Raw genomic sequence first — 72089 nt, forward strand, 5'->3', positions numbered from 1 at the left:
ATAGCATTCACCAAAAAAAAAAAAAGGGAAAATCTTTCATATGTTTGGATTATTTGATAGCATTCAAATTCCTAGTTCCTCCATTTGATATTTCTCTTCTGTAATGACCCAAAATGCTAACTTGCAAATTTCTATAAAATTAATGTTTTATCTCTCGATAGTTATCTCGAGTTATTTATTTCTGATCAATTGATAAAGTATGTTTGGAAATTTTTGAACTATTCAAAAACTAAAGCTATTTACTTGAAGAATATTTATAAAATAATTAATTTTTATTGGTGTGGTCAATGACTAAGTCCATAATTTCCTTAATATCATATTCAACTTGGCCTATTTATTAAAACAAGTAATAGGGTTTATCAGTTTAATACTTAATTGTTTTAAGAAAAGAGCATCGTCGGATATGCCTACATTAATAGAGTATTATGATATGACATAATTAGATTGAGTCCGGAGTCTAAAAGGTACAAAATATTAACAAAAATTTTAAAACGGTATATAAAATTTTATTTTAACCAGAAGGATAAAATCATTGCACCAACAACGACTTACCCCACCGGAAAAAGAAAAATCGATGCCTCTGCATTGATTTTGCAAAATCTTTTTTTTTTAAAATAAAAAATAAAATCGCTGCCCCAACAGCGATTTATAGATTTTTTTTTTTGCAAAATCGCTGCCCCAGCAGCGATTTCAAAATAAAAAATTAAAAAAAAAAAAGAAATCGCTGCTAGGAGAAGCGATTTCTTCACAATTTTTTTTAAAAAAAAAAAATTAAGAAATCGCTGCAGGGGCAGCGATTTCAAAAAAAGTTAATTTTTTTTGAAGAAATCGCTGCCCCTGCAGCGATTTTTTTTTTTTTTTGAAGAAATCGCTGTTGGGAATTTTTTTTTTATAAGCAGCAGTTTAATTTTTTTAAAGAAAAAAATAGATTTTGCAAAATCGTTGCCTCTACAGCGATTTTGCTTTTTCTGGTGGGGTAAGTCCCTATTTGTGCAGCGATTTTACCCTTTTGGTTAATATTAAATTTAATATACCATTTTGAAATTTTTGCTAATATTTTGTACCTTTAGGCTCCGAACTCGACTATAATTAGATTATTATTATTTTATTGAATTGTGTGATAAATTTATAAATTATATATATATTGGTGCCACGTTCTCTGACATAAGCGAGGAACTGTAAAATGGAGTTGTGGGTTATATATTATATGGAAATTGTTAGGTAATCATTACATAATGAATTAGAAAGGAAAATTTGGAAGTACGTTCTTTTGAAAGTTTCAGGAGACGATTGTTAGGCCATTATTGGCTAATGATGGATAAGGTTTGAGGTTATTGGTTAGAGTAAGGATGGCTTGAGAGGATATTGACGATTTTAAGGTGTGTGAATTGAGTTTGGGTAATTGTTGGTTTCCAGCGAATTGATACCCTTATTTATTTGTAACTTTGAGTTTTATTTCAGATTTTTTTTTCTATAATTAAGATAAATTAAGTTTTTGATATATTGTGATAGATAATTAAGTATTAGATATAAATATTATGTGAATATTATTTATTATATATATAATATTTGAGGAATTTGAACTAAATCCTAGACTTAAAATTCAAAAATATGAGAGTTGACATATTAATTGACATCAAGATTAGGAACTTGATTATATATTTGAATGAGTTTTTGGGTCTAAGCTGCACATAACATATGTGTGCTGTTAGTTTTGAATCTTATGGTGATTACATATTTAAATAGATTGCATTTATTTAGAAGTCCAACGAAAGGGCAAGGCTCAAGTTCCGGAATGATTGTTCCACTATTTGAGGCAGGTGGATTTCTAAATTCTTATAAAGTGTATGAAATTTATGTATTTCCTTGTGTTATGTGTTTGGGAGTAATGAGACTTCTTGCCCACCTTGATCAATTCTAATGATGAAAAGGGTAATAAAAGGTAATATGGTTAATTATTTGTGTGTGATGTGTTGAGAATGGTACGAGTACCGATGTAATGAAGGGAAAGTTTTATTACTATAGTAGGTGGATTGTAATATGAGAATGCCAAAGTATATGGACATTAGCTGATATATCATTGAATTGAATTCCTTGTGTGATTGTGTTTCTTATTTAAACCCATATATTTGTAATAATTGAGGTGGTTATGTATTATGTTGATATTTTATTGATTGAGATTCATCATCATCCCATTTATTGAAATAATATTGTGTACATGCATTGACATAAGATTGAGTATAAGTTAGACACGTGGAGACCGTTCATGCTGGGATGGTGAGGTGTTAAGATTATAATTTGGACATGTGGAGACCGTCCGTACGAAAATTATTTGATCATATGAGAGTGTGTTGAGATCGTTTGCACAAACACGTGGAGATCGTCTGTGTCGGTATATAGACCTCGCGAGTCCCCCATGGGTCATGAACTCTCGATGTATTTCCGAGGAGTATCATGCATATACGGATGAGAGAGTACTTGGTATTCTAAGGCATTTCATTTCATGGTATCATATTGCATTGCATCACATGGCCTCCTTCATTGTTGATGATTTTGTGTTAAGTACATACTCTTTATATAAGGAGAGAATTATAAAGTCCTAAGTTAACTATACTTATAATCCTACAACAATAAATATTATATAACAACAACAACAACAACAACAACAACATAAAAAACAACAAAAACAAAACAACAATAACAATAACAACAGGAACAACAACAACAACAATAACAATAAAAATTTACACAATATTCTTATGTTAAATTTCTACGTAACGTATATAAATATGATTTTTTTTCTAAAAAGAAAAATATAAGTTTATAATTTTTTTAAACAATGAATTCTACTTTTAAAAATTAGAATACTTACAAAATTATGCTGATAAAAAAACATATAAATAATAAATACATAATATAAAAAGTTAGAATAAAATATCATGAAAAAGTAAAGATTCAGAATGAGAAGGAATAGAAACATAAATAATAATAAAATAAAAAAGTAGAAAATATTAGAATAAAAAAATTAGTTTTTCTAAAAAATAATATAAATAAAAAAATAAAAACGAATAATAGAAATACAAATAAAACAAAGCGAAGAATTTTAAAAAGTTCATATAATTACATGTTATGACACCTAATTCATAACCCTCACTTAGGAATTGAGGAATATAATTACTACCCTTCAATTGCACTCAATTCTTCTTTTGTCAAGTAATCACTTGATCTAGCGAACACGTTAAAGAGTATAATTACAATCAATTACATATGACTTTTCAAACAAGTCCTTTAGGCCTATTTGGTAAGTCACGTTGTTAATTGGATATAATGTAATTGAGTATAATTACATTGTCTGACATGCTTGATTGACCATGTAATTACTTGGCCAACATGTAGCTTGGTGTAATTGAAAGGAGGTAATTCCACTCCTCAATTCATAGGGGTGAGTTTGAATTGTAGTTAAAATACATAATGTAATTACAAGTTCATTACTTCTTAATTTCTTCTTCTTTTTTTTTTATTATTCTAATATTTTCTATAAAATATTTTTTAATGTATATTAATTATATTTCATTTCTTTCTCATTAACAAACTTTACATCATATGATTCCATGTAATTTTTTATTTTTTGATCATTTTTAAAATTATTTTTTATTCTTTTTACCTCAAAATAAATACATAAATGAGTAAAAACATCACACTAAAGTAGGAAATTACTTGCTCAATTGTAGCCCAAAACGTGCAGCCCAAAAAATCATTTAAAACTCAGTCCACTAACATCAGGTCTCCTCTATCATATCTCATCTTAAAATCAAATCTTTTTTAAAAAAAATACACCCACTTTTCAAATTTAAGGCGATAATACAGAATCATTTTTTGAATTGCTACTTTTATTGACATCATTTATTTTCATTCCGATTCAAATACACATTATGATTTTGTTGAGAATGTTTCTTTACTTATTCAATCAAAAAAAATTATCGTTATATATAATATAAAACTATTTCTTTTATCTCCTTTATTTATTTTTATTTGTATATTATTCTCTCTTATTTGTTTTTAAGGTTTCATATTCATAACTTATACAATTAGACTTCTACTTTTAATAATATCATTAATTCATTCAATTTTAAAATTTTATAACCCTCAATTATTAAATTACAATATTTAAGATATTTTACGATATTTTTCAAATTACATATCTATTAGTTCATAGTATTTTGTATCATGGAACTCCAACTCAAGATTATTCATTTCAATGCTAATCTTGATATTATTATTATAGGATTATCTTAATCTTTTAGCATAAGTTGATGAAGAAGACTCTCTGACTTTTGATTAGTTTGTCAAAAGGGGTGCCGGAAAAGAGTTTAAAAATTTTGCACTAATTTAGTATTTCTATTTTCATGTATTTTCTTGTGATTATGGTGAGTTCTCTCTATGTAACTCAAGATTATTCTTTTTATTATATTGTTGTCACGCTCCAAAACCGAGCCGCGACTGGCACCCACACTTACCCTCCTATGTGAGCGAACCAACCAATCTAAACCTTAACATTTCAATGTAATATCAACATAAAGTAATGCGGAAGACTTAAACTCATTAATAAAAACCAATTCAATAACTATTATTTCCCAAAATCTGGAAGTCATCATCACAAGAACATCTACTTCAAGTTACTAAATCTAAGAGTTTCTAAGAAGCTAAAAAAAAATACATAAAAGCTAGTCCATGCCGGAACTTCAAGGCATCAAGACATGAAGAGGAAGATCCAGTCCAAGCTAGAAGCATTAGCTCACCCTGATATCCGGAGTAATGAAGACTGGCTAGAATTACTGTTGAGTCGAAGATGACGGCACGTTTGTTGCACTCCACAAATAAACAAGAAGAAAACATAAAAGTAGGGGTCAGTACAAAACACGGGTACTGAGTAGATATCATCGGCCAACTCAAAATAGAGATTAATATATATACCAAGTAATATCATAAAATCAACTATGATACTCAACAAGTAGCAACAGCAAGTACTATATCATTAACAATTACCGTCAATGCACACATGAGGACTCAAGCCTCAATACCATACTCATTTGGGAATTATGTTCATTAGATTGAGTATATTAACATCTTTCAAGATTCATTATCTTTATTTCTCTTGTGTCGGCACGTGACACTCTGCTCCCTCATATTCATTAATCCTCTTGTGTCGGTACGTGACACTCCGATCCCTTACTACTATGTGTCGGAACGTGACACTCCGATCCCCTAAATCTACGTGTCGGTTCGTGACATCCGATCTCCTAAATCTACGTGTCGGTTCGTGACACCTGATCCCCTAATTCTACGTATCGGTTCGTGACACTCGATCCCCTAATTCTACGTGTCGGTTCATGACACCCGATCCCCTAAATCTACGTGTCGGTTCGTGACACCCGATCCCCTAATACTATGTGTCGGTTCGTGACACCCGATCCCCTAATCTCCTTCAATCAATTCATCAAGCCTTCTTTCTTACTAAGGCATCATCAATCCCATTATTTTAGTTCATCACGCCTTCTTTTATACCAAGGCCTCATTATTAACAAAGAGATTAGGATTTTGCAAGATTTGGGATTCAATAACTTCATCATGCTTATATAATCATAATTATATAATTACATTCATGCAAGCATACAATTAAACACATAGCAGGGTTTACAATATTATCAATACATATCATTCTCTATTAAGAGTTTACTACGAATATCGTAAGAGAAACCATAACCTACCTCCACCGAAGACTAGTGATCAAGCAAGCAAATTTTCTCAAGATCTTGGCTATCCTCTTCGTTTTCTCCCTCTCTCGATCGTTTCTCTCTTTCTCCTCTGTTCTTTCTATTCTTTTCTTATTCAAACCCACTTTCTTTTACCCTAATTAACATGTAATTAAGTGTAAAAGATGTCAATAATAACTCACAATTTAACTCAAGGTTACCTCTTTTATCCCCCAAGAAATTGAGTTATTAATATAAACCCACGAAATATGTAATTATAGCAGGAATAGTCCAAAAACGTCCCTTAAAACATTAAAAGAAATCCGACCCAGACTGGGATTTCGCAGTCTGTGACGGCCCATCGCGCCTGCGACGGTCCGTCCTGCTGCCCCGTCACAGAGTTCACAGACTGAATTTCTCTAAAGAGTCTGTGACGGTCCGTCACACCTGTGATGGTCCGTCCTGCCATTCCGTTACGAAGTTCAGAGAGTCGATTTTCAGTACCCAATTTCAGATTTTCTAAGTATTTTGAAACGAGACCCTGCGATGGTTCGTCGTGCCCATGACGGTCCATCGTGGGGTCCGTCGCCTTAGCCTGTTTTTCCAGAAATAAAATCTGCTGTTCAAAACAACTAAACAGGTCGTTACAATAGATACCAATTTACCCATCGTTCGTCCCCAAACGATCATAAGAAGGAAAACAAGGGCGAAAAGGAGTACCTGAATCTGTAAATAGATGTGGGTATCTTTCTCGCATATCTTCCTCCTTCTCCCAAGTGGCTTCTTCAACGGGTCGATTCTTCCATTGAACTTTGATGGATGCAATCTCCCTTGATCTCAACTTTCGAATTTCTCTATCTAGAATGGCAACAGGTTCCTCCTCATAAGACAAGTCTCATCAAGCAAAACTGAATCCCAACGGATAATGTAGTTTCCATCCCCATGGTATCTTTTCAACATCGACACATGGAACACCGGATGCACTCCGGACAGCCCTGGAGGCAAGGCTAACTCATAAACCACCTCCCCTACTCGCTTAAGTACTTCAAATGGACCAATATACCTTGGGCTAAGTTTACCTCGCTTACCAAACCGCATCACCCCTTTCATGGGTGAAACTTTCAGCAAGACTTGTTCACCCTCCATGAACTCCAAGTCCCTAACCTTTCGATCTGCATACTCTTTCTGTCTACTTTGAGCCGCTAACAGCTTTTCTTGAATAGATTTCACTTTATCTAACGATTCTCTCAGAAGGTCAGTACCCCAAGGTCTAACCTCAAATGCATCAAACCAACCAATGGGGGACCTACATCTCCTACCATACAATGCTTCAAATGGAGCCATATCAATGCTTTAGTGATAGCTATTATTGTATGAAAACTCCGCTAAGGGTAAGAAGTTATCCCAATGGCCACCAAATTCTATCACACACGCACGAAACATATCCTCCAACACTTGAATCGTTCGCTCAGACTAACCATCGGTCTGAGGATGGAACGCGGTACTAAGGTCTAGCCTAGTACCCAATTCCGCATGCAATGTTTTTCAAAACTTAGAAGTAAACTGCGTTCCTCTATCTGATATGATGGATAGTGGAACCCCATGCAATCGAACGATTTCTGAGATATAGATCTTGGCTAACTTCTCGGCATTGTAAGTCACCTTAACCGGAATAAAATGAGCGGACTTAGTTAACCTATCAACAATCACCCAAATAGAGTCGTACTTACCCATCGTCTTCGGAAGACCAACCACGAAGTCCATTGCGATTCTCTCCCATTTCCATTTCGGAATGGGTATTCTCTGAAGTGTTCCTCTGGGCCTTTGGTGTTCATACTTTACTTGTTGACAGTTTGGACATTTGGCAATAAAATCAACAATATCACGCTTCATTCTACTCCACCAAAAGTGTTACTTTAGGTCACGATACATCTTGGTTGCACCAGGATGTATAGAATACCTTGAACTATGAGCCTCTGTCAGAATAGTGTTGATCAAATCATCGACGCGGGGTACGCATACCCTTCCCTTGATCCTCAAAACACCTTCCTCATCGATTTGTGCTTCCTTAGCCTCTCCTCGCAATACCTTATCTTGGATTCTGCGCAGTTTCTCATCATCAAAATGTCTTCCCTTAATCTTGTCAAGAAAGGAAGATCTTGCCTCCACACAAGCCAACAATCCTCCCTTCTCATTTACTTCTAATCTCATCAAGTCGTTAGCTAGAGTCTGAACCTCTCTAGCCAATGGGCGTCTAGAAGCTTGCAAGTGAGCTAGACTTCCCATGCTTCCCGCCTTTCTACTTAAAGCATCCGCTACAACATTCGCCTTCCCCGGATGATACAAAATAGTGATGTCGTAGTCCTTCAGCAGTTCCATCCATCTCCTCTGTCTCAAGTTCAAATCTTTCTGAGTAAAGACATACTGTAGGCTACGATGATCCGTATAGACCTCACACTTAACCCCATATAAATAGTGTCTCCATTGCTTTAATGCAAACACTACCGCGGCCAATTCCAAATCATGAGTTGGATAGTTACGTTCATGCACTTTTAATTGTCTTGAAGCATAAACAATCACATTCTTCTCTTGCATTAGTACTGCACCCAAACCCGAATAGGATGCATCACAATAGACAATGAAATTCTTACCTTCCACTGGCAAGGTGAGAATTGGTGCAGTAGTCAACAGAGTTTTGAGCTTCTGAAAGATTTCCTCACACTCATCCGACCATACAAATGGAACATTTTGCTTAGTCAAGTTCGTCAGTTGGGAGGCAATAGAAGAGAATCCCTTGACAAATCGGCGGTAGTAGCTAGCTAACCCAACAAAGCTCCTTATTTCTAACACATTAGTAGGTCTTACCCAATTCCTCACTGTCTCAATCTTAGAAGGATCCACCATCACTCCATCCTTAGAAACCACGTGCCCCAAGAAGGACACTGCATCTAGCCAAAACTCACACTTAGAGAACTTGGCATAAAACTTTTTCTCCCTCAACATTTCCAATACCATTCTCAAATGCTCCTCTTGTTCCTCCTTACTTTTAGAGTATATCAGTATATCATCAATAAATACGATCACAAAGAGATCCAAATATGGCTTAAAAATCTCGTTCATCAAGCTCATGAACGCGGCAGGGGCATTTGTAAGACCAAAGGACATCACTACAAATTCGTAATGCCCGTACCTGGTTCTAAAATCAGTCTTTGGCACATCCGTTGCCCGTATCTTCAATTGATGATAACCGGATCTCAAGTCAATCATAGAGAAGACACAAGCACCTTGTAACTGATCGAACGAGTCATCAATGCGAGGAAGAGGATACTTGTTCTTTATGGTTACCTTGTTCAACTGTCGGTAGTCTATGCACATCCGAAAACTCCCATCCTTCTTCTTCACAAATAAAACCGGAGCACCCCAAGGAGATGCACTTGGTCTAATGAAACCTTTGTTCAACAACTCTTGAAGTTGGGCTTTTAACTCTCTTAACTCCGCGGGAGCCATTCTATAAGGGGGTATAGAAATGGGGCGAGTACCTGGTTCAAGATCAATATAGAAGTCAATATCCCTATCTGGTGGCATACCAGGAAGATCTGCAGGGAATACATCCAAAAACTCATGAACTATCGAGACCGACTCAATCGAAGGTACTTGGGTAGTGTTATCCTTGAGATGTGCCAAGAAAGCTAAACACCCTTTACTAACCATTTTCTTAGCACAAAAAAAGGAGATGATACGCACCGGATTGGAAGTGTAGTCACCCTCCCACACTAACGGATTTTTCCCAGGCTTGGCTAACGTCACCGTTTTAGCATTACAATTCAAGATCGCAAATTGCGGAGAAAGCCAAGTCATACCCAGAATTACATCAAAATCAACCATTTCTAAGATAACCAAATCTACATAAGTGTTGCTCCCCACAAAGTTCACCAAACAAGACCTATATACCTTTTCAACTACCAAAGACTCACCCACCGGAGTACAAACACGAATAGGCATATCAAGTAATTCACAATGTAAATTTAGACCATTAGCAAATGCAAAAGATACATATGAAAATGTAGAGCCAGGGTCAAACAATACAAAAGTCATGCAATCACAAACCAAAAGATTACCTGTGATGACAGCATCTGATGTCTCCGCTTCTGACCGCCCAGGGAAAGCGTAACAATGGGCCCTCTCGTTTGTTTGTCTGTTGCCCCTACCATGTTGTGATGTAGTGGCTCCAGTTTGCCCATCACCCCGGCCGTTTTGGTGACCACCATTACCTCGACCACCACGTCCTCCAGAATAACGGCCTCTTCCATGACCACCTCTACCTCTAGCTATTGGGGGTCTATAACTCTGTTTTGGACAATTCCTCCTAATATGTCCAGTCTCCCCACATCCATAACACTCTCTGGAGTCAAGCATAGGTCTCTCATAGAAGTGTTGACCGGTCTGAGGTGGACCCCCAACTACAGTCTGTAGTGAAGACTGAATGGGTCGAACTGAGTAACCTCCGAAACCCTGTCCTCTAGAGTAAGAACCATTAAACTCACCTCCCTTTCGAAACCTCTTTGATGTCGATGCCAGGGTGAATTCATCTGGCTTCACTCCTTCCACCTCTACCACGAAATCTACCACTTCTTGGAAGGATTTTGCCGTAGCCGCTACCTGTAAGGATGAAATCCGCAACTCTGACCTCAACCCCTTCACAAAACGACAAATCCGCTCTTGTGGACTGAAACAAAGTTGAGTGGCATATCTGGATAGTGCACGAAACTTAGCCTCATATGCATTGACCGACATCCTACCTTGCTCTAGTCTCAAGAACTCATCCCTTTTCCTATCCCTCAAAGTCCGGGGGATATACTTCTCCATAAACAAGCTAGAGAATGAGGCCCAAGTCATGGGTGGTGCCTCTGTTGGTTGACACTCAACATGTGACCGCCACCACATTTTGGCGTTCCCTTGAAACTGATAACTCACGAACTCAACATCAAACCGTTCTACTATACCCATCTTGTGTAGTAGCTCATGACAGTCAACCAGAAAATCGTAAGCATCCTCAGATTCAGCACCCTTGAAGACTGGAGGTTTCAATTTCAAGAACTTACTGAAAAGTTCATGCTGATCATTTGTCATTATAGGCCCAGTAGTTAGACGTGGAAACGTGCCTATGTCCAATGAGGCATCCATACGAGGAGCCATAGTGGCTCCATGTTGTACCTCTGAAACCGGAGGTGTTTGTGCAGAAAACACTGGAGGGGCCTGACCCTGATCAGACAACCCACTAAGATAAGCGAGAACCTGATTGATCATCTCGGGGGTAGGTTGGGGTGGCAATTCCTCATTTTGAACTTGTTCATTATCCCCTTCCTCACCCTCTCTTACCACTTCCTCAGTCGGTGGAGGAGTCACCGCCCTAGTATCAGACGGGCTAGGTGCTCGTCCTCTTCCTCTAGAGGACGTATTCCCACGACCTCTACCACGGCCTCTTGCCGTTACTCTTCCTCGAGCTACAGCCCCAGTGGCTGGCTCAGACACTTCTTGTCTTGCCGATGTTGATGTTGGCGCGGTTGTTGCTCTAGTTCTAACCATCTGTGAAATAGAGTGAAGATGGTCAGATACCAATTTGTATCACCTAGATACCAATTGGACCCAAGTAATAGCACGAAAGAAAGAAAAAAAGAATGGGATTTTCCTAAAGTCTTATAGACTCTCAAAGAAAAGTAAAGGCATCCCCCTACCGTTCCTTAAGACTCTACTAGACTAGTTCTTGTGTGATGAGACCAACGAACCTAATGCTCTGATACCAAGTTTGTCATGACCCAAAAATGAGCCGCGACTGGCACCCACACTTACCCTCCTATGTGAGCGAACCAACCAATCTAAACCTTAACATTTGAATATAATATCAACAGAAAGTAATGCGGAAGACTTAAACTCATTAATAAAATCAATAACTATTATTATCCCCAAAATCTGGAAGTCATCATCATAAGAACATCTACTTCAAATTACTAATCTAAGAGTATTCTAAAAAGCTAAAACAAGTACAAGGCATCAAGACATGAAGAGGAAGATCCAGTCCAAGCTAGAAGCATAAGCTCACCCTGATATCCGGAGTAATGGAAACTGGCTAGAGTTACTGTTGAGTCGAAGATGACGGCACGTTTGCTGTACTCCACAAATAAACAAGAAGAAAACATAAAAGTAGGGGTCAGTACAAAACACGGGTACTGAGTAGATATCATCGGCTAACTCAAAATAGAAATCAATATATACCAAGTAATATCATAAAATCAACTATCATACTCAACATGTAGCAACAACAAGCACTATATCATTAACAATTACCGTCAAGTTCACACATGAGGACTCAAGCCTCAATACCATACTCATTTGGGAATCACGTTCATTAGATTGAATATATTAACATCTTTCAAGGTTCATTATCTTTATTTCTCTTGTGTCAGTACGTGACACTCTGCTCCCTCATATTCATTAATCCTCTTGTGTCGGTACGTGACACTCCGATCCCCTAAATCTACCTGTCGGTTCGTGACACCCCATCCCCTAAATCTACGTTTCGGTTCGTGACACCCGATCCCCTAATTCTACGTGTCAGTTCGTGACACCTGATCCCCTAATTCTACGTGTCGGTTCCTGACACCCGATCCCCTAAATCTATGTGTTGGTTCATGACACCCGATCCCCTAATACTATGTGTCGGTTCGTAACACCCGATCCCCTAAATCTATGTGTCATTTCATGACACCCAATCCCCTAATACTATGTGTCGGTTCGTGACACCCGATCCCCTAATCTCCTTCTATCAATTCATCAAGCCTTCTTTCTTACTAAGGCATCATCAATTCCATTATTTTAGTTCATCACGCCTTCTTTTATACCAAGGCCTCATCATTAACAAAGAGATTAGGATTTTGCAAGATTTGGGATTCAATAACTTCATCATGCTTATATAATCATAATTATATAATTACATTCATGCAAGCATACAATTAAGCACATAGCAGGGTTTACAATATTATCAATACATATCATTCGCTATTAAGAGTTTACTACGAATATCGTAAGAGAAACCATAACCTACCTCCACCGAAGACTAGTGATCAAGCAAGCAAATTTTCTCAAGATCTTGGCTATCCTCTTCGTTTTCTCCGTCTCTCGATCGTTTTTCTCTTTCTCCTCTGTTCTTTCTATTCTTTTCTTATTCAAACCCTCTTTCTTTTACCCTAATTAACATGTAATTAAGTGTAAAAAATGACAATAATAACCCACAATTTAACTCAAGGTTACCTCTTTTATCCCCCAAGAAATTGAGTTATTAATATAAACCCATGAAATATGTAATTATAGCAGGAATAGTCCAAAAACGTCCCTTAAAACATTTAAAGAAATCTGACCCAGACTGGGATTTCGCAGTCTGTAATGGCCCGTCCCGCCTGCGACGGTCCGTCCTGCTGCCCCGTCACAGAGTTCAGAGACTCAATTTCTCTGAAGAGTTTGTGACGGTCCGTCACACCTGTGATGGTCCGTCCTGCCATTCCATTACGAAGTTCAGAGAGTCGATTTTCAGTACCCAATTTCAGATTTTCTAAGTGTTTTGAAACAAGACCCTGCGACGGTCCGTCGTGCCCATGATGGTCCGTCGTGGGGTCCGTCGCCTCAGTCTGTTTTTCCAGAAATAAAATCTGCTGTTCAAAACGACTAAACAGGTCGTTACAATTGTTAATCTTTATGTTAATATTAATATTATAGGATCAAATTTATCTTTTGGCATAACTCGATGAAGGAGGCTCTTGGATGTTAATTAGTTTGTCAAAAGGGGTATCGAATAAGAGTAACAAAAATTGTGTACAAATTCTGTATTATTATTTGTTGGGTTTTAAAGGTGTGAACAAGAAATGAAGGGTTGTGACTCGCCAGAATGTTTGTGACAATGACAAAGGGTTGTGACCTTTATGAAAGGATGTGTTCTTTCTAAAGGATTGTAATCGTTTGGAAGGTTGTGCCTTTTTGCAAAGTGTTGTCACCTTTCTGAAAGGTTGTATTCTTTTCAAAATATTTTGACCTTTACCCTTTGTCGACTATAAATTGAGAGAATTTCTCTCATTTTACTATATTAAATATTTCCTTTCTTTTGCATACATTTCTTATAAAACAAAATGATCGATCGTTTCTGTGAGTGTGATTTGTTGTTGCCATTTTGAGTTTGTTTAAATTATCAAAATTTGAGGTAGCTCTACCTCTTTAATGTTTAATTCGTTTTGTCTAGGGAGGAATTATCTACAACCTTGGGTACTTGAGGGGATTAAATTTCGTAAGGACACACAGTCGGATTTGAGGACTCGAATAGATCTTTGTGTTTTTCTTTCATCTTTTATTATTTCTAGTTTGCTAATCTAAATACAGGAGGGTTAGTGTGGGTGTGAATCACGACCGTCTGGGTCACACTTTCCTGCCTTAGCTTAAGTTGCAATCGTCTAGTCAGTTTGTGAATTTCCGCAACCCCTTCATGTAACGACCCGCTAGAAGTAGAACTATTTTGACTCCTTCAGAAAATTTTAAAAGTATATCTTAAACTATTCGATAATTATGAGTATCTAGGTGATAAAATTTTGTTAAATGAGTATTATAGTTGAATAGTTAGTGAGTCACATCCATAATTTATAGTTACCACTTGGCCTATGTATGAAATTAACTAAGTAAAAAGGGTTTAATAATTTCTGAATCATTACTCAAAAACAACAGAAAAATAAAAAGAAACTCCACAAAAAAATTTAGGTCAAAGAGCACATGGACTGATATAGGGGTGCGATTGTTTTCTAGTAAGCACTTCAAAATTTCTCAAATTATATATGTAATAGTGTGATGCACCGGTAGCAGTAGTAGTAGTATAGTATTTCACTTCTAATAGAAGTTAGTTTGATTTTCTGTTGTGTTACTATTATTGGGATGGGTTGGTTAAAGTAGACGGAACAAAACTTAATGGATTAAACAATGATGTTGAATGATTAACCAAAACTTTTAAGAATAATTAAGGTGATCGATTTCCTTGGGATGAGGAGGCAGAGGCGTTGATTTATTTTAGTTTTGGAAGAATTAGAAAGTGGAATAAATACGAAAAGTAATAACGTTTTTGGGTTTTAAATAGGAACAAAAATGTTTGTCCATTAAGAGTAATATTTGAACAATGATTATGTGTAATCATTGGACAATTATACTTATTGGTTAATATCAAAAATAATTAATTGTTGGTTAGGATAATAAAATATTTCCTGGGGTATTGGAATGGTGGGGGACAAGAATCTTAGTCAATCATTCCAACGAATGACATTTAGTAGATACTTTTTAGAAAATTAGAAAAATTTTGTGTACAGAATGGATTTTAAGAAAAAAATAAGTTACGTTGCAGACTTGTTGTGCGTTGCCTTGTGTTTGTTAATTGGTGGAATTAATTCTTATTTTATTTATTTATCAAATGAAGATATTAGTTTTTGATATATTGATATATGTGATTAATTCTTAGGTGTATATTATATGATTTAACATTAAATTTTAGGGTATTTGGAGAGATAATATTCAATTATTGGCTTGGAATTTGGCAAATATGATAATTTTGACATATAAATTATATCAAGATTTGGATCTTGATTAGAGATATGAGTGAGTTTTAGGGTCTATGATAGACTTATAATAATTTAAATGTCTACAAACTCGCCTACTTATGAATGTTGCATCATTGGTAAATTGTGAACGTTTCGAATCTTTGCAAAAAGGGAAGGAACAATATTAAGAATTCATGGCACGAGTTCGACACTTAGGGTATGTTAAGCATTTTTAGACTTCGTTAAAGACATTTTTATAATTAAAGATTAAAATCAAAATAAACAAAGGGTAAGAGCGAAAAATTGGGTTATTGTACCAATGTTGTGACGGGCATTGGTACGAGTACCGGATATCTCAAGGGAAAGTTTATTACTATCGAATGCGGGTTGAAACCCGAGAATGCAAAGCATATGGACATTAGCTGATTTATTATTAACTTGAATTCTTTGTGTGATTGTGTTTTTCTTTATTACACCCCTGTAGTTGTGATAATTGTGGTGGTTACGTATTATGCTAATATTATTTGATTGAGATGCATCATCATCCCCTTTATTAAAATAATATTGTATACATGCACTGATATGAAATTGAGTAATATGTTGGGCGCTTGGAGATCATCCGTGCTGGGAATGGTGGGATCTTAAGATTATAATTTGGATACATGGAGACCGTCCGTACGGAAATTGTTTGATATTATGATAGTGCATTGAGATCGTCCGCACATACACATGGAGATAGTCCTTTTCAGTATATGGACCTCCCGAGTACCCCATGGGTCATGACCTCCCGATGTATTTAGCGGAATATCATGTATATACGGTTGAGAGAGTATTGGATATTCAGAGACATATTATTTTTTCATGGTATCATATTGCATTGCATTTCATGACATCCTTCATTTTTATGATTATGTGTTTTTATTGGTGGTTGGAAAGTTCTTGATATTTGATTACCTCTATTTGATGAAATTTGACTGGCAATATAGACTTGTATAAGAAAAGAACTGAATTTCTTGTATAAACTCCCGTCACTACTTCTTTTTTGTCGATCAATGAGATATACTAAGTATACGTGATTTCGTACTCAGACTACACATGTTGCACTCTTTTATGGTGCAGATTCTTTCCGTGTATGAGCACCTCTAGTGGAGATTTTCGAGTCCGACCTTGGAGTATCTTGGAGTTGTATTGAGCTTTTAGGATATTTTGTAGAGGGGTTTTATTCCATTGCATCCTCATTAACTAGATTGACCCAAAAGGAGGTGACTTTACAGTGGTCTGACGAGTGTGAGGTTAGTTTCCAAAAACTCAGGATTTTATTGACTACTGCTACGATTTTGACCCTACCCGTGGAAGTAAAGGGTTTTGTTGTATATTTTTATGCTTCTCGGATTGGTCTTGGTTGTGTATTCATAAAGAAGGGAAAGGTGATAGATTATGCTTCGTGATAGTTGAAGGTTCATGAGAAAAACTATCTCATTTATGATTTAAAGTTGGCAGCTGTTGTGTTTGCGTTGAAAATTTAAAGGCATTATCTTTATGGAGTGCATTCTGAGGTGTTCACGGATAATGGTAGTATCCAGTATATATTCAATCAGAGGGATCTCAATTTGAGGCAGAAAAGATGGTAGGAGTTGCTCGAGGACTACGATATGACTATTCTTTATCATCCGGGTAAAGCAAATGTGATAGCAGACGCTTTGAGTCGGAAGGCGGTAAGTATGGGTAGTCTAGCCATGCCACAGGTTGGTGAGCTTCCTTTAGCTAGGGATGTCTAGTCCTTTGCCAATAGCTTTGTGAGACTTGATATTTCAGAACCTGGTAAGGTGTTGGCTTATGTGGAGGCTAGGCATCCTTATTGGAGCAGATTTGGGCTCAACAGTTTGATGATGTTGATTTATGTAAGATTAGAGACAAGGTGTTAAAAGGAAACCCAAGGCTACAATTCTTTATAGTGAGGGAGTTTTGAGAATTAAGGGTCGTATCTATGTTCCTCGAACAGGTGATGTGACTAGATTGATCATGGAGGAGGCCCATAGTTTGAGGTGCTCTATTCATTCGGGGGATATTATGATGTTTCGTTAATTGAAGCAACATTATTGGTGGTGTCGTATGAAGAGGGACGTAGTAGATTTTGTATCTCGGTGTTCGAATTATCAGCAAGTGAAGTATGAACACCTAAAGAGTTGAGGTGTAACTCAGAAGATGCCCATATCTGAGTGGAAGTGGGAGCACATTGTTGTGCACTTTGTGGTAGGGTTTTCACGTACCTTGGGTAAGTTTTATGCTATATGGGTCATCTTTGATCAACTGACTAAGTTTGCACACTTTGTACCAGTTCAGACTACCTATAATTCAGAGAAGTTAGCCAAGATCTACATTTGAGAAATAGTTCGTTTGCATGGGAATCCTATTTTCTATTATCACCCAATTTACATCTCATTTTTGAAGGTCTATGCGGAAGGATTTGGGCACTCGGGTGGATCTCAGTATAGTTTTTAACCCTTAAATTGACGGTCAGTATCAACGGACTATCTAGGCTCTTAAGGACATGTTGTGGGCATGTGTGATTTTTCTTTTGTGGTCAGTGGGATCAGTTCTTTCCATTAGCGGGGTTTGCTTACAATAATAGTTACCGTTCGAGCATTGACATGGCATAATTGAGGCCTTGTATGTTAAGAGATGTCGATCTCCAATTGGCTGGTTTGATGCATTTTAGGTTAAACCGTGGGGTAAAGATTTGCTGAGGGAGTCCTTGGACAAGGTCAAGTTGATCCAAGATAGACTTCTCATGGATCAGAGTAGGCAAAAGAGTTATGCGGATCGAAAGGTTGGTGATTTAGAGTTTATGGTTGGAGAGAGAGTTCTACTAAAGGTTTCTCCTATGAAGGGTGTGATGAGATTTGAAAAGAAGGACAATTTGAGCCCAAGGTATATTAGTACTTTTGAGATTGTGGAGTGTATTGGTGAGGTGGCATATCAGTTGACTTTGCCACTTGGGTTGTCGGGTGTTCATCCCGTATTTCATATTTTAATGTTGAAAAAGTGTCAGTTGGGTGGTGCTCATGTGATCCAATGGGATTCAGTGTTTCTTGATCATAATTTAACTTTTGAGGAGGAGTCGACAACCATGTTGGATAGGAAAATTCGGAAGTTGAGGTCCAAGAAGATTGCTTCTGTAACGGTCCATTGGAAGAATCGTCCAGTGGAGGAGGCTACATGGGAGACCAAGTCAGACATGAAGAGTAGATATCCTCAGCTTTTTAAGCGTTCAGGTGAGTTCTTTTCTTTTTCCATTCGAGGATGAATGTTTGTTTAAGCAATAGGTGATGTAATGACCTGCTAGGTTATTTTGAGAACTAGGACTATTTTGAATCCTTCCGAAAATTTTAAAGGGATATTTTAAAATATTCGATAACTATGAGTATCTAGTTGATGAAATTTTATTAAATGAGTATTACAATTGAATAATTAGTGGGTCACATCCATATTTAATAGTTATCACTTGGTCCATGTATGAAATTAACTAAGTAAAAAGGGTTTAATAATTTCCGAGTCATTACTCAAAAACAGCATAAAATAAAAAGAAAACTCCACAAAAAGATTTAGGGCAAAGAGCACTGATTGCTACAGGGGTACGATAGTAGTATAGTATTTCACTTCTAATAGAAGGTTTTTGATTTCCTGTTGTGTTACTATTATTGGGATGGGTTGGTCAAAATAGACGGAAAGAAACTTAATGTATTAAATGATGATGTTTAATGATTGACTAAAACTTTTAAGAGTAATTAGGGTGATTGATTTTGTTGGGATGAGGTAAAGGCGTTGTTGATTTTTTCAGTTTTGCAAGAATCAGAAAGTTGAATAAATACGGTAAGTAATAACGTTCTTGGACTTTAAATAGGAACAAAAATGTTAGTCTATTAAGAGTAATCGTTGAATAATGATTATGTGTAATCATTGGACAATGATACTCATTGGTTAATCTCTAAAATACCTAATGATTGGTTAGGATAATAAAATGTTTCTTGGGGTAACATCTGCAATTTCCTTAATATTATGTTATTGGAATGGTGGGGGGTCAAGATTCTTAGCCAATCATTATGCAATCATGCTAATGATTGGCATTTAGTAGATAACTTTTAGAAAATTAGGAATTTTGTGTACATAATGGATTTTAAGAAAAAAATGAGTCACGTTGCAGATATGCAGTGCGTCTCCTTGTGTTATTAATTGGTGGAATTGATTCATATTTTATTTATTTATCAAATCAAGATACTAATTTTTAATGTGTTTAGATAGGTAATTAATTATTAGGTGTATGTTATATGATTTAACATGGAATTCTAGGGTATTTGATGAGATTAAGGTTCAATTCTTCACTTGAAATTTTGCAAATATGATAATTTTGGCATATAAATTATATCAGGATTTGTAGCTATTAGAGATATGAGTGAGTTTTATGGTCTATGATTGACCTATAATAATTTGAATGTCTATAAACTCACTTATTTATGAATGTTGCATCATTGGGATTGTGAACATTTGAAAACTTTGCGGAAATGAAAGGAACTATGTTGATGATTCGTGGCACAAGTTCGGCACTTAAGGTGTGTTAAGGATTTTAGCCTTCGTTGAAGGACATTTTCCTAAATAAGGATTAAAATCGGAATAGACAAACGGAAGGGCAAAATATTGGGGTATCGTAGTAATGGTGTGACGAGCATTGATACGAGTACCAAGAATAAAAAGGGAAAGTTTATTACTATAGAATGCGGGTTGAAACCCGAGAATGCCAAAACATATGGCCATTAGCTGATTTATTATCGACTAAAATTCTTTGTGTGATTTGTGCTTTATTTATTGCACCCGCGTAGTTGTGATAATTGAGGTGGTTACGTATTATGCTAATATTATTTGATTGAGATTAATCAGCATCCCCTTTATTAAAATAATATTGTGTACATGCACTGATGTGAGATTGAGTACAAGTTGTGCACGTGGAGATCGTCCGTGTTGGGGATGGTGGATGTTAAGATTATAATTTGAGCACGTGGAGACCGTCCGTGTGAAAATTGTTTGATTTTATTATAGTGCATTGATATCATTCACACATACACGTGGAGATCATTTGTGTCTGTATATGGACCTCGCGGTTTTCCATGGGCCATGAACTCTCGATGTATTTTCGAGGAATATCATGTATATATGATTGAGAGAGTATTGGTATTCTGAGACATATTATTTCATGGTATAATATTGCATTGCATTACATGACATCCCTCATATTTATGATTACGTGTTTTTATTGACTTATATAAGTAAACAACTGACTTTCTTGTATAAACTCCCGTCACTAGTTTTTCTTTGCCGATCAATGAGATATACTTAGTACACGTGATTTCTTACTCATACTACACTAGTTACACTCTTTTATAGTGCAGATTTGATTCCGAGTACTAGCACCTCTCGTGGAGCTTTTGAGTCCGAGTTTGAAGTGTCTTGGAGTTGTGGTGAGCTTCTTGGCTGTTTCGTGACCCACACTTCCCTCTATCTTTTAGTTATTATGTTATTTTAGAATATTGACAGGATATTCCTTATGTTGGATTTGTCATTTTAGTTTCAGACTTGTATTGTATTTGAGAAGCTCTTGTACTCATGACACTAATTCTTGGGTGGTATTTTCAGCTTCCGACATTTCGTAATTATAAAGAACTCGGTGTTTACCTTTTTCTCATCAGTTAGTTAAAATTGGTAAATTATATTGGGTTGGCTTACCTATTAGTTGGGAACATAGGTGTCATCACGACATGTGAAATTTGGGTCGTGTTGCTTCATATAGTAAACCAATATTTAGCGGCAATTTAGGTGCATTAGGGATTAATTGGATTACTACCTTGGGATATTAAAATTTTAGCGGCAGTTATTGGTGAATTCTATGGTTATTTAGTGGTGGTTTACATATATTTTGCGGAGGTCTAAATTAATTATTTGATGGTAATCATTTTTTAAATTAATATATTATTTTAATTTCTTCCAACTACCTTAGTTGACCATTTTGTTTTTTTAATTGTCTAAGTCTGATTTTATGTATTTCAACTACGATAAAAATCGACAAAGTCCAACATTCAACATACCGACTACTCAAAAAAAGTCGGTAGTTCATCAAAAGTTGTAGCACCACCCATGACTGGGGATTATAGTACCAACTTAATCAAAGCAAACAAACTTGAATCAAGAAGTAAACTACGAAGTAACATGAATAAAAGCACAAAAGAAAAAAATCATTAACTAAGAAGTGAATTGAAGAACAAATAGTCAATAAGTAGAGTAGTTATGAGTTGAAAACCAGTTTAGGATTCTTGACAAGGAAAGAGAATCAAAAGAAAAAAGAAACTAAGAACTAGGACCTCATAAGAAAGGGCCATAAAATGAATTTCCGATCGCCAAATGCACTATTTTCATTGCCTAATGTAAAATTCAGCTTGCCAACTTGAAGATACGGTTGCCGAGTTTGACAATCTTCCAAAGCAACTCGGCGATCTGGGTGGAAGTTTGGTGGTGCGCTGAATGGACTCGGCAAACCAGGTTGTGTCCGCCGAATGTTTTCGAGTTGCACCCACCAAAATAAGGTCAATTCAGCGACCTAGCAGTCCATAGGGCAAGGCGCCGAGTGGGCTGGGCAATCCAAGTTGGGTCTCGCCAAAATTCCTCAAGATGCAACTGCAAGATTCCAAAAATTGAACCTTGGTGCCCCCCCTCCCCCGCCTTTGTCCTTTAGTATTTACCCTTGTTGGTAAATTCCCTTCGTACAAACACTTTTACATTTTGTCTTTCTTCCTTTTTAGAATAAAGCACCTTTTTGGAAGATTCCTTCTTCTTGAAGATTTTAGTTTTCTTCAAGAACACTATGAACAAGATGAAGACCCAAAATGAAACCTTCTAGATTTTTAGATCAAAATTTCTTGAAATTCGACATACAAGCTCTCCTTAATACAGGAAAAAAAACCTAGTACCTTCTAGCCTTCAATTCCTTGCCAAAACTTCCAAATCTTAAAATTCACTTTGTCTTGTTCAAGCTTTTTCAACCTTCAATGGTGTTTTCTTCAATTTCGAACCAAACTCTTTCAAATCTTGCCCTAGACTCTTAATAGGTTAGGGAACACTAATTTAACCTTGGAAACTCCAAAGAAGACTCAAATCAACAGAAGTTTCTCAAAAACGAATTGAACACTTTTTTTTCTAACAAACTCGAAGACTAGATTCGTAGGAACAAATCTAGACTCACCTCTGATACAAAATGATGTAATCTTCACAAGAAAACTCGCACTAAAATGTGGATATCAAATGGGGAAAGTAAATATAAATAGATAGACACAAAAGGAGACAACAAAGAGAAACCAAAGGGTATATTAAACCTAATGACTTCAATTTGTTAATAAAAAAAGAAGCACCTAACTCTTACGATGACCTCGAGGGAATTGATATCCCAAGCAACTGACATTTCGAAACAAGGTTCAACAAAATCTTAAACCAAACTTTCAAACACTCAATTATGAGTTTCAAGTTTTCAACCACAATATTCAAACAAGTCTACCTAAAATGAATCCCTAAATTCCTAATTATAGATCTAGGGGTTTACTACATAAATGGGCCCAAAAGTGATCCAAAAATGGCCAATGGGCGAACCAAGTCGGACTCGCCTAATAACTCGATGATCCTCCTAAAAGCTTTGGCGATGGATCCTGTTTGGCTCCTGATCATGGAACCTACTGTAACTTTTGAAAGCTTGTGGTTTAATGGTTTATGCTCCAGATTCTCTCTAGCTCGCCGAAGGATCAACTTCCCTTTTGTAGATCCTTGGAGAACCTTATGCGATCTTGGAAACATCGCCAAGGGAGTTTGTCGAGTTGTCGAAGTGGTTGTCAGCTCGCCTAATGAATCAATATCTTCACTTGTTCCTCTTTGCTTCGTTAGTCCTCCCACACTATAAGCTATCATCCAAACATGATGTTGCTCAAGTGGGAGCTCCTTCACAGCTCGTTTGTTACCAAGAGATGCCTATAATCCCCTCATTGGCATCCACACAAGACAAAGAGCCTCCATCCTCGAGAACAATCCATCAATGCATTGAAGTTCATGAATGGATGGGTTGGAGGCAATTCGGATTGCATCATACTCGCATGTTTAGTTTAGGTTATACCCATTTTCTTTCGACTTGTTGAACTTTAGATGTTTTGTTTCATTTACTTTCAGATTCTAGGGGTGTTTTTCGTAATGTTTTAGTGACGAATGGTTAGGCTTTTGGATTTATGAAAACTCCACTTTAATCATGTATTTAAATCTTTTGTCGTGTCTTTTAGTGTTCAGTTCTTGGATAGTTGATTATTATTAATGGTTATCCCACTGGAGGGTCAGTGTGGGTGTGAATCATGATGGTCTGGGTCGTGATACTTTCCTACCTTAGATTGGGTTGCAATTGCCTAGTCAACTAATTAATTTCCTAACCCTTAATATAATAAACCAATATTTAGCGGCAATTTAGGTGCATTAGGATTAATTAGATTAACACCTTGGATATTATAATTTTAGCGGCAGTTATTGGTGCAATCTATCATTATTTAGCAGTGGTTCACATGTATTTCGCAGTGGTTGAGATTAATTAATAAGGGGTGATTATTTTTTAAATAAATAAATTATTTGAATTTCTTCCAACTACTGAGTCAACCATTTTGGTATATTAATGGTCTAAGTCTGGTTTTATATTCCGACTATGATAAAAATCGGCAAAGTCCGCCAGATTTTAATATCCAACTACTCAAAAATAGTATGTAGTTCATCAAAAAATTTCTTTTTCCAATTATATTATGAGTATTTTAGCTATATACTGATAACAAATATCTTCTCTGCAAACACGAATAAGAAGCTGGTCTGCACTAGAACAACATTATAAATTACATCCAAACTCTTGAAACAAATCCTCAAAACTCATTTGAAACTTCATGTACACATATCAATAGTCACAATCAATCATAAAACATATCTTGTTAGAATCATATATAAAATCACCTATATATATCGTCTTGACCAAATGTTAGGGGCGGACCCACATGCAGCCGTTCGGGTGCTCGAGCACTAATTAACCTCGACATGAAATTTTTTATATCTATAGTAATTTATTTTAAATGTGAATATATTGAATGTTCAGCACCCAGTGAACAAATCTCCTGATGGATGCAGTGGTCTAATAACGAGTTTAAGGCTTTGGTTTTAGAGGAGGTCAAGGGTTTGATTCTTGCTTTGAACAATTATTTACACATTTTCTAATTTTCTCTTTTCCTCCCAATATAAAATCTCATTTTCTTTCTTCTTTTTTTTTTTACTTTTTTTTTTATATAATTACTAGTCTTAATTTCATTTACGTTATATGAAATTCTCATGACATGATAAAATTAAAAAGTCATGTTCAATCACTTTTCTTATTTTATTTGAGAAAATTTTGGCTGTTTGATTAAGAAATCCTTCAAGCTATTTTTTCTCCTAAAAAACTGCACATCTGTTTTTATTTTGTAATGGAAATATTAGCCTTATTTTTCTCATTAATGTTTTAAACATCGCACGCACCTATACTATGTGATTTATAATAGTTTTATATTAATAGAAGTGAGCACACACAAGTAGAAAATGCTAGACCTGACACTTGTCATATGTTGACCATGACCAATACTAAGCTTATTAATAACTATCCTCCATTTAAAAAATAATGATCTCCTTTTCTTTTTAGTCTGTTTCAAAAAGAATAACCTTTGTCTTTTTTGGTAAAATTTTAATTTCAACTTTTTATGTAGCATATTAAGGCCACAAAATTAAAGGGCAATTTTATGCATTTCACATAACTTTAATTTAGACTCACAAGATTTAAAAGTATTTTTTATTTCTTAAACTTTGTGCCAATTCAAACCATATCATTCTTTTTGAAACAGAGAGAGTATTTTTTATGACAATATGATATGTTCTTTTAGTCCAAATCTCCTAAGAAAATATTTGGTTAAACTTCCTTTATTTTTTGTGAAATAAAGTTTTATCAGAAGGGTAGTAAATGTCGGTGTCTCCCAAACAGAAGACGAAAGAAAAGAAATCACACATGAAAGATACAACTCAATAAGGTGCAATAAAAATAATAATATGACAGTGACTTAAAAGCTGGTCTAACCTACTTTTAAATTATATTGAGATTTTGAAAGTGTTTGTCAAGGTTAAAAATAACTTTAAATAAGTTTAAAATGACTTGTAAAAAAGAGTTAAAATCCATAAGTAGGTTACTCCTGTTTTTTATTTTTTGACTTAAAAGTCATTTAAGTTTTACTTTGTATTTTTTTGACTTAAAAACTATTTTTTAAGTCAATCCAAACAAACTTGAAAACATCAAATACGAAAGAGAAAGTTGAATCAAAGGAACGAGAGAAGACAAAAACAAGTTAAATTGTTCGCTGTCAAAAACGAGGAGGAAGGTTCGAGATTTCCACTTTCCAATTTCAATTTTGGGACATATTTATCTTAAGGTTCTGTTTGCAAATTATTGGGCAATAATTATCAGCCTAACAAGTATACAATCTAGTAATTACGCCGATTTACCTCTGTGTCACAATGTAACTATAATGTAATTATTAATGTGTGTTTGGTTTCATCACAAGTGCAATTATAAGGTTTATATTAAACTTTATTAGTAAAAATTAATGATCGAAATTTTTTTTTAAAAAAATAACACAACATTCTTATGTCAAATATTAATATAGCGTACATAAATATGATTTTTTCTTTTAAAAAAATGTAAGTTTATAATCTTATTCAACAATGAATTCTACCTTTTCAAAATTAATATACTAACAAAACTATTCTAGTAAATATAGACGAATAAATAAATACATAATATGAAAAATTGAATAGAATATCATGAAAATGTAAAGATTGAGAATAAGAAGGAAATGAAATATAAATAATAAAAAATTATAGAAAATATTAGAATTAAAAAAATAAAAAATAAAAGGAAGAAGAAAAGAATTTTAAAAAGTTTCATATAATTACATGGTGTAGTTACACTTGATTCCTAACCCTCACATAGGAATTGAGGAATGCATTTACTAACCTTCAATTAAACTCAATTCCTCTGTTGTCAAGTAATTACTTGATCTATCGAACATGTGAAAGAGTGTAATTACAATCAATTACATCAAATCCCAAGTACATATGACTATCGAAACACGTCCTTAGGACCTGTTTGAAAAGTCATATTGGAAATTGAATTTGACGTAATTGAGGGTAATTACAGGGTAATTACATTGTCTGGCATGTTTGGTTGACCATGTAACTACTTGGCCAACACGTAACTTGGTGTAATTGACATGAGTGATTACACTCTTCAATTCATAGAGGTGGTTGTGAATTGTAGTAAAAAATATATAAAGTAATTACAAGTTGATTATTTTTTAAATTTCTTCCTTTTATTCCTATTTTTATTTTTGTTTTATTTTATTTTTTTTATCATTCTACTATTTTCTAAAAAATATTCTTTTAATTTATATTTCATTTCCTTCTCATTATCAACCTTTACATCATGTGATTCCATGCAATATTTTACATTATCTATTTTTTTATTGATATAATTTTATTAGTATTCTATATTTTTAATTAAAGCAGAACTTATAATAGAATAAGGTTATGGTTTTATGGGCTTATGTTTTTTCTTTTATTTTGAGTCATACGTATGTATGTTATATTTGATATTTGACATAAGAATATTATGTTAAAATTTTTTTAAAAAAATTTAGAACTTATGTTATATTTTTAATTTCATTTTTTAGGAGTATTAATTCGTTGTTTTACATTGCAAGCGATTTTTACAAGTTAGACTTGATCGATTATATTTTAGTTAAATATTTTTATAACTTTATAACATTATATTTTGTAACGACCTATTTTTATAACAGGCTGAGGCGACGGACCCCACGACGGACCGTCATGGGCACAACGGACCGTCGCAGGGTCTCGTTTCGAAACACTTAGAAATTGGGTACAGAAAATCGACTCTCTGAACTTCGTAACGGAACAGCAGGACGGACCGTCACAGGTGTGACAGACCGTCACAGACTCTTCGGAGAAATTGAGTCTCTGAACTCTATGACGGAGCAGCAGGACGGACCGTCGCAGGCGCGACGGGCCGTCACAGGCGCGACGGGCCGTCACAGGCTGCGTAAATCCCAGTCTGAGTCGGAATTCCTCAATTGTTTTAAGGGACGTTTTTGACTATTCCTACTTTAATTATATAGTTAGTGAGTTAATGTTAATAAGTCTAATTACTTGGGGGTTAAAAGAGGTAACTTTAAGTTAATTAGTGGGTTATTATTGCCATCTTTTATTCTTAATTCTATACTAATTAGGGCAAAAGAAAGAGGGTTTGAATAAAGAAAATAGAAAGAACAAAGAGAAGAAAAGAGGAACGATAGAGAGAGGATCGAACGAAAGGAAAAACACAAAGCTTGGGAAATCACTTGCTTGATCACTAATCTTCGGTGGAGGTAGGTTATGGTTTCTCTTACGATATTCGTAGTAAACTCTTAATAGCGAATGATATGTATTGATAATATTGTAAACCCTACTATGTGCTTAATTGTATGCTTGCATGAAAGTAATTATATAATTGTGATTATATAAGCATGATGAAGTTATTGAATCTCAAATCTTGCAAAACCCTAATCTCTTTGTTAATGTTGAGGCCTTGGTATAAAAGAAGGCGTGACGAACTAAAATAATGAGATTGATGATGCCTTGGTAAGAAGGAAGGCTTGATGAATTGATAGAAGGAGATTAGGGGATCGGGTGTCACGAACCAACATGTAGAATTTAGGGGATCGGGTGTCACAAACCGACACGTAGATTTAGGGAATCGGGTGTCACGAACCGACACGTAGATTTAGGGGATCGGGTGTCACGAATCGACATGTAGATTTAGGGGATCGGGTGTCACGAACCGACACGTAGATTTAGGGGATCGGATGTCACGAACCGACACGTAGATTTAGGGGATCGGAGTGTCACGTTCCGACACATAGTAGTAGGGGATCGGAGTGTCACGTACCGACACAAGAGGATTAATGAATATGAGGGAGCGGAGTGTCACGTGCCGACACAAGAGAAATAAAGATAATGAATCTTGAAAGATGTTAATATACTCAATCTAATGAACATAATTCCCAAATGAGTATGGTATTGAGGCTTGAGTCCTCATGTGTGCATTGACGGTAATTGTTAATGATATAGTACTTGCTATTACTACTTGTTGAGTATCATAGTTGATTTTATGATATTACTTGGTATATATATTGATCTCTATTTTTAGTTGGCCGATGATATCTACTCAGTACCCGTGTTTTGTACTGACCACTACTTTTATGTTTCTTCTTGTTTATTTGTGGAGTGCAACAAACGTGCCGTCATCTTCGACTCAACAGTAATTCTAGCCAGTCTTCATTACTCCGGATATCAGGGTGAGCTAATGCTTCTAGCTTGGACTGGATCTTCCTCTTCATGTCTTGATGCCTTGAAGTTCCAGCATGGACTAACTTTTATGTATTTTTTTTAGCTTCTTAGAAACTCTTAGATTTGCTAACTTGAAGTAGATGTTCTTGTGATGATGACTTCCAGATTTTGGGAAATAATAGTTATTGAATTGGTTTTTATTAATGAGTTTAAGTCTTCCGCATTACTTTATGTTGATATTACATTGAAATGTTAAGGTTTAGATTGGTTGGTTCGCTCACATAGGAGGGTAAGTGTGGGTGCCAGTCGCGACCCGATTTGGGTCGTGACAAACTTGGTATCAGAGCATTAGGTTCGTTGGTCTCATCACACAAGAACGAGTCTAGTAGAGTCTTAAGGAACGGTATGGGAACGCTTTTACTTTTCTTTGAGAGGCTATAAGACTTTAGGAAAATTCCATTCTTCTTTCTTTCTTTCGTGCTATTACTTTGGTCCAATTGGTATCTAGGTGATACAAATTGGTATCTGACCATCTTCACTCTATTTCGCAGATGGTTAGAACTAGACCAACAACCGCGCCAACACCAGCACCGGCGGAACAGGGTGCGTCTGAGCCAGCCACTGGGGTTGTAGCTAGAGGAAGAGTAGCAGCAAGAGGCCGTGGAAGAGGTCGTGGGAGGACTTCCTCTAGAGGAAGAGGACAAGCCCATCTGATACTAGGGCAGTGACTCCTCCACCGACTGAAGAAGTAGTAAGAGAGGGTGAGGAAGGGGAAACTGAACAAGTGCAAAATGAGGAATTGCCACCCCAACCTACCCCAGAGATGATCAATCAGGTTCTCGCTTATCTTAGTGGGTTATCTGATCAGGGTCAGGCACCTCCAGTGTTTTCTGCACCAACACCTTCGGTTTCAGAGGTACAACATGCAGCCACTATGGCTCCTCGTATGGATGCCTCATTGGACATAGGCATGTTTCCACGTCTGACTACTGGGCCTATAATGACAAATGATCAGCATGAACTTTTCAGTAAGTTCTTGAAATTGAAACCTCCAGTCTTCAAGGGTGCTGAATCTGAGGATGCTTACGATTTTCTGGTTGACTGTCATGAGCTACAACACAAGATGGGTGTAGTAGAACGGTTTGGTGTTGAGTTCGTGAGTCATCAGTTTCAAGGGAACGCCAAAATGTGGTGGCGGTCACATGTTGAGTGTCAACCAACGGAGGCACCACCTATGACTTGGCCTCATTCTCTAGCTTGTTTATGGAGAAGTATATCCCCCGGACTTTGAGGGATAGGAAAAGGGATGAGTTCTTGAGCCTAGAGTAAGGTAGGATGTCGGTCAATGCATATGAGGCTAAGTTTCGTGCACTATCCAGATATGCCACCCAACTTTGTTTCAGTCCACAAGAGCGGATTCGTCGTTTTGTGAAGGGGTTAAGGTCAGAGTTGCGGATTTCAGCCTTACAGGTAGCGGCTACGGCAAAATCCTTCCAAGAAGTGGTAGATTTCGTGGTAGAGGTGGAAGGAGTGAAGTCAGATGAATTCACCTTGGCATCGATATCAAAGAGGTTTCGAAAGAGAGGTGAGTTTAATGGTTCTTACTCTAGAGGACAGGGTTCCGGAGGTTACTCAGTTCGACCCATTCAGTCTTCACTACAGACTGTAGTTGGGGGTCCACCTCAGACCGGTCAGCACTTCTCTGAGAGACCTATGCTTAACTCTAGAGAGTGTTATGGATGTGGGGAGACTGTACATATTAGGAGGAATTGTCCCAAACAGATTTATAGACTTCCAATAGCTAGAGGTAGAGGTGGTCATGTAGAGGCCGTTATTCTTGAGGACGTGGTGGTCGAGGTAATGGTGGTCACCAAAACGACCGGGGTGATGGGCAAACTGAAGCCACTATATCACAACATGGTAGGGGCAACGGACAAACAAACGAAAGGGCCCATTGTTATGCTTTTCCAGGGAGATCGGAGGAGGAGACATCTGATGCTGTCATCACAGGTAATCTTCTGGTTTGTGATTGCATGGCTTCTGTATTGTTTGATCCTGGATCCACATTTTCTTATGTATCTTCCTCATTTGCTAATGGTCTAAATTTACATTGTGAATTACTTGATACGCCTATTCGTGTTTCTACTCCGGTGGGTGAGTCTGTGGTAGTTGAAAAGGTATATAGGTCTTGTTTGGTGAACTTTGTGGGGAGCAACACTTATGTAGATTTGGTTATCTTAGAAATGGTTGATTTTGATGTAATTCTGGGTATGACTTGACTTTCTCCGCAATTTGCGATCTTGGATTGTAATGCTAAAACGGTGACGTTAGCCAAGCCTGGGACAGATCCGTTAGTGTGGGAGGGTGACTACACTTCCAATCCGGTGCGTATCATCTCCTTTCTTCGTGCTAAGAAAATGGTTAGTAAATGGTGTTTAGCTTTCTTGGCACATCTCAAGGATGACACTACCCAAGTACCTTCGATTGAGTCAGTTTTGGTGGTCCGTGAGTTTCTGGATGTGTTCCCTGCAGATCTTCCTGGTATGCCACCAGATAGGGATATTGACTTCTGTATTGATCTTGAACCGGGTACTCGCCCCATTTCTATACCCCCTTATAGAATGGCTCTCGCGGAGTTAAGAGAGTTAAAAGCCCAACTTCAAGAGTTGTTGAGCAAAGGCTTCATTAGACCAAGTGCATCTCCTTGGGGTGCTCCGATTTTATTTGTAAAGAAGAAGGATGGGAGTTTTCGGATGTGCATAGACTACTGGCAGTTGAACAAAGTAACTATTAAGAACAAGTACCCTCTTCCTCGCATTGATGACTTGTTCGATCAGTTACAAGGTGCTCGTGTCTTCTCTAAGATTGACTTGAGATCCGGTTATCATCAATTGAAAATACGGGCAACGGATGTGCCAAAGACTTCTTTTAGAACCAGGTATAGACATTACGAATTTGTAGTGATGCCCATTCCTGAATGGAAGTGGGAAAGGATTGCAATGGATTTCGTGGTTGGTCTTCCAAAGACGATGGGTAAGTACGACTCTATTTGGGTGATTGTTGATAGGTTAACTAAGTCTGCTCATTTTATTCCGGTTAAGGTGACTTACAATGTCGAGAAGTTAGCCAAGATCTATATCTCAGAAATTGTTCGATTGCATAGGGTTCCACTATCCATCATATCAGATAGAGGTACGCAGTTTACTTCTATGTTTTGGAAAACATTGCATACGGAATTGGGTACTAGGTTGGACCTTAGTACCGCGTTCCACCCTCAGACCGATGGTCAGTCTGAGCGAACGATTCAAGTGTTGGAGGATATGCTTCGTGCGTGTGTGATAGAATTTGGTGGCCATTGGGATAACTTCTTACCCTTAGCGAAGTTTTCATACAATAATAGCTATCACTCAAGCATTGATATGGCTCCCTTTGAAGCATTGTATGGTAGGAGATGTAGGTCCCCCATTGGTTGGTTTGATGCATTCAAGGTTAAACCTTGGGGTACGGATCTTTTGAGAGATTCGATAGAGAAAGTGAAAACTATTCAAGAAAAGCTTCTAGCGGCGCAAAGTAGACAGAAGGTGTACGCAGATCGGAAGGTTAGAGACTTGGAGTTTATGGAGGGTGAACAAGTCTTGTTGAAGGTTTCGCCAATGAAAGGGGTGATGCGGTTTGGTAAGCGAGGTAAACTTAGCCCAAGGTATATTGGTCCATTTGAAGTACTTAAGCGAGTAGGGGAGGTGTCTTATGAGTTAGCCTTGCCTCCAGGGCTGTCCGGAGTGCATCCGGTATTCCATGTGTCGATGTTGAAAAGATACCATGGGGATGGAAACTACATTGTCCGTTGGGATTCAGTTTTGCTTGATGAGAATTTGTCTTATGAGGAGGAACCTATTGCCATTCTATATAGAGAAATTCGCAAGTTGAGATCAAGGGAGATTGCATCCATCAAAGTTCAATAGAAGAATCGACCCGTTGAAGAAGCCACTTGGGAGAAGGAGGCAGATATGCGAGAAAGATACCCACATCTATTTACAGATTCAGGTACTCCTTTTCGCCCTTGTTTTCCTTCTTGTGATCGTTCGGGCACGACGGACCGTCGCAGGGTCTCGTTTCGAAACACTTAGAATATCTGAAATTGGGTACTGAAAATCGACTCTCTGAACTTCGTAACAGAATGGCAGGACGGACCGTCACAGACTCTTCGGAGAAATTGAGTCTCTGAACTCTATGACGGAGCAGCAGGACGGACCGTCGCAGGCGCGACAGGCCGTCACAGGCTGCGTAAATCCCAGTCTGAGTCGGAATTCCTCAATTGTTTTAAGGGACGTTTTTGACTATTCCTACTTTAATTATATAGTTAGTGGGTTAATGTTAATAAGTCTAATTACTTGGGGGTTAAAAGAGGTAACCTTAAGTTAATTAGTGGGTTATTATTGCCATCTTTTAATCTTAATTATATACTAATTAGGGCAAAAGAAAGAGGGTTTGAATAAAGAAAATAGAAAGAACAAAGAGAAGAAAAGAGGAACGATAGAGAGAGGATCGAACGAAAGGAAAAACACAAAGCTTGGAAAATCACTTGCTTGATCACTAATCTTCGGTGGAGGTAGGTTATGGTTTCTCTTACGATATTCGTAGTAAACTCTTAATAGCGAATGATATGTATTGATAATATTGTAAACCCTGCTATGTGCTTAATTGTATGCCCTGCTATGTGCTTAATTGTATGCTTGCATGAACGTAATTATATAATTGTGATTATATCAGCATGATGAAGTTATTGAATCAAAAATCTTGCAAAACCCTAATCTCTTTGTTAATGATGAGGCCTTGGTATAAAAGAAGGCGTGACGAACTAAAATAATGATATTGATGATGCCTTGGTAAGAAGGAAGGCTTGATGAATTGATAGAAAGAGATTAGGGGATCGGGTGTCACGAACCGACACGTAGAATTTAGGGGATCGGGTGTCACGAACCGACACGTAGATTTAGGGGATCGCGTGTCACGAACCGACAGGTAGATTTAGGGGATCGGGTGTCATCAACCGACACGTAGATTTAGGGGATCGGGTGTCACAAACCGACACGTAGATTTAGGGGATCGGGTGTCACGAACCGACACGTAGATTTAGGGGATCGGAGTGTCACGTTCCGACACATAGTAGTAGGGGATCGGAGTGTCACGTACCGACACAAGAGGATTAATGAATATGAGGGAGCAGAGTGTCACGTGCCGACACAAGAGAAATAAAGATAATGAATCTTGAAAGATGTTAATATACTCAATCTAATGAACATAATTCCCAAATGAGTATGGTATTGAGGCTTGAGTCCTCATGTGTGCATTGACGGTAATTGTTAATGATATAGTACTTGCTGTTGCTACTTTTTGAGTATCATAGTTGATTTTATGATATTACTTGGTATATATATTAATCTCTATTTTGAGTTGGCCGATGATATCTACTCAGTACCCGTGTTTTGTACTGGCCCCTACTTTTATGTTTTCTTCTTGTTTATTTGTGGAGTGCAGCAAACGTGCCGTCATCTTCGACTCAACAGTAATTCTAGCCAGTCTTCATTACTCCGGATATCTGGGTGAGCTAATGCTTCTAGCTTGGACTGGATCTTCCTCTTCATGTCTTGATGTCTTGAAGTTCCTGCATGGACTAGCTTTTATGTATTTTTTTTATCTTTTTAGAAACTCTTAGATTTAGTAACTTGAAGTAGATGTTCTTGTGATGATGACTTCCAGATTTTGGGAAATAATAGTTATTGAATTGGTTTTTATTAATGAGTTTAAGTCTTCCGCATTACTTTATGTTGATATTACATTGAAATGTTAAGGTTTAGATTGGTTGGTTCGCTCACATAAGAGAGTAAGTGTGGGTGTCAGTCGCGACCTGATTTGGGTCGTGACATATTTATAGTATTATTCTTTTGTCAAACATATATTCATGATTTTCATAGAAATTTTGTACTTTTAGTTTTACAATTAATTTAATTAAATTATATTAATTTCAAAAATAAATTAATATTTTTATATGTTTTTTTGGGATTTTCTTTAACCCAATCATTCTTAAATTGACTCCTTGTATGCGCTGTTATTTTCTTGATTGAAGAAAAGTAGAAAAGTTTCGATTATAACACATGCATTGGTACATTAATACATATCATGTTTTCCATTCTTTACGTGCATTTCTTAAATTTCCATATTCATCATCTTAGAGATATATATTTTGCAAAAAAAATAGAAGATACATAGAGAATTGGGTTCAAAGACAATTAATCTTTTATTCAGATTTTGAATATATTTGGTATTAAAAAAATTAAAACAGACAATATATTTTTTATACATACATAATTTAAATAAAAGTTGTCTCTGAACCCAACTCTCCCTTTCTATTCTATTTTTTTTCTCATTATATATAAACTACTACTACTCCCCTCTTTAAATGATGATAATGAAAGCAACAAAAATGTCTGGACAAGATGGGCAATATGGTATGTCGATGTAGCTTTGTATTTGTGGTTAAAATACTTTTCTTCGAGCAACGGTATAATAGCTCATACAAGGAGTCACTTCAAGAATGACTTGGTTAAACGAACCCGCAAAGAAAAGTGGTTGGGATAACTTTTTTAATTATCCATAGCGGAGAAGGGTTCAACTACAACAAATCAAGTCCCAACAACAACTACAACAAATTTTAGTATAACAACGTCAGCGTTGATTCAAAAAAATGTTTATCAATTTCTTCCATCTCAACTTTGTAGGACAGATTTAAATCATGACCCCTAGGAATGATTAGAGGCTTTGTGATATAAATATTCTAGCTTGGGTCTAGGCTAATCTTACTGACGATGAGAAAAATGTTAGTTTGAGTCTTCTTGATATGAAAAATGATTTCTTCATCATTGATAAGTCTCGAGCCTAGATAAAGTTTCCATATAACAAATCCTCAAATGATCCCTAGGGGGGCTACAATCAACATTTTGTTAGAAAAAATGGGAGACCGACAATTGATGAACATTTGTTCAATCAATATTTGATGTTGTTGCAGAAAAACCTGTTGTTGTTGTTGGGAATTTCTGAGTTAGTAGTAGAATTATAGAATCCTATTGCTATTGTTGACTTGAAAATAACAAAAACACTTTTCTTTGTGTTTTTTTATAACAAAAAAAAATCTTGAACTCACTCCTAGTATGTGCTGCTATTCATTGGGTTAAAGAAAATATTATTTGATAACATATGTATTGTTAAATCAACATGCCACGTTTTCTCTTTTATCTCAACATTTTAATTTGTTGGTTTAATGTTCATCATCTTATAGAGAGAATGAGAGGTATAACAAAGAGAGAGAGAAATAGAAGAGGCAAGAGGCATTGAGTTTGAGGACATTTCAACTTTTGTTTAGATTTTAGATATATAAAAATTATGATGACTATTTTACTTTTTTTTTTCCCTAGTGCATTTATTTTGTTTCCAGATAAAGGAAATTGAATAGACAAATAACTTATACGAACTTATTAAATTCTAATCATTATCATGATAATTAATTTGGAAGAATATCCCTAAACTTAGTGTGTGTTATTTAGAACCTTCTAAATTAGTAAAATATTACTTACTCGTCTACGTTGTATATTTGAATAATCTTACATGATATCATCATTAGAGAGTGAGATACACTTATGTTGCTTTGTTTATTCATGTGACATTTTTTATGATAATTATTTTCTTTAAAAAATTGTACATTATTTTGTATATAAAAAAATTTGCTAGAAATTCACTTTTTAGTAAAAGAATTATTTGTATAAAAATATTGAGACTTGGTAGAAGATTTGTTTACATAATTTAATTTACCCAAAAGTTGGGAATGAATTCTTGAAATAGATAGTTATTATATCTATATAAGAAAAACTTTATATATATATATATATATATATATATATATATATATATATATATATATATATATATATATATATATATATATATATATTACCTTTTTATTCTGTTAATTTTTTAATATCACTTAAAATAAAGGAGGTTTAACTAACTATTATTGACGAATAAATTGTTTGGATGAAAGAGGGGCAATCATGATGTATCAAGACACTTCATCTCTTTCTTAGGCAATTTAAAATAAACATTAGCAATTGAAACATGGCAAGACAACCCTCATCTTTATCTCCGCTTAAGAAGTAGCAAATGTATAACCATTTAGCATTTATAAAATTAGTTGAGTCCATTTTTCAAATTTGAATCACCTACAAAATCATAAATCTTTCAACTTCAAGTCATATATAGTTATATGAATCTACTCCCAACTAAAAAATATAAATTTAATCAATGAAATAGAAATAGAAAAGAATGACTCTTCATTTCATTGATCATTGATAGAAGTCTAACTATAAATATGAATTAAGAAATCCAATTAAAACATGAAAAGAAACAAATTTCGGATGAAACGTGCCTTAATATAGTACAATTCGAACTCAAAATAATATTTTTTTTATCATGACATAAGAAATCTAATGAGGAAGCATGTTATCTCTTCGAGTTATGCTATAGCATTCATATATCAACGAGTACAATAGTTGAAGTAGCCAAACATAAGAAAAGTGCGAACTTCTTGAAACTAAAATAAAATATAGAATGAATCAATTCTAAAATTTACCTAAGCACAAACAACTGGACTAAAATAGAAATGCAAAATTGAAATTCAGATAAAGAAATGAATCAATTGAAGCACAAAAATAAAAAGGAATTTACGCAAACAAAAACATAAATGCAAAATGTTAAAACTCAAATGAAAAAATAATCTACTCTAAGCAATATGAAGTATAAACTAAAAGAATATAAGAGTGGAGAGGAGACAATTACCTCTTGTAGAAAAGGAACTAGAACGACGATCTAAAATCCTTCTAACATCTTCGTTCACGAACAAAATTAGAAAATCTCTAAATTCATAGGATGAACCTTCGTGGGATCTTTTCATGCAAGAGCACTGCTCTTACACCTAAGAATTCCTAAATTTCCTCTGTTCATTCAATGCATAGAGATGACTATTATATATATTTTATTTTTGGGGTAAATTATGCCAAAAAACGATGTGGGACTTTTGAATTGAAAAATCACGTAGGAAATATATTATAAGATCAAAATTACCAATAATACATATTCTATTATATATTTACTTATAATATCGTATTAATCCCTCAGTACACTTGAATACTAATAAATATATGTTGATACCCAATTTTGGAGCTTCACAATATAAATCAATTATCAAGCTTCTTAAATTTCAAACGATTTGAAATAATTAGTTTTTTATAAAGTTCAAAATATTTTTCAAGTTACTTTTTATTAATTTTTATCATTTTTATAATTTCTAAGTAACATATATATATATATATATAAAAGTTAATTTTTTGGTTATTTAATTTAGTTATATAATAATTTAAATTTTTAAATTAATTAGTTTATAGTTAAGTTAATTATTTTATTTCATTAAGATAAAAAATCTCGATAGTTTAATTATATTAATTCATCCTATATTAACCGAATTTACTAAGTGGATTCAATTCGGCTACGTTTCTAATTTTGAATGGCTATAATAACAAGTAAAAATTTAAGGAATCCCATAGTGTAATTCAATAATTACACTCTGTCCCGACAAATTTAGTATTTACAAAAAATCCCTTAAATTTGTTGTGCCGTGATACTTTAGACTCTAGTGATACATGGTAAATGATACATGGTAAGTTTAAACTGTTGAGAAAAAAATGGGGAAAAAATGGTAAATTTAATATTGTTACTAAAACAGCTTATTTTACGGTAACAGATCATTAATCAACATAAATTCAGCACGTAATTGGATATTAATTTCAAATTTTGAAAATCAAAGATTATATCATCTAGTTTGAATACATTTTTATGAACAATCTGTTAAATTTCGAACTACAGTAATTTTATTGTTGTTACTGTGGATTTTTTCAAGTGAATACTTCAATTTTGATGAGACATTCCGGAATTTGGGTGAACGAATTGCAGTATGAAAGTTACAAAATCGACGGAATCGTTGTTGGAGATTCAATTTCGTTTTCTATCGTTGTTGATACATATCTACTACATGTATCAATGCATTGACTAAACATTATAACATGTGGTACATATCTAATACATGTAGCAGTACATCGACAAAACACTGTACACACTGATTATATATGTATCATCAAGCACAATTGATGACGCAGTTATTAAACTTAGTGAATGATACATTATAATAATTTTCAAAACATGTATCAGTACATCAACTAAACAACTAATACCTTACTGATACATGATATCAGTTTTCAGAAAATTCATACTACATGAAAAACATGTGATACATATATACTACATGTATCAGTGCATTGACTAAACATTATAACATGTGGTACATATCTAATACATGTATCAGTACATCGATTAAACAACGAGTTACATTGAAAATCAACGAAGGCATTATACATTAGTTTAAGAAACAAAATCAACTAGATATATTAAATATGAAATCATATGTATTACAAAAGGATGAAGTACAAAAAAAATCAACAATTGATTTGCTGAAAGCAAAAAGAAACAAATGACCAAGAAATCCCCCTACACTTTTAACAAATGACCAAGAAATTCCCCTACACTTTTACTTTGCTCTATACCAACTTCTGTATCTTTGTCTCACTGTCAACAATAGAAAATGATTTCATCAGCAAAAGACGATCACTGAAACGATGATGTTGCAAGGAGCAATGAGGATACATCATCTCTTTCACTTTTTCCTTATATATTTTGTAAAAATGTGAAAATGGAGGAGATCAGGTAGTTCTTCGAAAAAAATTGTGAAACGAAAACTTACTTGATTCTTGAAAAATCTTATGGAGAGAGAATAAATCTGAAAATTAAAAAATAAAGGGAGTAAAGATTGAGGGAGTAAAAATAGGAAGAGGTTAAAGGGAGTGAAATAGGGAGGGATTAAGGGAGTGAAATTAGGAATAGAAACGTGTGCTTGAATGTGAAACTTAATGTATCTAGAACAATGGGATTTGAAAGGAAAAGAAGTGATTTTGGAGATATTTTAAAATAGTAGGGAATAATGAAAATTATAAAAAATAAAAGTGTGCATTTAAGTAATTTATCCTAATAACAATCTATCTGGCCAAGTCTTAAATTCATTTCTTTCGGCCATTACAGAAACCCAACCCACTCCCATTTCCTTTCAATTCCTAGCCCAATAACAATACATTCAATAACTCATCAGCAGCCCAACCTCAACCCACCCATACAACAACGTGAACCCATGAACAAATTCAACCCAGCAGCCCACCAAAATCGATCCAATCTCGCGTGTTCTCTTTTTCCTCTCCCTTCCTTATCGTCTTCATAAGGAAATAATCCAGGTTTGATGATTCGTTCTTGATCCTCGAATTGGACGGCTCTCATTCTCTATCCATTGAAAATTGTACAAGATCGGTACAACTGATAGTTGGCCAACCCATGAAAAATGACTTCTTCATCATCTAAGTACTATCTTTGGCATAATACATAAATATGCTTTTTAACTTTGTCTCATTCTATATTTATGTCACGACCCAAAAATCACGAGTCGTGATTGTACCTATATTCCAAACCAATAGGTAAGTCAACCCAGCATATTTAACCAAACATAACTAACTAATGAGTAAAAATATAAACACTTAGCAAAAATCTCCAACACTGAGTTCCTTATAAGTACAAATGCGGAAACTGAAAAATAATACTACCCAAGAATTGTTGTCTTCAGTACAAGAGCTTCTAAAATACGATGCAAGTCTGAGACTAAAATGACAAATATAACAAAAGGGATATCCTGTTTGAATACAAAAATAATAGAATAATTAAAAGACAGAGGGAGGTGTGGGCCACGGAACAACCAAGCAGCACACCAGAACTTCAAGACACTCCAAGCTCGGACTTAAAATGTTCCACGAGATGTGCTCTTACTTGAAATTGAATCTGCACCACAAAGAGTGCAACAAGTGTAGTACGAGTACGAAACCACATGTACCCAGTATATCTCAGTAACCGACAATGAAGAATTAGTGACGGGAGTTTATATAAGAAAAATTAATTCTTTACTTATACAAGTTTCTAATTCATTCACCAGTCAAGTTTCGTCACATAGAGGTAATCAAACATAAGTAATTTCCAACCATCAATTAAAACACATAATCATCAAGAATGAAGGATGTGATGAGATGCAATACAATATGATGCCATGAATGATATGTCTCAGAATACCCAGTACTTTATCAACTGTATATAGATGATACTCCTTGAAAATACATCGTGAGTTCATAACCCATGGGGGACTCGCGAGGTCCATATACCGACACGGACGATCTCCACATGTATGTGCAGACGATCTCAATGCCTATCATAAAATCAAATAATTTTCGCACGGAGGGTCTCCACGTGCCCAAATTATAATATTATCATCTCACCATCTCCAGCACGGACAATCTCCACGTGCCCAACTTATACTCAATCTCATGTCAATGCATGTACACAATATTATTTCAATATAATGGGATGATGATGCATCTCAATCAATCAATATCAATATAATACATAACCACCTCAATTATCGCAACTAAAAGGTGAAATAAATAAAACGCCATCACGCAACGATTCAAGTCAATAATATATCAGCTAATGCTCATATGCTTTGTCATTCTCACATTATAATCCACATTCTATTGTAGTAACTTTCACTTTTATAACACTGGTACTCGTACCAATACCCGTCATACCATTGATACGAAACCCCCATCTTTCGCCCTTACCCCTTGTCTATTCCATTTTTCTAATATTTAATTAGAAAAAATATCCTTCAACAAGTCTAAAAATCTTAACATATCTTAAATGCCGAACCTCGTGCCAAAAATTTTCACGATTTTTTCTTTTCTTTCCGCAAAGTTTTGAAACGTTTCCAAACTAACAATTATGCAATATTTATAAGCAAATCATTCCGTAGACACTCATATGCTATATGTCTGACCTAACTCAAAACTCACCAAACTTAAAATTTTATATCCATATATAAACTCCCACTATAAATTAATAATTGTCAGAAATTTCCAAAAATTAAGCAAATCATTCACACCCAACCTTAACAACTGGAACTATTCGGAATTCAATTTATTTGCTTTTTAATTTTTTTCTGCAGTTACCTTTGTTTGTCGAAGATTTATTCTTTTTCTAATGACAAATTATCATGTTTACATTGCCCCTTTGATTTTTCCTACCTAACCCACAAATTTACAGAACCAACTTTTTCTATGCAACCATAATTAACTTTTTTTTAATAATAATAATAATAATATATATATATATATATATATATGTATATATATATATACATATATATATATATATACACACATAGCCAGGTCAACCTAACTAGAACTAAAAAGTTGGTATTGGAGAAAAATAAATTCAATGAAGAATAAAATGTAACATTGGTATACACATAGCCAGATCAACCTCACTAGAACTAAAAAGTATTCAATCACAAGTGCTTGAAATGAGTTCAAAGGTGACAATGGAAAGATGGAGATTGCAGAGCTAGTGTCGAACTCAGTATTAATGCCAAGGTAGAGGTTTATCATGTGGTTAGCTATACAAAGTAAATTTCTAACAAAGAAGAGGTTGCTAAGGCTAAATTTTATTTGAAGTTTTGATGATTTGACAAAACCACAGGGACCTTGTGAAGGTACCTGGTTCTCAGCTTAGACTGTTTTTTTGACTGTCAGCTGGAGAAAGTACAAATGGTAGGTGCACAGGTTCCCACAACGTCAGAAGCATCAAAAACCTTAACCAATGGCATGGTTTTAAAGATATGGACCTTTCTATACAAAAGACAACATCTCCATACCTTGGAGTGAGTTTTTGCAACTTAAAAAGACACATTCAAGGACTCTTGCAAAGACGAAGCAAAAAACCAAGAAGAAGAAAGTTTTTCAAACACCTTAAGCAGAAGTGAACACGTGTGTAGTGTTTAGAAATACTTTTCTGTGATCTTACAATTATGAAGTGATCCTAAATCTATAAAGGATTCAGTGTGGTTTGATCTGAAAATTCTAAGTTAGTTAGTCAAACTAATTTAGTGGGCAACCTGTGTGTTGCGTAGAAATTCTAAGTCATTAGTAGGTTGATGATTTAGTGGACAGCATGTAAGATTGCTTAGAAAATCCTAAGTTGTCTAGGGAATATAGATTAGTGGGTAGAGGAATCTCTACTTAGGTTCATCAAGCAATAATGTTATTGCTTGATAGCGAGATTAAATTTTTTTCTCACATATTATGTAATCGGTTTCCTTTTGCTTGTGAATATTAGTGAAACTATTTTTGAAAATCCTGTGAGACAGGTCGTGGTTTACTCCCTTGAGCAAGGATATTTTCACGTAAAACTCGTTCTGTCTTTAAACTGCATTCTCTTACTGAAACTCCATTTTAGTGAGTCAAGGGACCTGGTCCATTGACTGAGTGTGAAAGCACAGATTTGAACAAGTGATATTAGAGCAGGTACTCTCTATCTGATTAATACCAAGAGAGTGATTCCTATTTTAGAATGGATGTTATACTCAACTTTGAAGAGGGTTAGTCCTCAACTCGACCTCCACGTTTCGATGATCACCTCTACAGCTGGTGGAAAGTTAGAATGCACGACTTCCTTATGGCTGAAGATAGTGAACTGTGGGATATTATCCTAGATGGACCTTTCGTTCCTATGATTGAAGAGAAAGATGGTGAAATCACTAAACTTTTCCAAAGCCTAGACACAAATACGATGAAGCTGACAAGAAGAAGATTGAAAGGGGATACAAAGCAAAGAAGCTTCTTGTCTGTGGTATAAGACCTGATGAGTTCAATCGTGTCTCAGCTTGTGAATTTGCAAAGGAGATCTGGGATTGCTTATAAACAGCCCATGAAGGAACAGAACAAGTAAAAGAGTCAAAGATTGATATGGCCACCTCTCAGTATGAAAATTTCAAAATGAGAGAAGGTGAAACCATTCACGAGATGATCACAAATCTGTCATCAATCACGAATGAGTTTAAAAGTCTAGGGGAACCCATCAGTATGAGCAAGCAGGTCAGGAAAGTGCTTTGAATACTTCCCAAGTCCTGGGAAAACAAGGTGGATGCAATCACTAAAGCAAAAGATCTAAAAATATTGACAATGGATGCTCTTATTGGAAATCTCAAAACTTATGAGATGAATCGAAGTTATGATCAGTCAAAGAAAGAAGTCAAGAAGGATAAGTCCTTAATGCTGAAACACAGGTCTGAGGAAGACTCCAGTGAAGATGATGGTATGGCTTACCTTATTAAAAGGTTCAGAAGATTGTGAGAAAAAACAAGGAATTCAGAAAGGGAGCAAATGGTCCTCGAACTGCAACTCCAAATGATACTTGTCACTAATTTGGAAAGGCTAAACATTTTATAAGATATTTTCCATCACTCAAAGCTGGAAACAAAGAATATCAAATACCAAGAGGTGAGAAAGAAAAACGCAGGGACCTGGTACTTGATAATAGTGATCGAAAAGTTGCAGCTGATTATGTGGTCAAGAAAGCTCTTATTGCATGGGGAGACTCTTTAAGTGAGTTAGGAAACCTTGATGAACAAAATGATGCATCATGGTGGCAATTCATGATGAGAAAAATATATTAAATGAAATGTTTGCTTTCATGGCTCAGTCAGATGATGAAGATGCTGAGTATCACATAACACTTCTTGATATTAAGCAAAATCTGAATACTTATTCTCTTAAAAGACTGAGAAAATGTGATGATTGATTCTGGGATTGAATTAACTTCCGAAAGAGATTCCATTAATGCTGAATTTGAAAGTCTAAGTGAAAGCAGAGATTAAATTGGTGAGAAAATGGTTCAAATTGAAGGCAAAATGATTATTGTAGAATCTGAAAAACTAGAACTCAAAAATCAATTGTATCTGATGAATGAGAAGTTTCAAAAACTGAAAGGAAAGTCTACTAGTCTATATGTTGAGCTAGAAGAAAAACTGGAAGAGATTAACATTGTTTTCACCTTGGAAAAGAACAAAACCTTAGAGAAAGATATTGCCAAACTTAAGGATGACCTTCCAAATTCTCTTAAATGGAAAAAATCTTCTAAGCTTTTTTCAAATGTGACTAATCAAAGCAACTACAACAAAAGGGGTTTGGGAAATTTGAATATTACTCCTCCTTTCAATCCTCACAGCAAATATGTCTTTGTCTCAGATAACTTGTTTTGTGTTCACTGTGGTAGAAATGGGCACTTAAAAAGTGATTGTACAGCTTGGAGAGAGTCACATGAAATATTATCAAATTTTACAGAAAAGAAAAGGATTTGAAAGGGGGACCTGGTCCTATCCAAAAACCCTTGATCAATAAGAGTTTAAAATTACCTCACTGGGCAAAAAATATCTTGATTACTCCTTTATCTGCCTTATGGGAACTCAAATTAAAATGGGTTCCCAAGTCTAATAAGTGATTCTTACTGCAGGTGAGTGAGAGGAAGAGTATTCAATGTTGGTACATGGATAGTGGATGATCCAATCATATGATTGAATATACAAGCAACTTCCTCTGGCTCAAGGCACTTTAAGGGGGAGCTGTCTCTTTTGGTGATGGAAAGAAAGGGTATATTTTGGGTGTTGGTAAAGTGGGAAAAACTTTTGAAGATTCCATTGACAATGTGTACCATGTCAGTGGACGGAAGTATAGTATTTTGAGTGTGTCTCAGATTTGTGACAAAGGGAATGAAGTAAGGTTTACATCTGAGGAGTGTACTGTAGTCAATCTGACTACAAAGAAAGTGATCCTCACAGTTCAAAGATGTAAAAACATGTATGTGGCAAACTTAGAAACATCACATGGAGATGATCTAACATGTCTAAGTGCTCAAAATGAAAATGTTGATCTGTGGCATCGGAGACTAGGTCATTTGAGATCATTTCTATTGAATAAGTTGTTTCTAAAGACCTAGTACTAAGTCTGCCAAAGTTGAAATTTTGTGAATGTAAAATATGTGAAGCATGTGTCAAAGGAAAACAGATCAGGTCATCATTCAAGTCAAAGAAGCAAGTAACCTAATCGAGAGTATTAGAGTTGATGCACATGGATCTATGTGGACCCTTGAATATTCAAAGTAGAAGTGGAAAGAAATACATTCTGGTGATACTTGATGATTATTCAAGGTTCACATGGACAAGGTTTCTAAGATCAAAGGCGGAAACACCAGATGAATTAATAGTGTTTTTTCAAAATGATTCAAACAAGATTGAATCAGGTGATAGCTGGAATGAGGTCTGATCATGGAACTGAGTTTGAAAATTCAAAAATTGATCATTTCTGTCTTGAAAATGGCATGTCACAACTTCTCTGCTCCAAGAACTCCCCAGCAAAATAGAGTAGTGGAAAGGAAAAACAAAACCTTGGAAAATATTGCAAGAACTATGATTATTTAGTCAAATCTTCCTCAAAATTTTTGGGCTGAGGCAATCAACACAACATGCTATGTTACACATAGATGTTTGATAAGGTCTTTGATGAATAAGACTCCCTATGAAATACTCAACAATAGAAAACCTATGTTGAGCTATCTTAGGGCTTTTGGATGCAAATTTTTTGTCTTGAACAATGGGAAGGATGATCTCGGGAAGTTTGATCCCAGAAGTGATGAAGGAGTGTTTGTAGGATACTCTTCATCAAGTAAAGCATACAGAGTTTTCAATAAGAGAACTCAATGTATTGAAGAGAGTATTCATGTGTGTTTGATGAAGAAGGAAATCTGAAAAGGACAACATCAAATGATGAAGATGAGTTAGTTGAGTTGTTTGAATCTCAGAAAATTGAAAGATGTGAAGCTGAAATAAATGATCACCTGGAGATTGACAATACTGATCAAAGGTCATCTAAAAATATTGAAGAGGTTGATAAGCCTGAAGAGGAATCTGGTCCCATTCAGAACTCAAATCAAAATATCACTCACTCCCCAAAAAATTAGGACTCCCTTGATGAAGAAGAGAACACTGATCTGTTACACCAGTTGACATCAAGACAAAGATGGAAACACACTTCAACACATCACTCGATAATCTCATTTTACCTCTGAACTCTGGAATTCATACTAGATCAATAATAAGAAATCTAGTTGCATTGTCAGCTTTCATATCATCAATTGAGCCTAAGAATGTGAAATAGGATTTGTGTGATGCAGACTTGGTTAATTAAATGCAAGAAGATCTTCATCAGTTTAAGTGAAGCAAGGTATGGTACCTGGTCCCACGACCTGTTGACAGATCTGTTATAGGAACCTGGTGGGTTTTCAGAAACAAGGTTATGAAAATGGTGTAATTACAAGGAAAAAATCCAGATTAGTTGTTCAAGAATATAATCAGGAGGAAAGCATAGACTATGATGAAACATTTGCACTTATTGCAAGAATGGAGCCCATCAGAATTCTTATAGCTGTTGCTGCATACATGGGGTTCAAGTTGTATCAAATGGATGTCAAAAGTGCTTTCCTAATGAATATTTAAAGGAAGAGGTGTTTGTCAAACAACCTCCTGGTTTTGAAGATGTTGAGCTACCAAATCATGTGTTCAAATTAAATAAGTCATTGTATGGGTTAAAACAAGCTCTCATGGCATAGTATGAAAGATTGTCAAATTTTCTGTTGCAAAATGGTTTCAAAAGAGAGAAATTGAAAACACTCTGTTCTTAATGAAAAAGGAACAGGAGCTTCTTATAATACAAGTATATGTGAATGACATCATCTTTGGAGCTACATCTGAGTACTTATGTGAACAATTTTCATCATTAATGGGAAAGGAGTTTGAAATGAGTATTATAGGTGAACTGACTTTCTTTTTTAGGCTAAAAATTAAGCAAACTTTAAAGGGAATCTCTATCATCTAGGAAAAGTATACAAAGGAGTTTTTGAATAAATTTAACATGTCTGAGATCAAACCTATAGATACTCCTATGGAAACAAATACTAAGCTTCTAACTGATGAAAGTGATTCTCCTGTAAATCAAACTATGTAAAGGGGAATCATTGGATCTTTGTTGTATTTAACTGCTAGCAGACCTGACATTGTATTCAGCGTGGAAATGTGTGCTAGATTCCAATCCAATCTTCGACATTCACATTTAAAGTCTGCTGAACGAATTTTGAGATACTTGAAGAAAATAGGGGACTTGGACCTTTTCTATCCAGCTGGTGACTCTTTTGATCTTGTACGTTTTGCAGATGCTTATTTTGCAGGGTATCAAGTATATAGGAAGAGAACTTCAGGGATGACACACTTCCTTGGGTACTCACTTATTTCTTGGGGAACAAAAAAACAAAATTCAGTGTCTCCTTCAACAACTGAAGCTGAGTATGTAGCAGCTGTTGCATGTTGTTCACAGATGTTATAGATTAAGCAACACCTGGAGGATTTCAGAATCAGCATCAAGTCAATACCTCTCATGTGTGATAATACAAGTTTTATTAGTATGGGAAATAATCTCGTTCACCATAAAAGAACCAATAATATTGATGTGAGACATTACTTCCTAAGAGATAATGTTGAAAAAGGGAGCATTGTGCTAACTTATTACCCAACAGAGGAACAAATTGCAGACATCTTTACCAAGGCTCTAAGCAAAGATAAGTTTGAGAGCAACAGGCTGAAGTTGGGCATGATGAACTTGAAGTAATCCCAGAATTATTCAAGCATGAAATTTCCTTAGCGGCAAAAATATGTAGTGCAAGTATCTTTTTTATTAATAATAATATGTCTTGTAAGATCGATGTTGTACCTATTGTAGGTATACACTCATAAATGATGTACAAAAGCTAAAAACATAGCTAGAACCATTCAGAAATGGTGGTTAAATTGCAGTATGGAACCTGGTCTCTCCTGAGGTTAGCTTTCTTTACATTAATTTTAAAATATCCTAAATAGCCCATTGATATTGCCACGTGTCAGTCATCGGCCATTCTGATCGTTAGTCCCATCTCTTGAAACTCCAAGCAACACGTCAAATCAAGGGACCAGGCACCATTTCTTTTCTTTTCATTCAACCCTTCTTCTCTCTAAATTTCTTCATACTCTCACTCCTCTCTGAAAAAAACCCTAAAATACTAAATCCTTCTCTCTTCTCTTTGTTTTTGTTTTTAACTGATAAATAATGTCGGAACCTTCATATTCATTAAGGAAAATTCTTGCATCTTTGAGTAAAATTGATCCAATATCTTTCTACACCCCATCTCCTTCAGGATCGAAATCCATTGTTCCAACAACCTTTGAATTTAGTCCTTCTTTGGATAACACCAACCTTTCCATACAGTCTATAGATCTAAATAGTCCTAGCCTTCCCCTTGGTCCCTCTCTAGAAATGCTTTCTGATATTGTTTTTTAGGGAGACTTACTAGAGAACAAAACATCTGAGTCAAATACCTTGGTTGCTAGTGAATGATTGGTTATTGAGTGATGAGAGAAGAAGCAAGACTGGATAAATGTATAAACCCCATGAATGACGATATCGTAGAAACACAACCTAATTTAGAGAAAAACTCCTCACTTAAGAGATATCCTTCCTCTGGTTCTTCTGACGAACAATATGTTAATCATCCTATTAAGTGGTCATCGCAGAAGAGAGATGAAAATGTCTATAAAAAGGGGAAAGAGAAGGTTGTGAAAGGTAAACCTAAACGAAGGCCAGTTACTACATATGACTCGAAGAAAATTCTAGCCGATGCTATGAAAGCCAGTGCCAAATCTACAGCTAGAAATCGAAGTGAAAGAATCTTCAGAGTATCAAAATTCCAAATGCCTTCGAGTGGTGTGGTGGAAGTTTCTGGAGAAGAGTCTGATGGGGAATCTGGTAATAAAAAAGTAAGGAAAAGTGAAACAAAATGTCCAAAAGAAGTCCAACAACACAAAACCCACTAAGGTGGTAGTGAAAGGAAAAAGGAAGAGAAAAACTTCTGCAATAAAAACTGAAAAGTTTGAACAGGGACCTGGTCCTGAAGTGCAAGTGGATGAAGATGTGATCAACAAACAGGAAAATGTTGATAACTTGAGTAAACAATATGTCTTGTATGGAAGGGTATTTGACATGAATATTGTTCATCGACCTGGAATGGACTTTCTTTATGATATTGTAGAAATTCAATCATAGATGCATTTTTCGACTTTAAGTCTCGTGTTCTTCATGAGGAAGAGGTCCGTGAATTTTACTACAATATTACTTTTGGAGAAGATGGAAGTTTAAATACCAGAGTGAAAACATAGTTGTTCATCTTGATGAAAACCTGCTGGGAAAGATTCTTGGAGTACCTCGAAGAGGTATTAGATCTGTGGTTGTAAAAACCTGTTCGATGGAATTTGTCAAGAGTTATTCTAAACTTCCAACTACCAGGTGTGCAGGTTATTTAAGAAACTGATGAAGAGTGAATTCCAGTTGTTTTTTGAGTTTGTCAACAAAATAATCCTTCCAAGAACTGAAAAGAGGACATCAGCAACTTCTACTGATCTGTTTGTCATGGATTCGTTGTGCAAATTTGAATCTTTGGATCTTCCCGGACTTATGATTGAATACATGTACAAAACTGTCATTGAGAGAAAGGGAAAGCATGGTATGGTTATGGATACTTTTTAACTAAAGTATTCAAGCACTTTGATATTCCTCTTGAAGTTGGAAAAGTTGGTACAATGAAGCAAACCTTCTCGGAGTCCACTCTGGTTGAATGTGAATGCATAGAAGGGAAAGGAAATCCTAAGATCAAAGTGGCTCAACTTATTGAGAACCAGGATCAATTGAAGCATGAGTTGGAAGAATTGACTATAAGGTTGAGTAGTATAGATGCCGAAATTTCTATTCTTAAGGCAGAGCTACTTAAGGCACAGACTATGGACCTGGTACCTTGGTTGTTCAAGAGATGAAGCAAGAAAATGCAGAGCTGAGGGCCAAGATTGTTGCTTTACAAGAGAAATCAATAAAGGACAATGATGATGCTAATGCTCGACTTACTCTTATTATTCAGTCCCTTTCCCATCAGCCTCCTCCTTCATAGACCTTTTTCAATCCTCTTTTCCTTTATGGTTCTTGTGTGTGGCCTATCTAATCAGTCTGTTGTACTTTACTTTAATTTTAATGTATTGAATGATGCCTCTGAATTGCTATAAATCTTATTTCTGTTTTGTTCTGGCAAATTGTTTCACGTGTTTTGTACTCCTTTATGTCTGATTGCCAAAAGGCTATGATTTTACTTGCTTATATTATTGATAATAATTGTTTACTGTGTCTCTTTTTAATGATGCCAAAAGGGGGGATCTTTATGCGAGAATATTGGATACGTACTTCAGGAGGAATAAGGGAAAATGTGAGAATGGGAGATTGTGAGACTGGAATGTGATTCAGGGGGAAACAGGAAAATAACTCTCCTAGGGATGGTTTATTCTTGTTCACTGTGGGAATATGGTAAATGATTCAGGGGGAACAATACACTTTGCAATATTCTATGATGTTGTCTTAAAGATTGAAGTATAGTTTGTCATCATCAAAAAGGGGGAAAATTTTATTTGAAGTTTTAATGATTTGACAAAATCATAGGGACCTTGTGAAGGTACATGGTTCTCAGCTCAGACTGTTTTTTTGATTGCCAGCTGGAGAAAGTACAAATGGTAGGTGCACAGGTTCCAACAGCGTCAGAATTCTTAACCAATGGCATGATTTTAAGGATAGGGACCTTTCTGTACAAAAGACAACATCTCCATACCTTGGAGTGAGTTTTTGCAACTTGAAAAGGCACATTCAAGGACTCTTGCAAAGACGAAGCGAAAAATCAAGAAGAAGAAAGCTTTTCAAACACCTCAAGCAGAAGTGAACAAGTGTGAGTATTTAGAAATACTTTTCTGTGATCTTACAATTGTTAATTGATCCTAAATCTGTAAAGGATTCAGTGGGGTTTTACCTTAAAATTCTAAGTTAGTTAGTCAAACTAATTTAGTGGGCAACCTGTGTGTTGCTTAGAAATTCTAAATCATTAGTAGGTTGATGGTTTAGTGGGCAGTCTGTAAGATTGATTAGAAAATCCTAAGTTGTCTAGTGAAGATAACTTAGTGGGTAGAGGAATCTCTACTTAGGCTCATCACGCAATAGTGTTATTGCTTGATAGTGAGATTAAAAAAAATTCTCACATTTTGTGTAATCAGTTTCTTTTTGTTTGTGAAGATTAGTGAACTCCCTTGAGCAAAGAGGTTTCTACTTAAAACTCTCTATGTCTTTAAACTGCATTCTCTTACTGAAATTTCATTTTAGTTAGTCAAGAGACCCGGTCCATTGACTGAGTGTGGAAGCACAGATTCTAACACTAAATATACATGTAGAGAACAGTTCTTGCTGCATGTGTCAGATTTAGTTGTGGAGACAAGTAAGCATTTATTTGTTGATTGTGAATATGCTACAAAAGTGAGAGATGCAGTAGCTCAATGGATACAAATAACTCTACCTGCAAGGGATTTGAAGGCAACATTAGTGCTAATCAAAAGTAAGCACTGAAAGAGTTTCAAGAAGCAAGTAGTAGCAGATGTATGGGAGCAATGGTTTACCATATTTGGAAGGCAAGAAATCGGAAACACTTTAAAGGAGTGCATATACAACACATAGAGATAGTGAACACAATTAATGGAGAAATGACTAGAAGAATACTAATGCTCAAGAATACAAAAAAAACTAGTAGGTGTAGTAGTTTATGGCAAAAAAAATTGTAATTACATGTTTTTCTGTACTTCCCTCAGCATGTTGAGGTTTGAATGTTTCTAAGCTTGTTTGTGGCGTTTTGCTAATAATAATATTCACATTGGTTGTCAAAAAAAATTTAATCAAGGAAATTAACGGCATTTAGTGGTTTAGGTGAATTAAGTGATGATTATCCAAATAATAAATAGTTAAACCAAACATAAAATTAATTTGTGATATATATAATAGTGGAATAATAGTGACTGATTAATTAGACGTGTTTAGTGGCATTTATGTGAATTCATGGTATTACGTGAATTTGGTGGCAATAGGTGAATTTGTTGACGGTTTATGAGAATTAATAGCGCTTAGGTGAATGGAACAAGAATTTAGGTCTCGGCTTCGAAGAAATCTGAGTGTGAAAAAAGTTTCTTAAGAGCTCATTCTTGAATGGCGCTCTATAATGCGCGATGTCAATTTAATCGAAATTCTAATGTAAGCTCCTCATATCAAATGAATAATAAAAAAAATAAGAATTTAGGTGAATTTAATAGCGAATAAGATAAATTTAGTTGAATTTAGCAATGATTTATCGAAATACCAAATAGTTAAACCAAGCATATAATTAAATATATGATATATATTAAAAATATATTAGCTTCCAATATAGTGCTCAAAGTAGCAATCGAGTACATAGAACTTTCCAACTCAACTAATTATCATGACATAAAATAATGAATAATATTTGTTAGGCCAACAACATAGTATTTCAACTTCAGAAATTTTATCTAGTCAAATTTTCAATGTACCAACAAAAAAACAAGAAAAACATTATTGGAAGTCAAATAAAAGATTGGACTTGATCTTCAACATACCAACAAAAATTGTTCATGGATTCCCATTATCTGAACACCTTAGTGCAACAGCAATAGCCAAAAAAATAGGAAAATCTCTGATCTGTTTAGATTATTCTGGGGGCATCCAAATCTACATTGTAGTTAAGCTCTATATAAATACCTAGTTCTTCTCTATTCTAAAACACAAGAAGAAGAAAAAAGAAAAATTTAACCATCTAGCATTAAAATACAAATATTCTCAATGGGAAGCCAAATGAAGAAGGCACCAACTACAGTAGCTAAAAGTGAAGACTACAAGGTTCCCTCGGTGCCTAAAGAGGAATACAAGGTACCTACTTTGCCGAAGAATGACTACTTCAAGAAGCCATCAGTTTCGAAAGATAACTATAAGAAGGTGTCATCGGTTCCAGAGGTATCCTTAGTGCCTAAAGAGGAATATAAGGTGTCTTCTTTGCCGAAGAATGATTTCTACAAGAAGACATTAGTTATTGAAGATAACTATAAGAAGGTGTCATCAGTTTTTAAAAAATAACGATTACAAGGAACCCTCAGTGCCTAAAGAGGAATACAAGATGTCTTCTTTACCAAAGAATGACTACAAGAAACCATCAGTTCCAGAAGATAACTACAAGAAGGTGTCAACTGTTCTAGAGGTACCCTCAGTGCATAAACCAGAATACAAGGTGCCATCTTTGCAAAAAATAGACTACTACAAGAAACCATCAGTTCCTCAAGATAACTACAAGAAGGTGTCATCTGTTCCAGAGGTACCCTTAGTGTCTAAAAAGGAATACAAGGTGCCTTCTTTGCAAAAAGAATGACTACTACAAGAATCCATTAGAAGATAAGTATAGGAAGGTGCCAACAGTTCCAGAGGTACCCTCAATGCCTAAACATGAATACAAGGTGACTTCTTTGCCAAAGAATGACTATAACAAGAAGCCATCAGCTCCAGAAGATAACTACAAGAAGGTGTCATCATTTCCAGAGGTACCCTCAGTGCCTAAACAGGAAACTCAGGTGCCTTCTTTGTCTAATAATGGCTACTACAAGGAGCCATCAGTTTCAGAAGATAACTATAAGAAGGTGCCATCAGTTTCAACAGATAATAACTACAAGGTACCCAAAATACCTAAACAAGAATACAAGATGCCTTCTTTGCCAAATGATGACTACAAGACACCATCAATTCCAGAAGATAACTACAAGAAAATAACAATTGTTTCAGAAATACCCTCAGTTCCTAAACAAGAATACAAAGTACCGTCTTTTCCAAAAACTGACTACTTCAAGAAACCATCACCTTCTCCATCACCGTCACCTCCATATTACTAAATTTTCATCTCGCATGTTGAACGTGTTCCAGTGGAGTCCTTCTCCAACTCAACATATATAACCCATAGAATTCTCCTCCTATTATGAGTCCAAAGGCATGATATCAATGCCTATCAAAATTTGTAATTCTTTATTTCTTTTCTTTTCTTTCTTACTTCGAGTTGCAATTGTTTTTTTCATTTAAATTCTATCTTGAATGTATCCAGAGATATATGTCTATTAAACACAAGTTCTTTTTTTAAGTTTTATTGAAAGTTTGTATCTATAGATTCACCTATTCTTCCAGCAATTGTCAATTAATTTCTAATAAATTTAATAGCAAATAATAACCATCAAAGAGGATTTGGTGATTCCAATACCAAGAGTACAGTGGCCGGCATTTCATGTTACCAAAACAACAAGCAAAATAAAGAAAGAAAATTACAATTTTTATAAGTTCATTGAGTTACATCATACTGTATAAAATTAGGAAAAATAACCTAATACGCAATTTATTTTATCATATGCTCTAAAATTTTCTATCATTTTATCACAAAAATTTCTACTCTCTCATATTATAGGATCATCCTTCATATGCAATATATCAATCGGATACATCACTTTAGCGATATATCGGAACATTGAGTGATGTATCTGAAATAGAGATACGATATATCAGGACATTGAGGAATGTATCTAAAATCAAGATGTGATATATCGAGACGTTTTGAGTTGTATCCAGGTTCTACCAAATTTTTAACATATTTTTGCAATTTAAAAAACAATAGGAATATGACGTAACTAACTTTTAATAATATGAGATTTGTTTCAAATTTCCATTAAAATGCCCTTCCTTTTAAACTTTTTGAGCTAATTTGATTTATTACATCACTGTCAGCTGTAAATCATTTCGATCTGATGACATATTAAGAAAATTATTTTAGCTTTGGAGTAGATTTCTACTTCAACTATAAAAACATTTAACGGTGATTAATAGGTGAAGTTAATTAGCCCTGATTAATGTGAATTTACTAGTAGTTTAAATGAATTTTGCCATGGTTTGTCTAAGTACACCATATAGTAAAGCGAAAATAAAATTAAATAAATGATATTTGAATAATATCTTGCAATATATTATCATACTTGGTGATACAAAGTATATATAATGGTGAGAATATAAAGTCGTGCTCAAAGAATTAAAAGTACATATAAGAAATGGTCAAATCTTTATTAGGCCGATCGACAACTGTATATTTCAAACTTAAAAAAAAAATTATTTGATAAAATATTCAATGTACCAACAAAAGGGAACAAGAACAACATTCTTGGAAGTCAAAAAAAGGTTGGAGTTAATTTTTGGGATAATGCACAAGTATCTCATTAATCTATGTTCGAATCTTAAAGACACATTTATACTATATTAAGGTCCTATTACCTCTTTAATTTATTTTAGAAGTAATTTTCTACCCCTTTTCGGTCTACGTGGCACTATCTTGAAAAAAAAAAGCAACCAGCATTGGGCCCACAAGATAATATCACGTAGGCCAAAAAGGGGTAGAAAATTATTAATAAAATAAGTTCAGGGGTAATAGAACTTTAGTATAGTATAAGTGTGTCTCTGAGATCTCGAACATAGATTGAGAATACTTGTGCATTGTCCCTTAATTATTAAAAAAATAGATAAGTCAAACAATTATTAGGTGTATGAATTAATTTCATGGCTTTCTTTTATCTCAAGACCTAATTATTGAAATAAAATTAACCAAAAAAATGGGAAAATCTTTTATATGTTTGGACTATTTGATAAGCATTCAAACTCCTAAAATTCAAATATTCTAGATGGGTAGCCAAATGCAGAAGCGAATGCCTCAATTTGCTTGTTTTTTGATATTTTTCTTGATTGCCACTTCTATTGTGGCATACTCCCCCATATTCTTATGAATCAACAGATAAAACATACAATAAAGTACCAATCACAATGGCCAAAAGCGAAAAATTGGGATAATGCACAAGTACTCCCTCAATCTATGTCAGAATTTCAGAGACACACTTATATTATACTAAGGTCTTGTTACCCCATGAACTTATTTTATTAATAATTTGTACCTCTTTTAGACCTACGTGACACTATCTCGTGGGTCCAACGCTGGTTGACTTTTTTTTTCAAGCGAGTGCTACCTAGGCCGAAAAGGGGTAGAGAATTACTTATAAAATAAGTTCAGGGGATAATATGACCTTAGTATAGTATAAGTGTGTCTCTGGGATTTCGGACATATATTGAGGGAGTACTTGTGCATTTTCCCGTGAAAAATTCGATGTATCCTCAGTGTCAAAGAATAATTATACTATAAGAAGTCATCAATTTCAGAAGAAAACTACAAGAATGTACTCTTAGTTCTTGAACAGGAATACAAGGTGCCCTCAGTGACTAAACAGGAACATAATGTGCCATATTTGTCAAATAATGATTATTACAAAAACTCATTGGTTTCAAAAGATAACTACAAAAAAGGTACCCTCGGTGTCTAAACATGAATGCAAGGTGCCTACTTTTCCAAAGAATGACAACAAAAAGAAGCCATCAGTTCCAGACGATGGCTATAAGAAGGAGCTATTAGTTTCAAAAGATAACGACTACAAGGTACCCACAATGCCTAAAGAAGGATACAAGGTGTCTTCTTTACTAAAGAATGACTGCTATCAGAAGCCATCAGTTCCAGAAGATAACTACAAGAAGGTGTCATCTGGCATGTTCCAGATGTACGCTCAGTACTTAAACATAATACAAGGTGTCTTCTTTATAAAAAAAATAACTACTACAAGAAGCCATCACTTACAGAAGATAGCTCCAAGAAGGTGTCATCTGTTCCAGAGGTACCATTTGTCCCTAAAAAGGAATACAAGATGTCTTCTTTGTCAAAGAATGACTACTATAAAAAATCATTAGTTATTAAAGATAACTACAAGAAGGTGTCATTTATTCCATATGTAGCCTCAGTACATAAAAAGGAATATACTGTCATGACCCAAAACGAGCCGCGAGTGGAATCCACACTTACCCTCCTATGTGAGCGAACCAACCAATCTAAACCCCATCATTTCAACCATAATAAACAGAATACAATGCAAAAGACTTAAAACTCATTAACGAAATCAATAAGTAACTTCTAAAATTTATCAATTACTATCCCCAAAATCTGGAAGTCATCACCACAAGAACATTCTATCCTCAAATTATTAAATCTAAGAGTGTCTAGAAAGCTAAAATAAGAAAACAGATGGTCCATGTCCGAACTTCAAGGACATCAAGACATGAATGAGAGAGAATCCAGTCCGAGCTAGGAATAATAGCTCACCCTGAAATCTGATTATGCTGAGGTCTGGCTAGAGTTGCAGTTGAGTTGAAGACGATGACACATTTGCTGCACTCCACAATTAACAAAGAGAAAACATACAAGTAGGGGTCAGTACAAAGCACAAGTACTGAGTAGGTATCATCGGCCAACTCAAAATAGAAAGCAATATATATCAGATAATAACATAAAGTCAACCAAATACTTAACAGGTGACAACAACAAGTACCTTAACCATTGGCCACAACACCAAGCACATCTATGAGGACTCAAGCCTCCACACCATACTCATTTGGGAAATAGGTTCTTTAAATTTGAGTATATTAGCATAATTCAAGATTCATTCTCTTTACTATCCTGGTGTCAGAACGTGACACTCTGATCCCCTCAATATTCATTCATCTTACTATCCTGGTGTCGGAACGTGACACTCCGATCCCCTACTATCCTGGTGTCGGAACGTGACACTCCGATCCCCTACTATCCTGGTGTCGGAACGTGACACTCCGATCCCCTACTATCCTGGTGTCGGAACGTGACACTCTGATCCCCTAATACTACGTGTCGATTCGTGACACCCGATCCCCTAATCTCATTAATTTCGTTCATCAAGCCTTCTTTTATACCAAGGCATCATCATTAACAAAGTGAATTTAAAGGTTTAAGATTCACAGTGTCATATTTCCAATCCATTACAATTACATAATCACATCATGCAAGCACACAATTAAGCATATAGAAGACTTTACAATACCACCCAATACATATCATTCGTTATTAAGAGTTTACTATTAATTAGTAGAAACCATAACCTACCTTCACCGAAGAATCGAAATGAAACAAGCTACTTCTCCAATACTTTTTCTTTCCTCAACGCCTTCGAACCTTTCCAATCTATCAAGTATAAATTATTCATAAGTAACAATTCTATAAAAACTCATAGTACTTTAATCACTTTTCTTAATTTTGATATCAACTAATATGTCCACTCTCGTATTTCTGAAATTTTCCAACCTAGGGTTAAGTCTTGGTTCCTCCAAATATATTAATATAATGACATTCATATAATATAGCACACATAATATTTAATTACCCATACCGAACATATGAATACTAGAGTAATAATGTGATCACTATAAGAAAATTTCATACCTAAAACTCAATACTGGATAACGCCTAAAGCCTTGACTGAAATTCCAATTTCATTATACAATTCTAGTTAAATATTAATTGATCACCAAACATCATTAATTAGGCATTAACTTCCTTAACTTCTTATTGGTCATAATGGTTTAAATTTTCAAATTGGCGATCACAGGTACAAAGAGGAGTTCTCAATTCGCCTCTTTCCAATTAACATTTATTATAATTTAATTCTAATCTTAACATTAAAACAACATAGATTTCCTATCCCAACCATTAACTATCTACCATTATCCTAAATCATTATGTTGATGAATATATTATTGTATTTTGAATCCATCTAATACTTACATAAATTAAAAAGGGACATTAATTGGTAACTACCCAACAGAAAACAAAAGGGGAGGGGTTACAAAGGTTACTAATACCTGGGGTTGCTGCCTTCGATGTGCGGCTTTCTCATTCCTTTTTTTTTTCCTATTGATTCTTTACTAACCTAACTATTAAAAGGAGTAAATATAAAAGTGGTGAAAGTGATCCACTATTAATCTTAATATTATTTTCTCTACCCACTAACTAAATAAATTATTAAAACTGCCCCACTAATTTCATAATTATAATTATGAAATAGTTCAAAATACCCATTTAGAATCTAACGAAAAATATTTTATGAAACACAAGGCTTTAGCTCTCAAAACGACCAAAAGGGTCGTTACATATACAGTGCCATCTTTGCAAATGAATGACTATTACAAGAAATAATCAGTTCTAAAGATAACTTCAAGTTTGTTTTAAAGGTACCTTTAGTGCCTAAACTAGAATACAAGGTGCATTCTTTTCCAAAAATTAACTACTTCACCAAGCCATCACCTTATCCATCACCACTGTCATACCCCTTTTTTGCGCTCGAAAGGTGGAAGGGTCTTTCCAATTTAAGTAACGGTATTGATTTAGGGATTATTTAATTTTGTAAGAGTTGCCACTTGGAATTGAGTTGTGGTGTTTCAAGTCACATTTTTGTTTAATCCCTAATCAAAAGGAAATGACTCTTTAGTTTTGGTGTGCGAACTAGAAATTCAGGTCATAAATTCTGTTGACCAATGGGAAGGTATTATGCATCCCTCGAGTTCCATGGTTCTGACAAAGTCACTTTTACGTACTTATAGTTAAATTCTAATTATTATTTTATTATATTATTACATGCCATGATTTGCTCTTATTTATATATTTTAAATGTTAAAATTTTATCAATCTCAAATTGGATGCATAATTATATTTTTGATTTTTGACATATAAACAACCTAAGAGCATAACTACTTTCTTCTCTCAAGTGTGTTATCTAATATTCTATGTATCACATCTTGACTTTAATTAGATAAAATGTTTGTCAAAATAACCAAGGTGTATAACCACATCTTAAATTTTTTTTTAAATGTTTAAGAAAAAATATGTTATCACATTCTTAATTGAAATAATTTTTTTTTTAATAAATTAATAAAATAATTTGGCCAAGATATTTAACCGCATCCTTAAATTTAATCAAGATGCGTAATCGCATTTTTGAATTTCTTAAGTATCTCAAAAAGATGTGAAACCACAATTATTAATTGAGATGAAATTTCTTAACGATCCTAAAAGTTTGGTCTAACATTAAAAGGAAAGATTTATTCCCTCTAAATAAAACCAAAAGAAAATAAAATAAATAAATGTTGAGCATACAATATAAAATTTTGATATCATTTCTATATCCATATATATTTTTATTTTATATTTGTATTATTCTTAAAGTTAACGTTAAACTAAGAAAATATTTTTCAATTTAACAAAGTATTAATGAATTACAAAAATAATTCTCATTTATTTTATAAAAATAAAAATGACAATAATTTCTTTGAGCCTAAAAATCTATTTTATTATTATTGACATATAAATCAAGTTAGTAACAAAGGAATAAAAATAAACAAGGAAAGTAATTACCAATTATGATTATATTTACTCTTTAATTAAACATAAAGCTTAAGAAAATATTCTTTTAAATTTAATCATTAACCAAACAAATTATAAGAAAACATATCAAATAGTTACATCAAATTTTATAAATAAATTAAGAGTGGGGTAAAGTTGAATACCGCAAAACTTTGCTCGAATCTCGCTTAGAACACCCATCAAGTTTTTGTAGGTGATTTGTGATGGTATATGTATTTGTGTTGATATGAAAATAATGAATAAAAAAGAAAGGATGTGAATGTATGATTATCATTGAAAGAAGAATAAAATTAAAAAAGGGAAAATGCATAAGTACCGCGTCAACCTATGTCCGAAATCTCAGATACACACTTATATTATACTAAGTTTCTATTACTCTCTGAACTTATTTTATAAATAATTTCTACCCCTTTTTGGCCTACGTGGCACTAGATTGTAAAAAAATGTCAACAAGCGTTGAAACCACGAGATAGCGTCATGTAAGCCGATAAAGGGTAGAAAATTATTGATTTTTTTTGTTTTTTCTTATTATTATTCCCCTTTGTTTCTGTCTTCTTCTTTTTTTGTAGTCGTGTGTGTTTTATAGTGTAGTTTTTATAGGGTGAATTGTGTGAGGGTGAGTGGAGTATTGTAGTGTGGGAAGTGGGTTTGAAAATGGGGTGAGGGTAGATGTAGTGGGGTAGTGTGTAGGTATATATAAATATAATTATTAATCAATTACTTCAAATTAATATAAATTTAAAAAAAGTTAGATAGTCAATTTAAAAAATAATTAAGAAACACTAGTTTATTTTTTAAATATAAACTAAAAGAAAACATATATTTTTGAATATTTTCTTCTTTTTTGAATAAATTGAAAACATCACTTAGTTAAAACATGTCTCTATTTTTGTGGTATTCAAATATTTTTATACTAAACTTACTAACATATAATAAAATCAAAATATTTAATTTAAACGTAAAAGAAATATTTAACCACTAAAATTTGTTTTAAACATCTTCGGTAAAAAATTACGTGTTTACAAGCACCAACTCCATATTATCAAATTTTCATCTTTCACATCTTCAAACATGTTATGGAAATCCTTTTTCAGGTCAACATATATAATTAAAATTGTTCTCATATTATGAGTTGAATGCAATCGTAATCTCTATTTGTTGTTCCTTTTTTCGACTTGCTCCCATTGTTATAAAAGAGTCAACGAAAAAAATTTGAGGCTGGAAAACTTTTTGGTAGTAACTTGAAAATTCCTAGCTTAGTGCAAATTTTGACGAAATTTGAGTTAGTGAGGTCTAGGAAAATCTGGTATTGAATGAGAGACCTAATTATAAATTTTATAACACGAATATATAGTTAACACGTTAAAGAACTCATATGACCTTACAAATTCAAATTCGGACGAGTAGAACTACTCAAACTAACCTTAGCATCATCGAGTTGTTTTTGAATGTCATGAATTGAAGTTGGTGTTGTAAAATGGAGGTTTGAAACTCTAATTCTGACATTTTGTCTTCGCATAAGCAGGCAGGACGGGATTTATGCCCCAGCCTTGGCTGGTGTGGCAGGACGGGGTCCGCCAAAGCAGGCCAGTCGTGACTTAAGTCGGGACAAAACCCCCAAAGTGTTATTATTCTGCAATTTTCGTTCTTGATAGCTAAGAGAAGAACCAGGGAACGTTCTTGATGATTTTCCACATCTTCTAGCATTAAAGGTAAAGATTTTAGTCCCCGGATTCATTTTTCACCATAGAACTAGGACTCTTGGTTATTACTATTGGAGGAGGGTTTTTGGACTGAAATTGATGGTGGGAAGAATTCGTATTTGCACCTTAGGATCATGAGTTTGGTCTTGGGTTATTAGGTTTTTTATAATCTGAGTAAATTAGACTTTAATAATTGATCCTTGCGTTATATTATTTGTGTGTAGACCTAGAACAAGCGAAAAGAATCCTAAAAAAGAAAAATCAAGTTTCTTAGGAGGATTTATGCTTGGGTTTGAGGTAGGTGTTGCATGATATATGTTGGTGATTAATTCATTGTGATGAATGTATATACGTGAATAAAGCATTGTGATCAAACCCAATGAAATGAGAACGAATGATTAAATGTATGATGTGATTGTATGATTTTGAGAATGTACATATGAGTGTAATTGTGAATGTGATTATGTTGAATGAATCGGGTATCACGTTCCGACACAATAATTTAGATTGGGTGCCGCGTTTCGACGCATATATGGGATCGAGTTCCTCATACAGTGCACTAATTTGATTTGAATACCACGTTCCGGTATACTAACAGTTTGAGTATGAATTTCATGAGAGGACCATTGAATTATCATAACTACATGTTGAAGGCAATGTGGAATTGTAAGTTGTTCACAATTGATAATGGGAATATGTGTTTACATTATGTGCATGTCATATTTACCTTTTGGTGATTATAGGTATATGTTGTGCTTACTAGAATAGCCGTGTGATCATAGCAGTATACTGTGGTTGTATATCGATACTGCATTTACTTTTTCTTTGTTGAGTACATGACATCTTTAGGCGGCTACTGATAGACCTCAGTTAGGAGAGTAGTGATCGAGATTGGATTCCAAGGGTGTGCCAGCTCTTTCAGGCTTCCATGAAGTTCCTCATTTTGTTTATTCCATTTGTTTCAAACTCAGACTTTCTAATTATACTTACTCGTATGTTTAGTTTGAGTTGTACTCAATTTCCTTAGACATGTTGAACTTTAGATGTTTTAGTACATTACTTTCAAATTTTAGGGCTATTATTCGCAATGTTTTAGTAAGGAGTGGTTAAACTTTTGGATTTATGAAAACTCCACTTTAATTACGCATTTAAATCTGTTTTTGTATCTTTAAATGTTTAATTCTTGGGTTAGCTGATTAGTATTGATGGTTTTTCCATCGGAGAGTTAGTGTGGGTGTTAATCTCGACGGTCTGGATCGCGACACTTTCCTACCTTAGCTTGGGTTGCAATTGTCTAGACCGGAAAAGGGTAGATAATTATTTATAAAATAAGTTCGGGGCAGAGGGGGAGGGGGAGAGTGATAGAACCTTAGTATAGTATAAGTGTGTCTCTGAGATTTCGATAGTCGACTATTTTGATATTTTAATGGTCTAAGATTGGTTTTATATATTCTGAATACGATAAAAATCAACAATGTCCGCCAACATTCAATATACCGACTATGCAAAAATAGTCTGTTATTCACTCAAAAAAAATTATTTTCCAATTATATTCTGAGTATTATAGAACTCGGCTGACAGTGAAATTTTGATAAAGATAATTATGTGAATTCAATAGTTGTTTGGGTGCATTTAGTGGTGAGCCAGCCGGCAGATTGAATATTCATATGTCCAGGTCATGTTACACTGAGAAATCATTTAGCTCACCCACGAATGCAGCCCTATTTTTAAAAAATAATAACTAATATATGTTGTTTATTTAAAATAAAAATAATTATATTTATTATTAGTGCTATGATTTCTACTAAAGAAATTGCATATGACATGAATATAAATTTGATTTTTGTAAAAAATAATGTGATGAAAATATGGATAACGAAATCACAAACTCTGTTGAAGAATACTTAGAGTTGATCAATTTATATATATCAAGTACGAGTAAATCAAACTATTTTTTCACTTCAAAATAGATTTGAACCAATATAAGCATATAAAATTATTTTTGAGTTCTTATTTAGTGGTAAAATATTGAGATTGCTAGATGGTGATTTTCTTTTTTCAAATATTGTCTTAAAATTGAACTTTTTTTGACACATAATAGTTATTCTGATATTGATGGTTTAGATTTATTTTTTGAATGAAAAGCGTTAAAAGAGAAATAATACAAGTAGAAGATAATAATGTAATGATAATACTCAATCAAATAAAAAGACTTGATTCTTTTTCAATTACACATATTATTTATTGGATAATGTTAACAGTTCCTGTAACCGTTGCCTCAATCATTTTTTTTTGAAATTAAAATTGATTAGATCTTCTTAAAGATTAACAGTGTTTTAGAGATAGATTGAATGAATTAGCTATATTATCATTTGAAAAGGAATTATTAAAACAAATTGATTATAAATTAGTATTTAATGACTTTGTATATAAAATAGCTAGAAAAATATATTTTAAATAAAAGTGCATATGATGAAAAATGATAAATTAGAGCCCCTCTCTTAAGTTTCGCTTTAGGCCCCCAATGTGCTGAGTCAGCCCTGCTTTTAAGTCATTTTTTTATCTTAAAAACTAACTTAAAATAAGTTTAAAATAACTTTTAAAAAAAAGTAAAAGTATGTTACACCCGCTTTTTGTTTTTTTCGATTAAAAGTTATTTTAGGTTTTACTCTTTTTTTTTACTAAAATCTATTTTTTAGGTTAATCTAAACGAGCTCTAAAACATCAAATATTAAACAACAATATGTATCAAAGGAACAAGAGAGGACACAAATAAGTTAAATTGTCCGTTGTCAAAATCAGGAGGAGGGTTAGAGACTTTCCAATTACCAATTTCAATTTGGGGGCACATTTATTTTTAGGGCCTGCTTGAAAATTATTGGATAGTAATTATTTACCTAATAATTATACAATCTAGTAATTATCAGTCTAATAACTATACAATTTAGTAATTACACCGACTCGCTTATGTGTCGCAATACAAATGCAATATAATTATAAGAGTGTGTTTGGTTTCACCTTAAGTACAATCATAAGGTTATATTAATAGTAAAAGTTAATGATAGAAAATTTAAATAATTATTGGATAAATAAAGGTCTTTAAAAATTATATTAATTTAATATTTATGATTTATATATATTAAATCAATCATAAAAAACTAAAAGCATAAGATATTATTAAAACATTTGAGAAAAAATAACTTATATCAAGGCTAACCTAAAAATTAATGAGTTGTAATGTGAAATCTCAATTCATATTGCTAAAACAAATTAAACAAAAAATATAACATAAATTTGAAATTCAAAAAAATTAACACAATATTCTTATGTCAAATTCCAACATAACGTATATAAATATGATATATTTTTAAAGAAAAAAGAGAAAAACTTAAGTTTATAATCTTATTCAACAATGAATTCTAGCTTTCAAAAATGTGCAGCATGTTAATTGGCTTGTCCTGAAAATAATTTTCAGATAATATGAAATTTTTGCAGTTATTAATGTATTCTGAATTTTTGTAAGAAATAAATTAATAGATTGCAAATAAAAAAACTTATATATGTTTAATACATCATTTTTTCATTAATCATACATATTTTCAAAATACAAATTTCATACATGATTAATACAAAATATTTATATATAAATGATGATTATATACACATTTCATACATATTAGATAAAATATATATACATAATTCACATATATATGTATGATGTGTTTTTATGTTTGTTCATTTAATAGTGAAAACAGTGATAATAAATAAATAAACAACTAGTATAAAAACATCAATTTATATAGTTGTCAAACAATATTCATACACAAAATGTACATACATTTATACCTCTGGTTGCTCTTCTGTTATTTGGTCTCCTCTTGACAATCGAATCTCTTTAATTATTAGTTTGATCGAGTTATCGACATAACTCTTGATATCAGCCATGTGCTTGTCAGCCTTATCATTGTACAAAAAAAATTAAAAAATAAAATAAATTATAATGTAATTATATTAATTCTTTAAAAATATGTTGGAACTTACAGTAAATTTGAGTTCTTTCAACTCTGTCTTAACCTGTTAATTTTAAAAAATAAGTTTTTTGATCTGTATATTGTAATTTTAAAAAAAATTATTTTAATTTGAAATTTGTACTTGTACCTCTGCAATATCAGCTTTCAATTCTTTAAATTTATGTTCACTATCAATGGCACAATTTTTCGACGATATGTGATCTTCCGAATCATGGTGACTGACTGATTTAAAATGGTTTCGTCCATGAGATTTAACTCATCTTCAGAAAACACCCATATTTTTGAATTTATGCTGCAGCAATAAAAAATTAGAATGTATATTGATTTATAATGAATCTAATAACATTCTCTGAAAAAATACCTGATTGCCATGTGTTCTGAAAATTGTTTTCTTCAAATCATCAAAATAAATGATGTCATTAGGTGTCTTTCAGTTCAGGATTCGCGGTGTGCGATTTAAAATACATATAGCAATTGTGTTTTCAAATGAATGACAACACTCATAAAACCATATCTGACATGCTATGTGAAACTAGCTGAATTTGAATGACGATGGATTTTTTTTAAAAATTTTGACTACATGCTTTGAGTGTTAAATTAAAACACTCATTTGCCCAAGGGAATGTGGCATACTGTCCAAACTCGACCAAATCAAAATACAATTTTGAAATTGTTGTTTTTGAAGGGTCTGATGCAGTTAAAAAAGAAGAAATAAAATACAAGATCCCGAATTTTAAACGGTCAGCTTCTTTTCAAATAAATTCCAATTTAAACTTATGATAAAAATCTGACTTAAATACTTTATTAAAATTCCCAAAATTTTCAGCAATGAGTCTGTTTGGAACAGATGGGTCAGATACAAAATCATAAATAGGTCCACATTTCAGACCGGTTATAGAAACAAACTCTTATAACCCAAAATGTAACTTTTTACCATTTACATTTATAACAAACATGTCATCCCTAACATTTTCATTCCTAAGAAGAAATATGTGTCTCAACAATTGACATTGCATTTTAATGTTATGCAAATTATAAAAAAAATTCAAAAGGTGTTTCTTGTAAGAATTGTTGAAACTTATCTTGACCTAGAAAGGTCAACAAATCCGCAAATACATTCATGTTAATGCATGAAGATAAATGTGTTTGTGTCTTCTTCTCCTAAAAAAATGTTAAAATTAAATTAATACGTTTATCATAATATATTCATACATTGATAATGTGATTAAAAATAATATAGCATTTCATACACACAACATACAAACTTAATACATTAATTCATACATTATTCATACATTGATAATGTAATAAAACAAATATAGCATTTCATACAAATTCATACAAACTTAATACATTATTTCATACACAATTCATTTATCACTAAATGCACAAAATCAAACCACATTGATACATTATTCATTCATTGATAATGTAATAAAAACAAAAAAAACATTTCATACACTTAGCATACAAACTTAATACATTAAATCATACACAATTCATACATTATTCATACAGTGATAATGTAATAGAAACAAATATAGAATTTCATACTCATAGCATACAAACTTAATACATTAATTCATACACAATTCATACATTATTCATACATTGATAATGTAATAAAACAAATATAGCATTTCATACTAATTCATACAAGCTTAATACATTATTTCATACACAATTTATTCAACACTAAATACACAAAATCAAGCCATAAACTATTTAGTCTTATTATGAATAGTAATAGTCAAAAATATCATACAAACTTAATACAATATTTCATACACTTCTATAATAAAAAAAATGTCAATTATTTCATACACAAATAACACAACATAAATCATGTACTATACTATTCACAATTAAAATCGAAATTAAAACAAAATTAAACAGATAATTTAAATTTAAATTTCAAAAAAAATCTTTTACTAATCTTTAAAAAAAAATTGGTTTATTTGTTTCTTCTAACTGTGAACTATCGATTTCAGTGCCTCTTGATTTTTTTGATTTTGACTTTATCAACTCATCTACAAAAGCAGAGTCAAAATCTGATGAGTATTGAATTCGTTTTTCTTTCCTCTTCTTTCCTCTTTCCTTTGCCTCTTTCTCAAATTCACCGATGGTTTGCTTTTCTTTTCCTTTTCTCTTCTTCTCGATTTCCTTTGCCTCTTTGTTTGTTGTTTTTTTCCATTTTTGATTTTTCTGTTCTAGATTTCTCTTTTGCAGTTGAAGATTGAGTTTGTATTTGTGACAAAATGTTGAAAGATGGAGCATGAAATTTCTCAGATCTTACTTCATCGTTCAACCTTCTACTTTTACGCGGGATTTCATTACCTCTTTTCGACATTATACAGATTTGTGAGTGCAAATGTGGAAGATCTTTGACCAAAACAGTAGATTTTGGTGAAGAAGAATGTTAGGCGTTATACAAATTTGTGAGTGAAATGTTAAAGATTTTTGACCAAAACATGATATTTTGGTGAAGAATAATGTTAGGTGTGCGAATTTAGGGAAGATTTGAGGAAGAACAATATATTTGGGGAAGATAAAAAAAAATTAATATCGCGTGTGAAGGTTTTTTTAAAAAACTGGTATTGGTTTAGATAGTGGTGGGTAGTTATTATGGAATGATAAAATCCCTATTATTTAGTAATAGTTTTTTAAAAGGTAACACTATATAATGTTTAATTTAATTAATAATAATTAAAAAGTTTTGTTTAAAAAAGGTAACTTAAAAAAATAATGTATCAAATATTTGGTTTAAAAAAGATAACTTAAAAAATTAATTTAATTAAATAGATTGATTTAAAGAAGGTAACTGAATAATGAATGTAATTATTTAAATAAATTAATTATTATTTAAATAATTAATGAGAAATTTTTTTGAATATATTTTTTCTTGATATGCTATAACTTGATAATAATATGTTATAAGTCGTTTATTATCAAAAAGTATGTTTATAACGTGATATTTATCAATCTTAAATATGTGTAGAGTGTTATTTTTATATAATATATCTGGGTTGAGGCACTTATTGATAGCTTGAGGCCCAACTTACATGCCTTCCTTTTGAGTCAACCTCTATATTTGGGTCGGGGCACCATTATCAATAGTTAGACCCATTTCTTTATCAAACCAAATAGAGAAAAGGGCTCAAAATTGAAGATAGTGGACCCAACTTTAGATAAAATAGATTAGTTTGGCCCAAATAGTTTACTTATCATTAAAGAAGAGAAGAATCACCCCATATATAGCCTCTATATTTGGGTCGAGGCACCTTAGAAAGTGAAGCTCATCAGTAGTTAGCTCATTTTCTCTATCAACCAAACAGAAAAATTGGGCCCAAAATTAAAGATAGCGGACCAAACTTTAGAACAAAATAGATTAGTTGGACCCAAATAGTTTACTTATCTTAGATCTTTAAGCAATCACCCCATATATATCCTCTATATTTTGGACGAGGCACCATATGAATTGAAGGCCCATTTTCTTGATCAACCGAACAGAGAAAACATGGGCCCAAAATTGAAGAAAGTGAGTTCAAACTCTAGAAGGTGTAAACGGGTAAGTTTTTCCTAACTTGAATTCTTTATATCCTCTCATAGTTATTTAAAAAATTTACGATGGTTTAAGCTTTTGTGTGAATAACTTTATGATATCTTATACACATTTAGTGTTATTAAATAAAAGCTAATTTAATTACGCCTTTAGATATTAGACTAGTTTTTTAGTTAAATATCTTTACTCGAATAAATATTACAAGTTACAGAGTATTTGCAATTAAGATTGTTCAAATTATTTCATTTTAAAATAAGAAGAATGATTGGATGATGGTAGAACTCAAAATTAGCGAAAATATATTTTTTCCTGGTAAATACATTCATGGATTTTTTACGATATCTAATTACTTCACTAATAAATTATTTGAATTTTAATTCAACTCTATTTCAAATAAAAGGTTTTTCTTTAAACGCCTTCAGAATGGCTTTACCCCTAAAATTAAGTGACGAACGGATAATAATTCCAAGTTGATCCGATTTTCAGCATATTAAAGATATGGATGGATTGACAGTGTTTCAATCTTAAAAAAATGAACAGAAAAACTGAATATTTGAGGACATTTTCCCAAAGTTTTGAACCCATTAGTAATTAAATCAAATATTTACCATTCTTAGGTGTAACTTGAAACTAATCAATTTTGAGAAGAACAGGAAAAAAAATTATTGGCTAAAATCATTCCTCAACTATGACTCAAATCTAATGTACAGTATTATATTATTTAAGTGAACAAAAAACATACTTACACTATCCAAAAAATAATAAGAATCATCCTCAATCTATTTTTGTTACGAAACTGATTGAACCATTAAAAAATTAATTTGGTCATGTCTTGCCACGACGAGAAGATCAAAGTTACCTAAAAAAAGAGGATAAGGATAGGAAATGAATCTTTTATTTTTGGAATTTAAATTTTTTTGGTTTTGTTAGTTTATTTGTTTTTTGCATCATCAAGTAAATTGACTTACAATAAACATAAGTTTTAAAATATTTATACAGTATGTTCCGATGGTCAGAAAGTTTATGCAAAAAAATTATTTTAAAAATGTTTTGTCCAACAATTTAGAGATTTTAATTAATAAAATATTTAGGGTGTATACACGATATATACAATGCAATTTGCATTTTATCCAATGTACAAAAATGTTGAAAATTTAGTGAAATTACATAGGCGGTTAGTTATGAAATAAAATATTCAAAAAATTTGAAGTTGGAGTAGTATTTGGCCATATTTTTACAAAAACTATTTAGAATTTCAATATATTTGTCTGAATATGATTTAAACCCCCAATTTCTAAAAATTAAAAAGATCACTTCACTTGACTAGCTTAAATGTGTACATATATTCATTCGACTTGACACATTTTTTGTTGGTGGCATGAGTTTTTTAAAAGAAGTAGACA

The 72089-nt window shown here is 33.8% G+C and overlaps 1 protein-coding gene, 1 long non-coding RNA gene and 1 pseudogene across 2 annotated transcripts; 2 read left to right on the forward strand and 1 right to left on the reverse strand.

The window, feature by feature from the left end:
• The first annotated feature begins 17025 nt into the window (after positions 1-17025).
• LOC101268367 (uncharacterized) lies at positions 17026-21943 on the forward strand. Its single transcript, XM_010316090.1, has 3 exons — positions 17026-17088; positions 18093-18648; positions 21858-21943. The coding sequence occupies exons 1-3, from the start codon at positions 17026-17028 to the stop codon at positions 21941-21943; spliced, it is 705 nt and encodes a 234-aa protein (XP_010314392.1).
• Positions 21944-53835: 31892 nt separating this feature from the next.
• Positions 53836-55196, forward strand: LOC101268659 (protein PELPK1-like; annotated as a pseudogene).
• A 2168-nt stretch (positions 55197-57364) lies between these two features.
• LOC138340654 (uncharacterized) lies at positions 57365-59901 on the reverse strand. The gene is made up of 5 exons (XR_011213375.1): positions 59833-59901; positions 59078-59155; positions 58265-58330; positions 57746-57795; positions 57365-57652 (listed from the first exon to the last, which is right to left on the reverse strand). It is a non-coding gene; the product is annotated as an uncharacterized lncRNA (long non-coding RNA).
• Between the last annotated feature and the right edge of the window lie 12188 nt (positions 59902-72089).

The sequence above is a fragment of the Solanum lycopersicum genome, chromosome 12, assembly GCF_036512215.1.
Source record: "Solanum lycopersicum chromosome 12, SLM_r2.1".
In the NCBI taxonomy this organism is placed as follows: Eukaryota; Viridiplantae; Streptophyta; class Magnoliopsida; order Solanales; family Solanaceae; genus Solanum; species Solanum lycopersicum.

Excerpts from the sequence above, each read along its gene's own strand:
- LOC101268367 (XM_010316090.1), top strand. The coding sequence starts at position 17,026 with ATGACTATTCTTTATCATCCGGGTAAAGCAAATGTGATAGCAGACGCT. Across the intron at positions 17,089-18,092 it reads ACGCTTTGAGTCGGAAGGCG|GTTAAACCGTGGGGTAAAGA; the intron begins GTAAGTATGGGT and ends GATGCATTTTAG. Across the intron at positions 18,649-21,857 it reads TCAGCTTTTTAAGCGTTCAG|CTTGCCAACTTGAAGATACG; the intron begins GTGAGTTCTTTT and ends TGTAAAATTCAG.